Genomic DNA, 72,089 nt, shown 5'->3' with positions numbered 1-72,089 from the left:
TTAGAGAAGAAACGAAAAAAAAGTAAAAGAAAAAAGAAAAAGAAAAAGGAAACGGAAAAGGAAAAGGAAAAGGAAAAAAAGTAAGAAAAATGGTAAAAAAGAATAAAAAATAATTTGAAAATCGTTTTTTCTTGCTTCTCACTCTCCCTTTGAAATACACACACTCTGCCACGACAGCGTTAATGGTGCAAATAACTCCATTTAAAATAAGTTTAGGGGAGTAATAGGATTCCCGCAAAGAAAAAGTGTATAATTGGGAATTCGGGTATAGGTCAGGGGGTACTTATGCATTTTTTCCTTTTTTATTTTGTCATCCTAGAATTATATATATGTTAATGCAAACAATCTAATATTCTTTGCATGGTTAATATATAAGTATTAGTATCACCGGACGTGATTCATATTTCAATAGAATTAGGATATACTTCCCATCTTTTATTCCTTATCGTGTGGCATTGATTCAGCTTGAAGCATAACTCTTTGAGTTCCTTACACGCATTTGTATGCTCACATGAGTGCTCGGTATCGACTATGCATCGACGGCTTGTGATCCACTGGTTGAGGCGCGAAGATGTAATTTAGGTGTGCTAATGATGGGACAGTTTGGAGGACTTGAGGCCGAGTTTTGACTGTAGCTTGAGCACGGGGATTCGGTTATGTGAGCATATGCTTTTGGACATATACGTCTGGTAGTGTCCTTATGAGTGGAATCTGTGGCTCGATGAGCGGCTAGATGGATACAGGATGAATATGATGTGTCTGCAAAATCTATTCATATAGTTTGAATGTGGCGAGAAGAGTTTGCTTGATGTAAAAAGGACTATTGGGTACTTGATTTATGTCTTGATTTGACGTAATGGATCAAGTTGTGGGCGTGCTGAGGGATCTTTCATGTTGTTTAATTATGGAGTGAAGTAGATTTTCATGTCTTGTTCTGAGTTCGAACTAAGGAAGGTTAAGTGATTGCGTAGTAGTTGTGACTGTGGAAAGCTATAGAGAGATGTCAGTTTGAGGCAAATCAGGTAGGTCATCTCCTGCGGGGGGGTCCTGAGGTTGCTTGATCCCTATGTTGTTTTGTAGAGAGTTCTCATGTAGCGACCTGGCCAGTCGTTTTAAAGATTAACGCCCCGATCCCCTATTAATTGCATTCTCCGTGCTTGTTTCTGCTATTGTGAGTTATCAGGAGGATTTATCTGGAGTTTCGAAGAGTTTTGGGGTACTTAGTCCCTAAATGAGAGCTTAAGTTTTGGATTTTGGACTGTAGACGGAGCAATATGAAGATAGCGGAATTATGTCGGTTCCGTTAGCTCCGATGGGTGATTTCGGGCTTAGGGGCGTGTTCGGATTGTGTTTTGGAGGTCTGTAGCTTATTTAGGCTTGAAATGCCAAAAGTTGAATTTTTTAAGTTTCCGGTTCGACAGTGAGATTTTGATATCGGGGCCGGAATGGAATTCCAGAAGTTGGAATATCTTCTTAGTGTTGAATGTGATGTGTTTGCAAAATATCAGGTCATTCGGACGAGGTTTGATAGACTTTTTGATTGAAAGTATAATTTGAGAGTTTCTGGAGTTCTTAGGCTTGAATCCGATGTTAAATTGATATTTTGATGTTGTTTTGAGCGTTCCGAATGTTGGAACGAGTTTGAATGATGTTTTAGGATTTGTTAGTAGATTTGGTTGAGGTCCTAGGGGCCTTGAGTGAGTTTCGGGTGCTTAACGGAAATTGATTTCGGACTTAGGCAGAAAATCTGATTACTGAACCTATCATAACCACACCTGCATGTGTGGGACTGTAGAAGCGGCTAGGTGAGAAAAATTTGGTCCAAGCTCCAGAAACCGCAGGTGCTGAAAGACAGTCGCAAAAGCGGAAATTTGGGTTTAATGAAAAGTCGCAAGTGTGACTTGGTCTTTGCAAAAGCGGGACCGCAGGTGCGGTCCAAGGGCCGTAGATGCAGTTTCACTTGTCAAAAAAGGGCAGAATCGAGGGTTTAGTCTCAAAACCTTAGAAATTGATTTAGGAGCACATGATTGGCGATTTTGACAGGGGTTTTCACCTGGGTGTTTTGGGTAAGTAATTCTTACTCGGTTTTGATTAACTTCCACGAATCTATGCTTAAGTTCATCCTTTAAATTCGAATTTGGGGTGAAAGTTTGGAGAAAAATTGGAAATGTTCTTAGACCTAATTTTAGTATTTTGATCAAGATTTTGAGGTCAGATTGCTTCTGTGTGTTTGCTTTGGGACTACGGGACGGTATTCCGGGAGATCCCCTTACCTGTTTACTTTGGGACTACGGATTTGTATTCAAGGAGATCCCCTGCACATATATGTTGATTTGGAATATAGTGCAGGATATTGAGGGATCCCTAGCATGTATATTAAGGATACTAAGAGATCCCCAACACATATATTGAGGATACTAAGAGATCCTCGGGATACCCAGAGATCCCCAGCATATATATTGAGGATATTAAGAGATCCCTGATTGTTATCTTTATGTTGAGTTGTATTCCTTGTATGATTATTTTGTCTCTATTACAGTTGTTATTCTTATTATCCTGTGTTACTTCATAATGTTAGCATTTAATTATATTGTCGTATTTTATACTGTTTTACCTCGTTTTTCAGCTATAATCAGTAGGGCCCTGACCTTCCTCGTCACTACTCTATCGAGGTGAGGCTAGGCACTTACTGAGTACCAACATGGTGTACTCATGCCCTTTCTGTGCATGTTTTTCATGTGCAGATCCAAGTACTTCGACTCAGCCCTACTACCGTTGAGGCAAGGTGATTCTCCATAGACTTCGAGGTATATCTTCTGCGTCTATAGACCGAGGAGTCCCTTTCCATTCTCTATTATAGTATTAGCCCTTCTGTATTTATGTTTGTTTAGATATTCTGGAGTTAGACACTTGTAGTTATTCAACAACTTGTGATTTCATGAGATTCCGGGTTTTGGGAAGTTGTTTAGTTTTGCTATCTTGTATTAGTATATGCCGAGCGGAATTTTAAACATTTCTATATTTTCTTATCTTCAGTTTTATTGGTGTTTTTTGCATTTTGTTTCTTTTTCTGCAATTGTTAGGCTTACCTAGTCGTAGAGACTAGGTGTCGTCATGACAGTTCACAGAGGGCGAGCTTGGATCGTGACAAGTTGGTATCAGAGCTTTAGGTTCATAGGAGTCATGAATCACAAGTCGGTTTATTAGAGTCTCTTGGATCGGTACGGAGATGTCTGTACTTATCTACGAGAGGCTATGTAACTGTTAGGAAAATTCCACTTCATTTTATTTCCTTGTCGTGCGAGAAATTTTATACCAAAATTCTAAACTTCTGTCTTCTATTCTTGCACAGATGGTGAGGACACGTGATACAAGAGATGATCATGCACCCGCATCCCCTACTGGAGTCATCAAAGGTCGGGGCCAGGGTAGAGGCTGAGGACGCGCACGTGGTGCAGCCAGAGCACCCGTGCGAGCTGCCACCGAGGTACCACTAGCAGTTCCAGCCAGAGTCCAGGAACCTGATACGCCAACTGCTACTACTACTTCAGCTCTCCAAGAGACTCTTACATAGTTCATGAGCATGTACACCACTCTAGCTCAAGCAGGGTTGCTTCCCCTTGCTGCTGCTATATCTCAGGCCGGGAGAGGAGCACAGACTCCCGCCGCCCGTGCTCCTGAGTAGCGAGTGCATGTTGATCAGGTCCCAGAGATTATTCCTGTACAACCTGCAGTCCTAGATCAGCCCGAGGATAGGGCAGCGACTTCCGAGGATGAGCAGTGTAGGCTTGAGAGGTTCAAGAAGTATAAGCCTCCTGTATTCAGTGGTCTAGCATCGGATGATCCTCTGGGATTTCTAGATGAGTGCCATCGTATTCTCCGTACCATGGGTATATCAAGATCGAGCGGGGTTTCCTTCACTACTTTCCATCTTCTAGGAGCGGCCTATGAGTTGTGGCATACTTATGAGTTAGACAGTACGGATTAGGTAGTTTCCCTAACTTGGACTCTGTTTTCAGATATGTTCCTGAGAGAGTATGTTCCTTAGAGCCTCAGGGATGCATCATGCACATAGTTTGATCATTTGCGCCAGGGTGCTATGACTGCCTCAGAGTATGCTGTCTGTTACATTAGTTTTGCTAGACATGCACCAGCCTTGGTTTCTACTGTTCGCGAGAGGGTTCGCCGGTTTATTGAGGGGATCATTCCCAGCATCAGGTCTAGCATGGCTCATGAGTTGGAGATGGATATTTCTTATCAGCAGGTGGTGAGCATTACTAGGAGAGTTGATGGTATGCATGCTAGGGATAGATAGGAGAGGGAGGCCAAGAGGTCTCGAGAGTCGGCCATTATTCTGGTGCTCGTGCTCCAACTGCATATCGTCATGGTAGGGGTTATATAGGTATCCCCGTTTATTCATCTCTTCCAGCAGCCAGTGGTATTCCAGCTGCTCTTAGGCTATAGGAGCCTTAATATGCACCTCCAGTATCTAGTGCGCCTCCTGCGCGAGGTGCTTTTAGAGGTCAGTCCAGCAGACCTGGCCCGAGCCAGTCATAGCCTCCACTTCCTTCCAAAGCTTGTTTTGAGTGTGGTGACACACGCCATTTGGTGAGGATTGCCCTAGACTTGGGAGGAGTGCACCTCCACAGACTTCTTAGCTACAACGTGCCCTGCAAAGTTCTCAGGCTATGTTTACATCTCTAGTTGCTACTCCACCTGCTCAGCCAGCTAGAGGTGGAGGTTGGGGAGGTAGAGGTTGCCCTGGAGGGGGAGGCCAGACCAAATATTATGCCATTCCTTCCCGTACCGAGGTTGTCACACCCAATTCTATTATCACAGGTATTGTCCTGGTTTGTCATAGAGATGCATCGATTTTATTTGATCCGGGCTCCACTTATTCTTACGTGTCTTCTTATTTTGCCCCGTATTTGGGCATATCTCGGGATTCTTTGAGTTCCCCTATTTATGTTTCTACTCCTGTGGGAGATTCTCTTATTATAAACCGCATTTATCAGTTTGGTCTTAGTGGTTTTGAGACCATTGCCAATTTATTTTTGCTCAACATGGTAGATTTGATGTTATTTTGGGCATGGGCTGGTTGTCGCCACATTATGCTATTCTTGATTGTCACTCTAAAACCGTGACGCTAGCTATGCCATGTGTACTGCGAGTAGAATAGAGGGGTACCTTAAATCATACTTCAGTAGAGTTATTTCATTCCTTAAGGCTCAGCGTATGTTTGAGAAGGGGTGTGATGCGTATCTAGCCTATGTAAGAGATGTCAGTATTGATACCCCTACGGTTGATTTAGTCCTAGTAGTACGAGATTTTTCTTGATTGTTTCCAGCTGATCTTCCGGTAATGCCACCCGATAGAGATATTGATTTTGGCATTGATCTATTGTCGGGCACTCAACCTATTTCTATTCCTCTGTATCGTATGGATCCTCCTGAGTTGAAGGAGTTGAAGGATCAGTTATAGGAATTGATTGATAAGGGTTTTATTGTATCACCTTGGGGTTCTCTTGTCTTGTTTATTAGGAAGAATAATGGTTCTATGCATATGTGCATTGATTATTACCAGTTGAACAAAGTTACAGTGCAGAACCGTTATCATTTGCCCCGTATTGATGATCTGTTTGACCAGTTACCGGGTGCATAAGTATTTTTTAAGATTGACTTGCGTTCAGGTTACCATCAGTTGAAGATTCAGGAGGCAGATATCCCGAAAACTGCTTTTAGGACTCGGTATGGTCATTACGAGTTCCTTGTTATGTCATTTGGGCTGACCAATGCCCCAGCAACCTTCATGCATTTGATGCACAGTGTGTTCCGGCCATATCTTGAATTGTTCGTCATTGTCTTTATTGATAATATTCTAGTGTATTTTCGGAGTCAGGAAGATCATAAGCAGCACCTGAGGACAATGCTTCAGACTTTGAGGGAAAAGAAGTTATATGCAAAGTTCTTGAAATGTGAGTTTTGGTTGGATTTCGTGGCATTCTTAGGCCACGCGGTATCAAGTGAGAGTATTCAGGTGGATTCGAAGAAAGTGGAAACAGTGTAGAGTTGGCCCAGACCATCCTCAGCTACAGAGATCCGCAATTTTCTTGGCTTTCTAGTTTATTACCATCAATTTGTTGGGGGGGTTTCATCTATTGCAACCCCTATTCCAGGTTGACCCAGAAGGGTTCTCCGTTCCAGTGGACGGAAGAGTGTGAGCCGAGCTTTCAGAAGCTCAAGATAGCTTTGACTACAGCCCCAGTTTTGATATTGCCTATAGGTTCAAGGTTTTATACTATCTATTGTGATGCCTCGAGGATTGGCCTTGAAGGGGTATTGAGGATACAAGGTCAGGTATATGTACCCAATGTTGATGGGCTTTGAGAGTTGATTCTAGAGGAGACTCACAGTTCGCGGTATTCCATCCATCTGGGTGCCGTGAAGATGTACCAGGATTTGAGGCAGCGCTATTGGTGGTGGCGGATGAAGAAAGATATAGTTGGGTTTATAGCTCGGTGCCTCAATTGTCATCAGGTGAAGTATGAGTACCAGAGACCGGGTGGGTTGCTTCAGCAGATAGAGATTTCGGAGTGGAAGTGGGAGTGGATCACCATGGCCTTCGTAGTTGGACTCCCACGAATTTTGATAAAGTTCGATGCCATTTGGGTGATTGTGGATCGACTGACCAAGTCCGTAGACTTCATTCTTGTGTGTACTACCTATTCTTCTAAGCGGTTGGCAAATTTATATTCGGGAGATTGTTCGTCTGCATGGTTTTCTAGTTTCCATCATTTCAGATAGACGCACTCAGTTCACATCACGATTCTGGAGGGCCGTACAACATGAGTTGGGTACTCGGGTGGAGTTGAGTACAACATTCCACCCTCAAATGGACGGACAGTCGGAGCGCACTATTCAGATTCTTACGGATATGCTACGTGCTCATCTGAATGAGTTTGGAGTGTCTTGGGATCAGTTCTTGCCATTGGCAGAGTTTGCCTACAACAATAACTATCAGTCCAGCATTTGAATGGCACCGTACGAGGCTTTATATGGTAGGCGGTGTAGATCCCCGGTGGGTTGGTTTGAGCAGGGTGAGGCTAGATTATTGGGCATAGACCTGGTCCATGATACTTTGGAGAAGGTTAAGGTGATTCAAGATAGACTCTGTACATCCTACTCCAGACAGAAGAGTTACGCATACCGGAAGGTTCGTGATGTTTCGTATATGGTTGGAGAGTGGATTCTACTTCGGGTCTCACCTATGAAGGGTGTTATGAGGTTTGGGAAGAAAGGTAAGTTGAGTTCAAGGTTTATTGGTCCTTTTAAGATATTGCGGCATGTTGGGGAGGTTGCTTATGAGCTTGCCTTACCTCCCTGCTGTTGATACCTAATTTTTTCCTATATATTTTTTTGCACACAATGCTTTAAAAATAACATGTATATGCATATATAAGCATGTCCAAGTGTTTTGGTATTTTTTTCTAATTTTCAAAGATTTTTAAAATCAATTTATTGTCTATTTTAGCAGTATAAAGACCAATAATTACCTCCAAAATCATCAATTTTAGTGAATAATTTATTTTATTCCCATATTTATAGTAAAATATAATTAATTTAATTTTTGTATATTTTTACAAATTTATTTGGTATTTTTAAAGCTAAATTGTATATAATTGCGATTATAGCCTATTTTATGATTAATATTTTTTTGTAATTATAAAATTTGTTCCATTATTTTTAAATTAATATTTATGTATTATTAATTAGCTCAATACTTTTAATTTTCTATTAAAACCATTTTCATTATTTTTATAAAATAAAAGGGGAAAATTGGCTATTTAATATTTAGCCCCATTTTTCTTTCAATAACAGCCCCATTATATTTCAATCGTAGCCCTTAATTTGACTCAATTAAACCAGCCCAATTCCATTTGGACCCAACCCATAACCCAATTCCAAATGACCCGCTCGTTTTCCTACTATTGATCCAGGCCGTTGATCATTTTGATCAACGACCATAAATCACCCTTACCTTTTTTAACCCCAAATGACTACTATAATCCCTCATTTCCCATCTCTGATCCGCCTTTGAACCCCTTCGTCTCTCAAATCCTCTCAAACTTCCTAAAACCCTAATCGTCTCCCACCTTATTTCACCGTGTTTCCACCGGAATCCATGGTGTCTCAGGCCATGGATGGTCTGTACTCACCCTTTCTCACCATTAGACCTAAGCTATTCAAGGTTATGAAGCCTGAGTTCGATGGTTCTCTCCAAGACCTTCTCAGATTTGTAGATCTATGGCTTCTCCGGCCATTACTCTGGCATATTCGAGCGATATGAGTCTTTTCGACTCAGGATCTGACTTTCCTCAAGACCTTTCTCATTTCTCGGGTTTTTCTCTTCAACCATAAGCTGTCCGAGGTTCTTTACTTGCTTATTTTCTTAGATCTGGAATATGTCCATGTTCTATTGAACATTTAAAAGGTTTTCTCCAAATTTCCTTTTCAAAATTGTTTTCTTTCGATTTAGGTTTCCTGAAAGGTTTTTTTTTTCAAAAGCATCTTTCTGATTCTTTTGTTCTTTCTTTATGTGTGTTTATCTGGCTTCTTTTACTACACATGTACTGTTCTTCTATTTTGTTTTTCAACTCTACCTGTATCCATGTACCCACATGTTAATCCGTGTTGTTTTCCTTATTCTTTGCTATATGTGTTTATGGTTGAGTTGTTTGATTTTGTTTACTTTACTGCACTTTGTTTGTGTTCTTGCTAAGCATATTCCATCTACTTCTATTTAAGCTCGTATCATCTTTTTCTTCTGAACTTGTTTAAATTCCAAGTTTTCTAGAGCATGTTCTCATGACTTTGAATCAGTGTTCTTTCTATCGTGTACGTTTGTCTCTCATAAGTCTTCGGAAAAGGCTTCTGAACCTCTCTCAAGTGACTTGCCTTCTCATCTCTATTGTCTGACTCAATTCAAAACCCTAGGATTTGGGGATTTCTTGGCAATTTTGATTTCTTGTGTGCGAGTTGGGGTTCCACTTTGGGACCCTGGACTCTCAGACTCGTTTTGAGTCTGCAAACTGGACTTGTACCACTTTTTGCTTATGATTCTGAACCTTTCTTTGATTAAACTCTCTTCTGAACAACTTGACAATTCCTTCTTGATTCACTTATTTGTGTGCTTTATATATGAGAAATTTCTCTTTCAAAGGGTTTTTACCAACTAATTGATTGATTTTGAAATCCTTTTAATAAGGCTGACGGATTGTCACTGATGTTTCTTTGATTGAACCTCCCTTACCTTTCTTGACTTGGTTCATTCGATTGAACTTGTAATTTTGGTTTCACTGGTTGTTTGATTGATTCCCTTGTCATATTTGGCACATACCGTGTACCATTGATTGCTTTCCTTAAATAACTTCTATGTATTTACCCTTTTTATGCTACTGTGAAAAGATTTTAATCAAATTTCTTTCCTTAATTGTATTCTACGCATTTGAAATCAAATCCCTTAACTGAAGGGAGATCATATGAGACTGATTTCAAAGTTATTTCCTTACCTTTCTTACTCGTTTTCTGCACTATAAAAGGGACTGCCCTTCTGCACTTTTGACACCACTTTGAGTTCAATACCTCAAACTTTTAGATCAATGCTTTCAACTTACTTATACACTTTATTGCTTTGAGTTCAATACTCTTACAACATTCTGCTCTTTTCTGGGATCTTTTGGAACTTTTGCTTGCAAGTTGGCTTTTTCAAGACTATTGTTTTACTTGTTTTCCCCTGAAACTGGTATGTTCTGATTTAACGTTTCTGCCTCACCCCTATGTGCTTATTTACAATTTTTCTGCAATCCTGTTTACTTTACTGCTCATGTTCAATGATTTATGCTAAGTATGTTCTTTCCCTGCACCTATTTCTATTATGAATCCCTACCCCCTATTTCCTTCTATGTGTTTGGGTTAAGGCTCATGGCCTGGCAGTATTCAAATTGCTGCCCAGGTCATAGCCTGATCCACAATGGATTCTAACTCTTAAGATTTGGCTAACAGGCTGGTCAGGGGTGTGCCAGCATTCCCAATTGCTGGGCATGACCACCAGCCTTCCATGGCTTTCCCTGATCCCCCCTATGCACGTATACTTACTCTTAGACTCTTAAGTTCTGCCCCCTCTTATGAGCCTTGCTTTGGGACCTTGAGTTCCCTCTGAACTTGGACATCTGAGGGTTGGCCCTTCCACACTGCACTATGATCTTAATTCCGCAATGTGTTTGGGGTGTAAGCACTGCCCGGAGCCCCTTTGAGACTCTTGGGAACTTTGATACATCCCAAACAAGAGAAAGGCTTTTTGGAAATCCGATCTTGGAAGTTGGTTTATCTCATATTATTAGACCTTGAGTCTGAATTAGGCTGTTTGGTTGTAGCTAGAACTTCTGATGTAATTTTTTTACCTTCTTTTTTTTGAGTTATTCGGGTCTGTAATAATTTGTAATAACTATTGGGGATGGCTAGTGGAAGGGGGAGGGTCAATTTATGTTGCATATGGGTAGACAACATACTCATAAGGATTACTATTTACAAATTCTGCATTCATGCATATCATATAGTACTCTTACCCATAAGTCATCTCATTATTACATTAGAAACCATGCCTATAAGTTTGTGCATATAGAAATCATGTATAAGTTTTTACACTTATGCATTTAGAAATCCTGCCTTTAAGTTATGTATTATACGTAGAAATCTTGCCTATAAGTTGTTTCATTACCGCATTAGAAACCATGCCTATAAGTTTCTGCATATAGAAATCCTGACTATAGTTTTGTTTCTGCACTTCTGCATATACATGTCATTAGTCAAACAATCATAGGTTTAATAATAATCAACTTCATTCTAGATATCATGCCTATAGGACTCTTGTATTTTTGCAATCGTTTAAAAATCAATAACGCTTAGAAATCATGCCTATAGGAGCAGCCGTCTGAATCTGATTCGTCTATTTTATATATAAGTCTAAAATCAGTAGAAATGTTTGTTTAATATCTGCAGAATTTAATTAGTTCTAAAATCAGTAATCCTCTCTTTAAAATCAGTACACTCCGCTAGATATCATGCCTATAGGTCTCACTTAGGCAGACCATTAGGTCATTGTTTAACTATGTCAGTTTTAATAAACTGCAACCAGACAAGGCCTAATTCGGACTCCTCATCTGAGAAATATGGGATGAAGTAGCATGTCCTAACGCTTTAAATTTAATCCGGACCATAACTAGTATATGAAGTCATGCTAAATAATTTGTTCCTTTAAGTGAGGAGGCCTGTTTGAGCCCTTAAACTGCTATTTGTTTCCCCCTACTTGCTTATGTGTTTTATTTGTCGCATTAGAACTTTCTCCTTTTAAAACTCTGAAAAACCCCAACCTCCCTCACTTTAGGATTAGTAGTCTCAAATGCCTCCGGGACTGGTAGGATCGGGACGGGTAATAGCATGCAATAAGTAACGACACTATTCTGTGCTTTAATACCTTAACGGGGTGGGAAGGGTAGATATGGATATGATGACCGGTGCGCTAATACCACGTGTAGCCCCTCTTTTGAGGAGTGATTACCGGGTATTGCATTGATGTGATCCATATTATTTGTAAACCTAGGACCCCCTTTCCTTTATTCGCTTATTTGATTCTCAAACTATTTCTTTAAAATTTCTGCTTTCTTTACTTTCGTCAAACTCTCATCTTGCTTGCAATATTATGTGAAAACTCCCTCTACTTGAGACTTCTATTTGCTTACTTGTTATTCAAAGTCACAATTGTAGCATGGCCGGGAACCACAGTAGTGGATCTTGAGGGGTGCCTAACACCTTCCCCTCGAGATAATTTCTAGCCCTTACCCAAACTCTGGTTTTTCCAACTCAAACCCTTCTTTAGTGTCCTAATGCACTTTAACCATTAGTTGGCGACTCTTCAAATTTAAAAACGCAATTCACAAACCCGATTTCTCTTATAGAAAAAGGGGGTGCAACACTAGCTTGGCAAGAGTTCATCCGGTATTTCATGTTTCGATGCTCCAGAAGTGTCACGATGATCCGTCGCACATGTTGGATTTTAGTTCAGTCCAGTTGGACAAGGATATATCTTATGTTGATGAGCCAGTGGCGATATTGGTCAGGCAGGTTCGAAAGTTGAGGTCAAAGAACATTGCATCAGTGAAGGTTCAGTGGCGGGGTCAGCCGGTCGAGAAGGAGACCTGGGAGGCCGAGCAGGATATGCGCAGCTGTTACCCTCATTTTTCACTATTCAGGTATGTCTCTATGCTCATTCGAGGATGAACGAATGTTTAAGTGTAGGAAGATGTAATGACCCGGCCGGTTGTTTTAAGAATTAACGCCCCGATCCCCTATTAACTGCATTCCCCATGCTTGTTTCTGCTATTGTGAGTTGCCATAAGGATTTATCTGGAGTTTCAGAGAGTTTTGGGATACCTAGTCCCTAAATTAGAGCTTAAGTTTTGGAATTTAGACTATATCAGAGCAGTGTGAAGACAGCCTCGGAATGGAATTCCGTTAACTGCGTTGGGTGATTTTGGGCTTAGGGGCATGTTCAGATTGTGTTTTGGAGGTCCATATCTTATTTAGGCTTGAAATGTCGAAAGTAGAATTTTTCAAATTTCCGGATCGATAGTGAGATTTTGATATCGGGGTCGGAATGGAATTCTGAAAGTTGGAGTAGCTCCGTAGTGTTGAATGTGATGTGCTTCCAAAATTTCAGGTCATTCGGATGAGGTTTGATAGACTTTTTGATCGAAAGAGTAATTTGAGAGTTTTTGGAGTTCTTAGGCTTGAATCCGATGTTAAATTGATGTTTTGATGTTATTTTGAGCGTTCCGAAGGTAGGAACAAGTTTGAATGATGTTTTAGGATTGGTTGGCAGGTTTGGTTGAGGTCCCGGGGGCCTCGAGTGAGTTTCAGGTGCTTAATAGAAATTGATTTTGGACTTAGGCAAACAATCTGATTATTGAACTTGTCATAACCGCACCTGTGTGTGTGGGACCGTAGGTACGATGCCGCAGAAGTGTCTAGGTGACCGCATAAGCGGAATTTGGTCTAGGCTCCAAAAGTCGCATGTGCGAGAAGTGGAACGCACCTGCGAGACCGCATGTGCGGAAAGACAGTCACAGAAGAGGAAATTTGGATTTAATGAAAAGTCGCAGGTGCGACTTGGTCTTTGCAGAAGCGGGACATCAGGTGCGGTCCCAGGGCCGCAGATGCGGTTTCACTGGTCAGAAAAGGGCAGAATCGAAGGTTTAGTCTCAAAACCTTAGAAATTGATTTGGGAGCTTGGGATTGGCTATTTTGAGAGGGATTTTCACCTGGGTGTTTTGGGTAAGTAATTCTTACTCGATTTTGATTAACTTCCACGAATCTATGTTTAAATTCATCCTTTATATTCAAATTAGGGGTGAAAGTTTGGAGAAAATTGGAAAGGTTCTTAGACCTAGTTTTAGAGTTTTGATCAAGATTTTGAGGTCGAATTGGAGTAATTTCTATATATATGAACTCATGAGAGTGTAAGGATTCCGAATTTTTAAATTATACCCGTTTCCGAGACGTGGGCCCGGGGGCGTTTTGGTTATTTTTTCTAATTTCGCGTAGTAGCTTAGAATTAATTAGTGGAATCAGTTACTTGAAGTTATATTTACATATGCACTTGAATTGAATAGATTTGGACCATTTGGACTAGAGTACTCGTGGCAAGAGCGTGGTTTCGGATGGATTTTGAGTCGGTTCGAGGTAAATGGCTTGCCTAACCTTGTATGGGGGAACTCCTCTTATGATTTGGTATTGTTGATATTTGAAATGCCTTGTACGTGAGGTGACGAGTGCGTACTTGTGCTAATTGTGGAAAATCATGTTTTTATTAAGTAACCATAATTGTGTTTCCTTTCCTATTTATACTACTTGCAATTTAAGCCTGTTGTTAGCTTAGGGAAGCATATCTAATTGACTTAATTGCTTTACTTGCTCAAACTGCTTATTTGGATTATGTGCAGCATGCTAGGTTGGAAATATCTATTTTGCCTTGGTATGAAATTTGAATTGAATTGACTATTCTTTTTGTTGCTGATGTGTGTTTGCTTTGGGACTACGAGACGGTATCCCGGGAGATCCCCCTACCTGTTTACTTTGGGACAACGAATTTGTATTCCGCGAGATCCCCTGCACATATATATTGATTTGGACTGCAATGCGGGATACTGAGAGATCCCATCACATATATTGAGGATACTAAGACATCCTCGGGATACCAAGAGATCCCCAGCATATATATTGAGGATACTAAGAGATCCTTGGGATACCGAGATATCCCCAACACACATATTGAGGATACTAAGAGATCCTCGGGATACTGAGAGATCCCTGATTGTTATCTTTATGTTGAGCTGTATTCCTTCTGTGATTATTTTGTCTCTGTTATAGTTGTTATTCTTATTATCATGTGTTACTTCATACTGTTAGCATTTAATTATATTGTCGTATTCTATACTATTTTACCTCATTTTTAAGCTATAATCAGTAGGGCCCCGACCTTCTTCGTCACTACTCGACCGAGGTTAGGTTTGGCACTTGCTGAGTACCACTGTGGTATACTCATGCCCTTTCTGCGCATTTTTTTCATGTGCAGATCTAGGTACTTCGACTCAGCCCTACTACCCTTGAGGCTAGGTGATTTTCCAGAGACTTTGAGGTATATCTATTACGTTCGCAGACCGAGGAGTCCCTTTCCATTCTCTCTTATAGTATTATCCCTTCTGTATTTACATTTTTAGATATTATGGAGTTAGACACTTGTATTTATTCAACAACTTGTGATTTCATGAGATTCTGGGTTTTGGGAAGTTGTTCAGTTTTGAGATCTTGTATTAGTATATGCCGAGTGGCATATTAAACATTTCTATATTTGCTTATCTTCAGTTTTATTTGTTTTTTTCGAATTTTATTTCCTCTTCCGTAATTGTTAGGCTTACCTAGTCATAGAGCTAGGTGTCATCACGACAGTTCACGGAGGGCGAACTTGGGTCATGACATCTCCTTTACTAGTGAATTATATGTGTTGCAATTTGAGTTTGGACCGGTTGTGGAAGTTGGCTTAACTGTCACGAGGATGAATGCGAGATTTACAGATGATTTGGGGTATTAGATGGTTTGTGTTACATGGGTTTATGAAGGATTTAGTTGAATCTTGATGCGGTATTATGGCAGTAATGAGGTATTGTTATTGTAAGTTATCAGATAATTTATTCCATGGCGTTGAGCCAAGTTGGGGAGTCTGTTATCGACGATTGGATTGTATAGTCATGTAGCGTATTGGTTTCCATCTAAGGCATACATGTGGATCGGTTATGACTTGCATATGTTGGTTTTGAGGATGAATTAAGCAAGGGAATTTCTGGATACAGGTTGTATTACACTTTTTGGGTATATGGAGATCACAGGATGATTTGAGTAATTATTCGTAAAAGATGTAGTGTGCAGGGAGTAAGAATTTGCTTGGTTGTATTATGGTAGGGTTACTTCCTTGGGTGTTGATGTGCTAATGGGGCATAGGTCGTTCGTTCCATTTGGTCGGTTTGATTGAGATTTGAGTAGAGTGGAAGACTCTTGAGAATGGTTCTAATGGATGCATGATTTAACATAGCAATTGGGAACTTTCAGAATTTATATATGGCTAGAAACTGAGATTTTAATTGGATGGTGTCGAGACTTGTAGTATTTCTAAATCCTTATGGATTCTATATTTCAGCATTCAGGAAGGTGAAGGAAACAGTTTTAGGTTCACAAAAGGTCTCTTCAGAGTTGGTATCTTGGTTGTGGTACTTTTAAGGTGCTTAAGAGAGAATTCAGCGGCTTATGGGTCTTAGGGCATTGTGGTTTTGTGATAGGATCTCGAGGAGTGAGATTTGGTTAAGGATCGTGGTGTTCTGACAAGGAGAAGTGTCAACTTGAGAGTAATTCGGAAGGAACTCGGAGAAATAGGGCAGTTTAGTAGTAGATCGGATCAACACCGTAATGGATATGATCGGTTCTTTGGGTACTTATGATGTGGCAAATCTCTACAGGTATTTTGTGGCAAAGCTCGTGGGTTTTGGTGACCTGCATGGCTTGGTTAAGTTGGAGGGATTCAGTTCTGATAGCTTAGTTATGTACAAATGGATTCCAAAGTGTTCTCGATGATTTTTATCTCGATTCGAGGTGGATATTTCCTACTAGCGTGAGGAATACGTTGCATATTATGGTTTTACCTGGATGGGATCAAATGGAACGTTTTTGACTATCGGGTATGTATTCTACTGGTGACTCAAAGTTGGTTATGAGATTCTCGTGCTTTTCATATGATGGAATAATAGATATGGTGTGTTGTGTAGGGTTTAGATTTGCATGTGGAAGGTCACAGTTCAGTTTTGAAGGGAAGGTCATGGATTCTTAGACAACATGGAATATTTCAGATGACTAGATGAATGATATTACTACTTGGTATTGCCTGAGAAGGGTGATCATTTTAAAAGACGCACCGTGTTTTGATTTATAGATACTTTGTTGGTAATGTGGCACTCTCCTGGTTGATCGATTGCTGATTTTCAGATATTGCTATGTGGCACAGAAGAATTAGAGGAGCATTCCTCGTGGGATGATCGTGTATGAGAGATGTGTTAGACATTTGGGCGGTGGAGTTGGGATTAGATATGGTGATTTGCGTGTTCTATGGACTTGGATACTGGAGTTCTCAGGAGCAAATTATTTCATGGTTATGGATTGTGAAAATGTGGCCAAAGCTAGTCAGAGGATGATATGTTTTATGGTTAGGTCATTCTGAACCTTAAGAGAGTTATTTGTCTATTTATGGATGATCAGAGTTGATTTGGGGCCCATTGGTAGGCCCGATTAGGATGTGTATTCTATACCGGGTCGGATTGGTTGGCTCCATACTGCTATGGTTGAGGGATGTGCCATTCGGTTGTTTTTGAGCTTATTCGTGTTCTGATATGATCTATGAGTTACTCTTCTATGCTACGATGAGTTGTGATTCGTAGGTTATTTGCACACATGGTGCGGTTCTATTGGGGCCTTATAGCGGAACGAGTTGGGTATTTGGGTATTGCATGATTAATTGCATATTGGATATGTTCTTTCGGATTTTATGTGGCATTGTGTCATTTGCTTCTCCGTGGTTATGGTAATGCACTTTGGGTACTAGACGTCAAATTGCACGTGGTGGTTGATTTTGAGCATTGTGACTTGAGGCATTTCATGTGGACCATTGTTTGGATGGGGTCACACATTGAAGCGAAGTTATGTTGGGATATGATCCTTTGTGTTAGATTCGTGTGTTTTTGTTCTACGGTGTGTGATGGGTTCTTAGAATTGTGTTGTGGTGGTACTTTTTGAGCTTGCGGTATGGTTCTCTTATTGGAGTCATTTTATATGTTTGAGTATGTTTGAATTGTTGCATTTTGGTGTACGGGCTGCACGATTTGTTTCTCTGGATAGTATTGGTGTGGCACCTCAATAGAGTAGCTTGTATTTGACAAGATGAGGTCGTTGGACCTAGAATGGGTGCTATCGGATTAGATTGCGGTATATTTGAAAGGATAATGTCGATGATCGACTTAGAAATTGGATATAGTTCTTGTCGAAGGAGAGAGAGCTCCATGACTTGTTGATTCGATGAATGGTTATGAGTTTCTACGTGTTTTTTCATCATCTGCAATACACAAATGATTTAGAACGAGGTTTTGTTTGACATGAGGTTTATTACCGGTATTGGGTTATTTTGAGCAGCTATTATGGTCGGAAATTTTGCTACGAGTATGCGAGTTGTGTGGTATGTCGGGTGACTACATCTTGGGTTACGGCTACAGATTGTTCCATTTTGTTCAGACTTATACAGTGTGTAGATTGCGAGGTTCAGGTCTTGTAGGAAATTCCGGATGTTGGAAAATTGGATTCCAAGGTTTATGAGCTAAGGGTGAGGTAATGATCTTCAGTATGTTGTGTCGTCATACATATATGGAATAGGGTGACATGGGATCACTCCCGGGTATGTGCATGGTAAGGTTACACGGTGGCTTGGCGGCTTTGGAACAACTCTAGGCACATTCGAGGACGAACGCATGTTTAAGTGGGGGAGGATGTAATGACCCGATCGGTCATTTTGAGCAATTGCACTTCGCTCGGTAGTTTATGGGCATGAGTAGCTCCGTATGAAGTATTATGACTTATGTGAATCGTCGGTCTTGGTCTTCAGGTTATTTGGAATTAATTTGGGAGAATGATTCTTAACTAGGAAGCTTTAAATTGGAAGAGTTGGCCAAGTTTGAATTTTTAGTATTTGACCTTAGATTGAAGTTTTAATAGTTCTGTTAGATCCGTTGGTTGATTTTTGACTTAGGAGCGTGTCTGGATTTTGATTTGAAGGTCTGTAGTTGAATTTAACTTGAAATGGCGAAAGTTGGATTTTTGGAAAGTTTGATCGGGAGTGGACTTTTTGATACCGAATTTGGATTTTGGTTCTGGGAATTGAAATAGCTTCGTTATGTCATTTTGGACTTGTGTGCAAAATTTGGGTTCATTCGGGGTTTATTTGATACGTTTCGGCGCGAGTTTTGAAAGTTGAAAGTTCATTTAAGTTTGATTTGAGGTATGATTTGCCGTTTTGATATTGTTATGGGTAATTTGAGGCCTCGAGTAGGACCGTATTGTGTTTCGAGACTTTTTGGTATATTCGGACAGGGTCCCGAGGGGCTCGAGTGAGAATCAGGCGGATTTCAGATCATTTTGGCAATGTTATGTTCTACTGATTTCTCGTGTCACAGTCCTTTATCGCGATCGTGATTAGCTGACCGCGTTCGCATAGAGTTGTTTGAGGGTTGGGACAAGTTGGTCAATGCATTCGCGAGTACTGAGATGTGTTCGCGTAAGTTGCTATAGATTGTGCATCACATTCGCACATGTATTCACGTGTTCGCGTAGTGTATGATTGAGCTGGGTAGTCGATGGCCTCTTCTTCGCCTTTGCCTTTGCCTTCACGATCCTTCTACTACGTTCACGTAGTTCTGTCTCCTATCTATATCACGTTCGCGAGGCTTGTGCGCGAATGCGTAGAGTATTTTGGTGCCAAATTATTTTTGTTCATCGCGAATGCGATGGATTTCCCACGTTCGCATAGGAGGACGCCTGGGCAGAAGTATAAAGTACTCTATTTCGAGGGTTTTGGTCATTTTTATATTTTGGGAGCTATGGAGCTCGAATTGAAGCGATTCTTGAAGCAAATTTCACCACGTGGATTGGGGTAAATGTTCTTTACTCATTTTTTTTTATATCATGATTCTATCTTCGTTTTTGGCATTTGATTGAGGGTTCCAAAAGAGAAAATTGGGGTTTTAGCCTAAAGTTTCATAAAGTGATTTTTTTGAGTTTTGAACATCGATTCGGAGTCTGATTTGAGTGAAACTAGTATGGTTGGACTCGTAATTGAATAGGTTGTCAGATTTTGTGAGTTTTCTCGAGTTCCGATGAGTGGACCTGCGTTGGACTTTTTGGATGATTTTGGGCTTTTGATTAAAGATTCAATATTTATCAATGGGTTTGTTTCCTTAGACATTATTTGATGTATTTGAGTTGCTTTTGGATAGTTTTGAGTCATTCGGAGGTCGGTATGCGCGAGATGGAATTTTTGGAGCATCGCTTGGCTTGCTCGTTATTGGAATTGGCTTGTTCGAGGTAAGTAACACTTCTAAACTTGGTGCTGAGGGTATGAACCCCTGAATTACGTGCTATGTGATTGGTGTTGAGATGAAAGCACATGCTAGGTGACGGGCGTGTGGGCGTGCACCATGTGGATTGTGACTCCTTTATTTATTTGTTACTGTGTAGTTACCTAATAATACCTGTAACCATAAAATTTTTACGTACTTGAGTTGTTGAGTTGTGATCTATGTTAGAAATCATATCTAGGCTACATGTTTATCCTGTTGGGACCTACTGAGGTCATTGTTGTTGTTGAGTTATCTACTTTCATTGCATTACATATTCAGTCATACGCATTCATATGCATATAATATCTTAGTCTCTGTTACCATTTATTGATACATCATATCATCATTTTGGGCTAGTTTCATGGCATCGTGAGCCCGGGAGACTAGAGAGATTGATGACTAAATGAGGCCGAAGGCCTGATTATGAGTGACATTTATAGGATCGGGCTACACGCCGTAGCGGTTATATCGATTTTATGATAGCGCTTGGGCTGAAGGAGCCCCTCCGGAGTCTACACACACCTATAGCGAGCACGATTGACTATATTGAGGGATAAATCTTCCCTGGACATGGATCTTGTTTGAAGCATTTATATACCCAGGGATGGAACTTCCCCACGGGTTGGATTTGGCCCCACTCAATACTGAGTGATTGATGGTCAGTTGATGTATATATTCTGCGATGGATCTTTCCTGGGCCGGATTGGCCATATACATTACTGAGTGATTGAGCATGTGAGTGAAAACTGTGTGACAGTGAGATTGTGTACTCTGAGAGTTTGAGTACATGAGTTCATCTTTGAGATACATTACATTGACATGAACACATGACATACATGCATAGAGATGCATTTTTCTCATGTTGTACGATATCACGTCATTCGTGACTTCTCACACATATTGAAATATGGGCATAGAGAGGTATTTTGCACTTGTTATATCTGGAAATAAAATGAAATATCTTATTTATTGTTGAAAGGATTTTTTTTGGAAAAATTACAGTTTTCGATAAAGTATTTGGGTTTCTCACTGATATACTTGAAAAGTTGTAACAACCCAGTCGGTCGTTTTGTGAGTTGTATCTACGTTCCCCCATTTTCTACTCTTTTGGTGTTCCACGGCAGTATTATGACTTATCAGGTTAGTTGGTTCGGGTTCGAAGTGATTTTGGAGAGAGTTGAGACATTAGTCGCTTGTGAGAAAGTTTAAGTTGGGAAAGTTGACCGGATTTGAATTTTGATGGTTCAGTTAGCTCTGTTAGGTGATTTTGGACTTAGGAGTGCATCCGGAGTAGAATTAGGATTGAATTAACAAAAGTTGGAATTTTGGAGATTTTGGCGACGGTCGAAATTTTGATATTGGGGTCTGATAGGATTTCCGGAAGTTGGACTAGGTTTGTGGTGTCATTTCTAACTTTTGTGCAAAATTTGAGGTTATTCGGACGTGATTTGGTAGGTTTCGGCATCGTCTGTGGAATTCGAAAGTTTAGAGGTTCTTAGGCTTGAATCCGAGTGTAATTTGGCGTTTCGATATTGTTTGGAGTGATTCGAAAGTTTGACTAAGTTCGTATGATGTTATAGGATCTGATGGTATGTTTGGTTGTGGTCTCAAGGGCCTCGGGGTGATTTCAGGTTGTTATCGGAGTGTTTGGAGTTAGAAAAATGCAGCTGAAGCTGCTGTTGCTGGTGTTTCCGCACAAATAGAGTGGGAATTGCAGGTGCGAGGTCGCAAAAGTGGATGGTGAGGCGCAGATGCGCAGTTGAATTGCAGATGACCCGCATCTGCGATGGCCGTAGATATAGTCAAGTGATCGCAGGAGCGGAGCCATCCTTTTTAATGAATCTCCGCAGAAGCGGAACCCTGCTCACAGATGCGGTTCCGCAGGTGCAGTTTAGCTTTGGGAAAAAACCCCAGCTCGAGGTATTGTTCTCCATTTTTCAATTCTGGACATGAAGAACTCGAGAGAGAGGCGATTTTTCGAAGGATTTCAAGGAGCAACGTTGGGGTAAGTGATTCTAACCCATAATTGTATAAATTTCGGGAATCCGTGGCTTTATTCATCATATAATTAGGGATTTGAGCTAGACATTTGGGCATTTTGAGGCTTGAGAATTGGAGAGTAGATTTTGGGAATTTGAGTGACCATATGAGGTCGTATTTTGATAAATTTTGTATGGTTAGACTCATGAGTGAATGGACTTTCGAGTTTTGTATTTTTGTTAGATTCCGATATGTGGGCTCAGGGGGGGGCAGGTTTGAGCCGATTCAGAATTTGGTTATAATTTGGCATTTTTCTTGTGGAGTTGGTTCCTTTAGCCTATATTGATCGTATTGTATTGCTTGTGGCTAGATTCGGGACACTTGGAGGCCGATTTGAGAGGCAAAGGCATTGCGGAGTAGGATTTTTGCTTGGTTTGAGGTAAGTAACATTTTCAAACTTGGTTTTGAGGGTTCGAAACCACGAAATACGTGTTATGTGGTTAGTATTGAGGTGACGCACATGCCAAGTGACGAGCATGCGGGCGTGCGGGCGTGCGTGCACCGTGAGAATCATGACCTGGTCCATTCCATGGCACCGTTTACTGACCCTTTTTTGTTGATATCCGTGTTTCCATCATGTGATAAAGTAGATGAGTTGTAAATCATGTTAGGGCTTTATGCCGATACTTTTGGGACTCCTAGTGGTTGTTTCTTGCTGTCATCTCATTGATTTCATTGGTATTCTGTGCTCAGTCATATTCATGCATTTCATATCATATCTCAGTCTCAGTTGTTATTTATTGGCACATCATATTATTGTTCCAGGCTAGTTTTATGACATTGTGAGCCCGTGGATGAAACTGGAGAGTGATGACTGAGTGAGATCGATGGCCTGATTATGAGTCACCGATATGGGATCGGTCTGTACGCTGCAACGATTGTATTGATGTATGATAGTGCTTAGGCTGAAGGAGCCCCTCTAGAGTCTGTACACACCCCCAGTGAGAGGTTGATATTATTATTTGGAGATGGATCTTCTCCATGAGGCTGGATTGGCCTATGTCCTCGGTACGGAGACTGATGGTCAGTGATGTATATATTCTGATATGGATCTTTCCTGGGCCGTGTAAGCCATATACAGTACCGAGTGATTGTGAGGTTATTATTTTTACCTAGAGATGGATCTTCTCCATAAGGCTGGATTGGCCTTCCTCAATACTGATTGACTGCTGTCAGAGATGTATATAATCCGAGATGGATCTTCCCTGGCCCTATGAGCCATATACAGTACTAAGTGGACGAGCATTTGAGTGTGTGAGCACATGAGATATTCAGCATGGTGCATCATATACAACATGTGCATTGGCATGTAGATGTAGTAGAGTTTTATTCTTTACCTTGTTCGTATCTGCTCTATTTTACTATTTCAGCTGCCTATTAAATTGAAAGCATGCCTACGTTTCTACACATTCATTTCTGTTATTTCTGTGGCGGTTGAGTTCGTCACTACCTTTCAGTCCACAGTTTGGACTCGTTACTTACTGAGTTGGTGTACTCATGTTACCCCCTGCACCATGTGTGCAGATTCAGGCACTTTTGGTCCCAAAGGCAGTCGCTGATCGAAGGCTTCAGGCTTTGGGAGACTATCGAGGTATCTGCACGGCGTTCGTAGGCCTTGACTCTCCTTCTTTATCTCCATATGTATTTTAGTTTGTTCCTTTAAACATTGCAATAGACTATGTTTTCCTTTATATGCTCATGCACTCAATGACACCCCGGTTTTGGGCAGTTGTATCGTAATTTGGATTTTATTATGTTTTCAAAAATGTTCCTTAATGAATTGTCACTTCCGTATTTAATGTTTAAAATATTTTTTGCGATGTTGGATTATTGAGTTGAGGCTGGCCTAGTTCCACAATAGGCGCCATCACGATGGGTCGAGTTTTGGGCCGTGACAAAAGCGAAACTATTTTTCGGGAAAACTATGGAAAAGCTGAGGATTTTATCTCTGAGTTACTTCTTTTGTTACTTGCTTTACATTGTTATGAACTGTTGTTGGCTATTGGATGTTGTACCCGACCTTTGTTCCAGCTCATCACTATTTTCAACCTAAGGTTAGGTTTGTTACTTATTGAGTACATAGGGTCGGTTATACTCATACTACACTTATGGACCTTGTGTGCAGATGTTGGCTGCTGATGTTGCTGTGATCGATTGGAGTTGGAATTGAAGACGTACATGTATTCCGGTTATAGTCGTATCTTGTTCATGATAGCCTTAGATTTATAAAACTCTGCATATGTGCTTTTCAAACAGATGATGTATTTACATCATACAAGCTTTGTAAATTCTATTCTTAGAAGCTCATGATTTGTATTACCAGTTCTTGAGGAATTTATAAGATTGAGATATTTTCTTTTATTTAATTACCTTATTAATTTCATTAGAATTGGATAGTTGTTAATTGGCTTACCTATTGAGTTGAGTTAGGTGTTATCAAGGATAGATGGATTTTGGGTCGTGACAGGTTTTATCAGTTATTTTTCTTGTGTGGAAAATATTTTTTCGGTAGGACAAATAATTTCCTCCAATTATGAGGAAAATATTTTTCAAAACATTTAAGTCAACCAAAAATGGAAAAATAAAAAAATATTTTTTGGAAAATATTTTCCTTCATACCAAACAAACCCTTAGTGAGAGGCAGACACACATGTTAAGTTGAGGGGTCACCGATACCGAAAACTTCGGCAAAAACTCCATGAATACTTACAAATAATTTCAAAAAATAGTTAGATATTAGTATAGGCCCTCGTACCAATCATTATGAGCAGTGCTACATTTGTATTGATTGTCATGGTGCCCCTGCAATCGCCGAATCCTATGCCTGCCTCTGCCTGTAGTGTACAATATTTACTCATTTGGCTCGTGAGGACAATGATGGAAATTCAAAGGATAAATTTGGTTTCACCCATCTGTAAATACCTTATTTAATACAGGAAGATCCAATTAAGAGAAGGAGAGATGGAAGTTGCTAAAATTCTTAACATGAATAGAGGAATTGGAGACACTAGCTATGCAAAAAAACTCTACGCTTCAGGTATCATCATACGCCTTTTTATTTCCTAATGGAGTTATAAACTCAGCAAGGATTATAAATAACATTTTCTTATGAATTACTTATATATAGTGATAGTGTAAAAGGTATAGTTATCATTTAAGTAATCAGACATTATTTTTATCTGATCGGTATATAAAGCTTAAACTCATTTCTTTTACTTAACTAGTATTTGAACAAAGATTTGGTTGAAACTTTAAAAGAAAATAAAATCAAAATTGAGTTGAAAAAGCCCTAATATAGACACTCTCAAAATAATTATATTTACATATGTTTTAAACAATTATTTACTTATTGATATGAGTACATGCACTAAGTGCCTACCTTAAGACTTGTTTTCTTAAAAAAGAAATCCTTCCAAACTCCAAAGACAAATCTTCCAGAAAACATTTCTTTCTGAAATAAACAGTTTTATGTTTTTCTTTTCTTGACTTAATTTTCACCATTCAAATTATGTATTGTCATCAGAAGCGGATCCATAATTTAATGTTTATAGGTTGTTGTAGGTGGGGAGGTGGATCCGCCCCTGACTCTCGTGATCGGCAATTAGTGGGATAGATTCCTAAACAACCATTTTTTAGTTTGTGTAATTAAAAATTAACAGTTATCACGGAATTTCAAATTCTACAAGTGAAATTCAGAAAATTGTGAGTTTCTCTTGAGAAAATTTAAAACTCTATGATAGTGACTATTCAATAATTGCCGACTAAAAATGACTAGCTCGTGCTATTACCGGGATTGACCTCATTCAGCGAATCTCCTCAAATTGATTGACTCGCAAATTTTACGATAAAAGTTTATCCGCACCGAGTATACCAAATTATATAAGTTTATCATGTTTAAGTGATTTTATTAGGTGGAAACATATATGTTTTAATCATAATTAAGTGTTGTGATATATTTATTAATGTTATATAAACATTAGTGGTAAGTAAATGTTTATCCAAATTCAATTCATGGACCCAATACGTGATGGTACAAGCCAAGGTATGATAGGCACTAAAAAACATGCTATGATTTTTCTCGATGAGTCAAATGACAGAAATCCCCCCGGGGAAGGGACAGTGTGGGGGGGAGGGGGGCAAGGGGGTTGGGAAGTGGGGATATATTTATGCTAAGCTTTGTAACCTTTGTGATCAAGTCTATGGTCCAAAACTAATTTATAGGGGCGGCTTAACGATATTTGTTGCCTAAATCCGAACTTTGACAAACGATTTTAATTTTTTTAAATATGTATATATTTAATTAAGTCTATTTTTCTAGCTTCAAAGTTATTAAATTTTTTGTAATAATTTTTTTCCAATTGATAATATAGGTAATCAATTTGAAAACCGCCTACTTTATCAAAAAAAAAAACCTTTTTGTTGCATATAATACTTGATGTAATACTTGAAATTTCAAAAAGAAACAAAAAAGAATCTCAATTTACTTTATTTTTAATTTGGTTCTTGATTCTTTTTTTTTTTAATTTAATTTATAAAGGCAGTAAAAACTTTATTATTAAACTGGCTCTTGATTATCGACCAAAAACTCATCGAAAATGATGGGTTGATTTTTTATTTTATTTTTGGTTAGTATTAAAAATCAATCTACGCGGTCAATTTATTGACTGAAAAAAATATAAGATTTAAAATAATTGATCGAATTCGGTCGGACTTTTTAAACTCCTCAATTATAAAATGCATCTTTCGGGAATAGCTAAATACGAAATAATTATAATTTTAAATTTTATACTGAGGTTAGTATCTTAATCCCGGTAACCAAACGTCCTTAGCTCCCGTTTTAGCCATAAAATTTGGAAGCATTTTTTCGAATATGTTTTTAAATAGTATCTGATTTTTTTTCATAGATTTTAACTATTTTTTGCCAAATTTTGAAAATAAAGACTTCAAATCCCAAAAAAATAACTCTCTGAGTAGTTTTGAAGTTATTCAAATTTTTTACTCATAAAATTTTAAATTCTTTTCAAGTAAAATGCATGTCCAAGCACACTTTTCAAAATAATTTTTCATCTTATCTTTAAAAAATCTTTTTTTTTTAACTAATTCTATATCCAACGTCCAAACGCTAGCATAATTGGCTTGTGAGGGACACTGTTGGAATTTCATGGATAATTTTGGTATTACTCATCTATAAATAAGTGATACCCCCATTGGAACTTTAATTTGCCTAGCCAAAAAATACTATATTCGTATAATACAGGAAGATCCAAGAAATGGAAGTTGCCAAAGTTCTTCATATGAATGAAGGAATTGGAGAGGCTAGCTATGCCAAAAATTCTTTGCTTCAGGTATAATATAATCACACAATTTTTTATTTCCTCATAGAGAAGCGTTAACTTAACTGGTAAAGTTGCTGTTATATAATCAGGAGGTCACGGGTTCGAGTTGTAAAAACAGTCTCTTGCAGAAATGCAGGGTAAGACTGCGTACAATAGATCCTTGTGGTCCGGCCATTTCATGGAACCCGCGCATAGCGGGAGCTTAGTGCACTGGGTTGCTCTTTTATAGAGGTTATAAAGTCTCAATTATAATTACTTTACTTCATTTCAAAGCCACACAAATACTACTACTGGTTTAAATGACAAGTTTCAAAAGTTTTATGGCGACATAAATATTATGATATATTTATGATCACAAGTTCAAAAGTGTTACTCTCTCTATTAATTTTCATGTCAAGTCTAACTACGACAAACAAATTGTAACCTTCTGATTTACATTGCATTTTTATACAGCAAAAGGTGATCCTAGTGACAAAGTCAATAAGAGATGAAGCCATAGCTGCACTCTACCGCAGCCTTTCCCCAGAAACAATTTGTATTGCGGACTTAGGTTGCTCCTCTGGACCAAACACTTTTCTCGTAATTTCCGGACTCATTAAAACTATTTATGAAGAATGCAAAAGCAATGGCCAAAAACAGTCGCCGGAATTTCATGTTTTCTTGAATGATCTTCCCGGAACTGATTTCAATACCATTTTCCGGTCGTTGCCGGCGTTCTACGAAGATTTGAGGAAATAGATGGGAGATGGATTTGATCCTAATTGCTTTGTTACCGGAGTTGCTGGTTCATTTTATACTAGACTTTTTCCTTCTCAGAGTCTGCACTTTGTCCACTCCTCTTACGGTATCCACTGGATTTCTCAAGTACGTTTCATATACTCCCTCCGTTCCAATTTATGTGAAACTGTTTGACTGGGCACGGAGTTTAAGAAAAAAATGAAGACTTTTAGAATTTGTGGTCCTAAACAAGTCCAAATGGGGCCCAGAGTATTTGTGTGGTTATAAAAGCTTCTCATTAAGGGTAGATTTGTAACTTTAAGCTAAATTGCTACCAAATTTAGAAAGAGTTCATTCTTTTTGGAACGGACCAAAAAGGAAATAGGTTCACATAAACTGGAACAGAGGGAGTATAATATAACATACTCCATTCGTTTCATATTAGTTGAAGTAGTTTGACTCGGCACAAAATTTAAGAAAAAAAAGAAGAAGACTTTTGAAACTTGTGGTCTTAAAAGCTTATGGGGTAAAAAGTTTGTGTGGCCATAACATTTGTGTGGCTATAAAAGCTTCTCATTAAGGGTAAATGAGTAAAATGAAAGAGTTTAAAGTTGAATTATTTCCAAATTTAGAAATGTGTCATTTGTTTTGGAACAGAATAAAAAGGAAAGTACCTCATTTAATATCAAACAAAATAATATAATATTCGTATTTGAAGCATATGATTGCACTCTTTGACTTGGGAAACAAATACAGATGTGGTTTTAATAGGTCAAATATAAGATACAAATATTTCGGGTCTGTTGCATTTTACACCCTTAATGTTTGTCCCATTTTGTGATATGTACTATGTCTTATTTTCTTTTATAATTTTTTTTCATGAGAGTAAAATAGGAAATATAAATAATAAGAAAAAATGACATAAAATTAAAAGATAAGGCTTCGTCGCTTAGGAGTTAGGAGAGAACCGGCAAGTTTTGGAAGGTCTTGTATTTTTGCTTGAATTATTTTTGAAATTTTATAGCTTCTTTTAATTTGTACTTCCTATTTTGTCCTCATGGAGAAAATTTATAAAAAAGAGTGGTTTTATTATTTTTCAAGAAATTAAATAAAAAGATCGGGTTTCAAATCATTTTAAAAAATAGGACATGGTTAAAATCACAAAATATGACACTCATTACAACAAAACCAACAACAACAACCCAGTATAATCCCACTAGTGGGGTCTTGGGAGGGTAGTGTGTACGCAGACCATACCCCTACTATGGGTAGAGAGGTAGTTTCCAAATAGAAACTCGGCATCCTTCCCACCAGGAATTCTCTACCTTGCTTTTGGGGAGACTCAAACTCACAACCTCTTGGTTGGAAGTGGGAGTTGCTTACTATCAGGGCAACCTCTCTTGACACTCATTAAAGGTGCAAAATGCAACAAATTTAACAACTGTACATATCTAGGGATGGCAAATGGGTAGGTCGGGTCGGATATGGACGTGTCAAAATGGGTAATGCAAAAAACAGATAAATTATCTTACCCGTCTCACATTTAAAAGGATAAAAGGGTTAACTGACGGATTATGACTAATCCCTGGGAGAATTCTTAGTCTCCCAAATTTGAGGAATCTCCAATTTGAGACTTTACAAATGTAAAAGTTAAACTCATTGGTTATCCATTTTCTAAGTGGATAATATGGTTTTCATCCATATTTGATCAATTTTTAAATAGTTTATTATCCAACACATTTTTTAATAAATAATATGGGTGAAAACTATTTTCTTTTAACTATTTTGCCACCACTAAATGTATCTAACCACTCTTCCCCTCCATGCAAGATTGTTTAGGAGCATGCATGAATTGACTCAGCGTTTGAACTGCAAAGATATTTCTGGCCTAAATTTTTTTCTGGCCTAATTAATCATGGTTAAGCATGTCATTCTTGTCAGCTGCTACCTTTCCAACCGCTTTAACAAATTTATGTTGAACGAAATTTTGTCTCTATAGTTATAAGGTAAGGGTAACGTCTGCATATACATTATTCTTTTAAGAATTTGCTTTTCAGATTACACTGAATTATTGTTGTAATTTCAATCTTTAATTTTGCTTTTTTAAATTATTATTTGAAATCATTTGTAAATATAGGCGTCAGAAGCATATAGGACTTGTTGTTGTTGTTGTTGTTGTTGTTGTTGTTCTACATGTTTAATTAAACGGATTACGGGTCGAATATATACACAATAAGATCATATTTATTCTGAACAGCTAACATAAGATTTGAATTCATGACTTGTGATATATAGGTGTTTGATGGTATAGAGGATAACAAGGGAAATATTTACGTGTCAAGAACAAGTCCAACAACTGTGGTTAAAGCATATTATGAGCAATATGAAAGAGATTTTGTAACATTTCTTAAGTATCGTTCAAAGGAATTGGTGAAAGGAGGACGTATGATATTGACAATGCTAGGTAGGAACAATGAAGATCTCTACAGCAAAGGGTGTCACTACGTGTGGGAGCCTCTGGCCATGGCCCTCAAGGAGCTAGCTGCAATGGTAAAACCAAACAAATTTTAATATTATATACACATCGTAGACATATAAATACCAACTTTTTTTTTTTTGCATATATCTTGAAAAAAATAATTTGCATATTCCGTAATATCTTGATTATGTCATGATATTTCTGTAGTTATAAGAGCATGTCATTAGGGTCGTAACGGTTCAACGAGCTCCGTAGTTTTTGCCCAAAGGTAATATACATATTAAGAAATCCACTAAATACTTATATATATCTGATTGTGAACTCATCTATCATATTACACATTAACTTGAGGTCGTTGTAGCCGTGTAGGTACCCATAGACTTAAATCGCAGATCCGCCTTTGCATGTCAATAATGGTACGAGAAGTTTAAGTTAAATCAGTTTTAAGTATTAAAAGTTTACTATTTGTGAAAATTCAGTATCACGTAAAATAGAGCAGAAAGAATATAACATTTGAATTTCAAATCGCCAATCCAATTTATTATGAACGATAATTTTTTAATTGACCTAATAGCATAAAAACAATTGCATTATTAATATATAGAAGTTAAACTCATAGTGTATTTTCATTATTAATATGCAGGGTTTAATAGAAGAAGAGAAAGTAAATTCATTCAACATTCCTATATACCATCTATATCCTGCAGAAGTGAAGTATATAGTTGAAAAGGAGGGATCTTTCACTATTGATGTCTTGGAAACTTCGGAACTTCATATTGATGTTTCTGATGAAACTTGCAGTAATACAGGTCGGTCCGGTGTACAAAGCGATTCACATTTGTGTAAGGACCGAGAAAAGGCCACACCCCGAGATTGCATCAATAGTGACAATATGGCAAATAGCTTGAGACCCTTGGCTGAGCCTTTGCTTGTCAGCCATTTTGGTACTGAATTGAATATGGATCAAGTGTTCAACAAGTGCAGAGAAATCTTTGTCAATTGCATGGCAAAAGAAACTACATTCACAAATGTCATCATCTCCATGACCAAAAGAAACTAGGGCTATACTCCCCCTTTGTTATTTCGTGCTTTTAATTTAAGGAGATGGTGCCTTAATTTGGTTATTTTAAATATGAAGAATAAACCCAAACAACCATCCACCTAATCACTTAAATTAAAAATAGTCGGTGGATATATAATATATGTATAATTCATATGTTATAGGTATATAATCATTGCATATTCTATATATTAAACAGTGAATCTGGCCGGCTATTTGTGTTGAATTAACTAAGAAGAAACCCAATACAAATAGTAGAACTGAAACTGCTATAAGCCTATAACTACTAAGGCAACGAATAAATCAAGGGAGGAGAAGAATAAGATTAGTATGATTTTTTTTTGAATTTCCGGCAAAATTCCTTTGGGTTTGCGCGAATTGGTGGACTGATCACTACGTAGGGATGCTCCTAGTAAAAATTGCACGGGGCGCCCTATTTGGTCGCCCTCATTTAACATTTACCCATTTTTTAAAAAACTTTTAACTTGTACCCACTTTTTAAATAATTTCAGCCCCCTTTCTCCTCCTCCTTCTCCTCCTTCGTTTCTTCTTCTTTCTTCTTCTGCTGTTGGTGCAAATTATTTTTTAGGTAAAATTTCTTTTAAACTGCTGGTGCATAGAAGTTAAAACTTTCTTTTGTACCTTTAAATGATTAAAAAAGAAATTATTTTCCATAGTTCCTTTTGTGAGTGGAAACTATCAAGATACCATTGTTAAGTGACGACGTCTTTGCATTTTAATCGTATTACGGAGCTCATTATTTGTTCTCGCAATCAGGGATGATTAATTTTTATTTATTTACTTCTTTTTTGGGGGTTGTTTTGATAAATATTATTAAGGTGAAAGTTGTTTCTTGTAAAGCTAAATTGAGTATGTTAGCACATAACAATTCTTGAGCAAACTAGCAAGTTGTTTGATGGATGGATCCCCAGCCTATTTGAGCAGATCCTATTCTAAAGCTAGCTTCCAAATAACTTCAGCTCTAGAGCTGAAGTTCGACAGTTACAAAACAAAAACTTCAGCTCTAGAGCTGAAGTTCGCCAGTTACAAAAACAAAAACTTCAGCTCAGCTTACAAACAAAAACTTCAGCTCTAGAGCTGAAGTTCGATAGTTAAAAAACAAAAACTTCAGCTCTAGAGTTGAAGCTTACAAACAAAAAGCCAGTTACAAACAAAAACTTCAGCTCTAGAGCTGAAGTTTGACAGTTACAAAACAAAAACTTCAGCTCTAGAGCTGAAGTTCGACAGTTACAAAACAAAAACTTCAGCTCTAGAGCTGAAGCTTACAAACAAAAAGCCAGTTACAAACAAAAACTTCAGCTCTAGAGCTGAAGTTTGACAGTTACAAAATGAAAACTTCAGGTCTAGAGATGAAGTTCGCTAGTTACAAACAAAAACTTCTGCTCTAGAGCTGAAGTTCGACAGTTACAAAAAAAATACTTCAGCTCTAGAGCTGAACTTCAGGCCCGACTACTAGAATGCTGAAGTTTTGCGTGATTGCCTTTGCTACTTCAGCCCCGTATGCTGAAGTTATGCGAAAAAGCGGGTACGCTTGCAATTTATTTTTGCAAAGCGGACACAAGTTAAAACGTGGCACAAAAAGCGGGTATAGATGCAATTGCCCCGATGCTCCTATGGCTGTCAAATTTGGCCCAAGACCAAATGACCCGCCCAAGGTTGATTGGTTTTGACCCGTCCATTTGTTGAACTTATCCTATCTTGAACCAATCCATCTCACCCATTTAAAGTTGGGCTAATCTTTAGCCCAAATTGATCTATGAGTAACTTTGTCAGAATGTCTTACAAATAATTTTTTTGTGATATGTTAATATATGACCATAACCCAAAAAAAAGTGTTATTTAGTAATTATATAATTTATAAGAAAATAACACATATTAATTAAAGCTTAATAAAAGTTGGGTGGGTTGAGTTATGACCCGAATTTTAGCCCATATTGACCTAAACCATCTTAGCCCAAGTAATTTTTGGACGGATCTGTTGACCCCCTCAATTATTGACTCAACCTATATTGACCCGCCCAAAAGCAATCCGGCCCACCCATTTGACACCTCTAGATTCCCCTCAGCATGAGACGACAAATTCGAAATTGGTTAAGAATTTCTGCCACTATATATCCCAGCTCGGAGTCAACCAGATTCTATTGATCATGTTCCCTTTGTAATAGTTGTACCTTGTCTTGGGATGTCTTTGGCTTTGTATCTATATCTATAATATCTATCTATCTATCTATATCTATCTATCTATCTATCTATCTATATTATTATAAAAGTATCAATACAATGTCGGTTTACAAAAATAACCTTATAACATTAAGCATAATAACTCATAATAAAAGGACATAACCGGAATTCTAGATATTAGCCTTATAACTCTATTAGTTTTAGAATATAATGCTACACATTAGGAATCCTGCATGACCTTTAGGAATCCTATTAGTATAATTATTTTGGGCATAGACATATAATACTACATCTTAGCATGTTTGCCTAATACCTTTAGGAACACGTTATGTTTACTTTTAACATAATTGGAGAAGAATGACTATTAAGAAAGAGAATCGGCTTATCATATTCTTTAAAATTTATTAAGAAAATTATGTAGGAAAAAATTATAATTAATACTTTGAGGTTAACACATAAAATTAGGACCCAAAAAAAAAAGTTGGAGTAAGATTAAGCTTCTTTATTACTGTATTTTATTCTCCTCTATTTTTGAGGTAAGCGTTAAAAGGGTAAACGAATTTAGAGATAATCTGCAGAATATCTAGACTTTAATTACTTTGCATACAGATATTGGCTTGATGGAAAAGGAGAAGGAAGCATTGGATGAGCTAAATAAGTGGTCGGACATACAGGAAAGAATTCTAAAGCAAAAAGCTAAGGCACGCTGGATAAATGTTGGGGATGGGAATAACAGATATTTTTTTGCTTGTACGAAGGCTAGGGCCAGTTCAAATAATATATCTATATTAAGGGGAGGTGATGGTAGAGTATTGCAGAAGCATGATGATATTAAGGATGAAATCCTTCAGTTCTACAAAGGACTCCTAGGATCTACTGCTGACAGAGTGCCTTGTATTGACTTGAATATTATGCGACAGGAACCTAGTCTTACCATGCTGTCGCACCTTCTTTTTCCGCCCCCGCGAGGGTGCAGGGAGTTTTCTCCAATTAAAGGACAGTCGAAACGGGATTTGTTTATTTGTTTCAGAGTCGCAACCTGGGAATTTTATGGCGTCCCAAGTCACCGATTTTAATCCCGAATCGAGGAGAATATGACTCTGTTTGTCATTCTGCGAACCAGAAATCCGGATAAGGAATTCTGTTAACCCGGGAGAAGGTGTTAGGCATTCCCGAATTCCGTGGTTCTAGCACGGTCGCTTAACCATTTTTATACTTTTTAATTATCTCGATATTCTGCATTTTTAACATATAAATAGAGGTAAATGAACAAAAGTAGCGAGCAAAGTTAACTAGGAAATAACAAGGGATGAACAAACATAACCACTCAGAGATAGTGAAAACAAGTTAAGATTCAGCAAGACATATTCGAAGCATGGTGACTATGAAACATCAACAAGAATCAAGCAAATAGGCCAGCAGACAGAACCAAAGCAAGGGAGATCAGGCTAATACACACAATCAAATGAGGAAACATGCTAACACATAGAGACAAGACAAAGGAAATTAGGCTAACACAGGTAATCGAAGCAAAGAAACATGCTAACACACATAATCGAATGAAGAAACATTTTCTAGAAATTAGGGGTTTTTAGCAGAGTCAAACTAAAAAACAGTAAAAGCATAGAAATCGGTCAGAATAAACAATGAAAATGTTTTAATCATAAAGAAAATCAATCGAAGCATGCATAAAAAGAAATCCCAGAAATCCTAATTTCGAAGAAAGTAAAAAATGGTTCAAAGCAAAGGATCTTTCAGAATAAACTCAAGAATAAACAGATCACAGAGGAAAACATGAGGATAGCATGAAATGACACCGTTTTTGAGATATTCAGGAGAGAGTTAGGGTTTCAAAAAAAAAGAAACCTAATAGAAGTGGGAAAAACCTGTCGTAACCTCATAGATCGTGACATATAGGGTGTGATTTCATCTGAGATCACACCGGAGAACTCGCCTATAGAAGAACTAGGAACCCTAGGTCTCAAATCGCCATGGTCCATAAGCCTTGAAGGTCCTCGAGGTATTGAACAGGACGATGAAAGGTCTATCGGATCCTTGGGGTTGAAGGGAGGTGGCCGGAGAGGCGGTGGATTCATCGGAGAGAACCAGAAGGTTCTAGAGGGAAGGGAGAGCAAGAGTCAGTATAGAGAGAGAGAGAGAGAGACCGTCTTGGAAAATGAGGAGTCTGGGGGGTTGGGATTTAATTTTAGGAAATAAAATCTGTGTCGTTGATCTCATTTGATCAACGACTCAGATTAGATCGGAGATGGATCGGGTAATTGAATTGGGTACGGGTCGGGTTCCTATCGAAATGGGGCTGGAAATTGGGCCAATATGAGGCTACAATTGAAAGGGAGAAAGGCTGTTATTGAAATAGAAATAGGCTAATTGTTAAATAGCCAATTTCCCTTTTTTATTTTATAAAAATAATAATAATGATTTTAAAAGTAAATTAAAAATATTGAGCAAACAAATACTATATAAACATCAATTAAAAAATATTGAAACCAATTTTATAATTATAAAATGCTATTAATAATAAAATATGCCATAATTGCAATTACATGCAATTAGCTAAAAATGCCAAATAAATTTGTAAAAAATATACAAAAATCATCTTAATTATATTTTGGTGTAAATACGAGAATGAAATAAGTTATTCATCAAAAATGATAATTTTGGATTTTGTGGTATTAAAATAGGTAGTAAATCGGTTTAGAAATCGTTAAAAAAATACTAAAACTCTTGGGTGTGCTTATATATGCACGTACATGCTATTTTGGAAGTATTTTGGGTACAAAAATACCTAGAAAAAAATTGGGTATCAACACTGATTCTACAACAAAATAGACAAAACAAAAGAAATTGTTTTGCCCAGTTTGCACTAGGAAGATTTGTGAGTTGTTAGCAAAACTATAAACCACTTATACTATTGATCCAATGATGAGAGTAAACTAAAGACTAGACTAGGATGTGCGTCTCCTAAAAGTGATTGAGCTTGCGGAAAACTGTAAACTAAACTTGACTAAAGTAAAGATTGACCCTATTCTCCAGGCGGAGCCCCCTGATTTCAGGAAAAATAAACACTAATTACTTAAGAAAACTAAAAATTGACCCTTTTTTTTTCAAATCCAGACTTTCTTTTTTTTTTCTTCAAATTATCCTAGGAGAAAATTCGTCGGGCTAGATTTTCTATCTTAGGAGAAAGATTCATCAGACTAGGTCATTTTTTTCTCTCTTTTTTTTATTTTGGTATTGGTATCTTAGGAGAAAGATTCATTTGACTAAGACATTAATCCTAGGAGAAATTTCATCAGACTAGATCCTTTTCTCTCTTTTGTTTTGTTTTTTTTGTATTTTAGGAGAAAGATTCATCAGACTAAGACATTTACCCTAGGAGAAAATTCATCAGACTAGGTTTTCTATCTTAGGAGAAAAATTCATCAGACTAAGATCTTGATCCTAGGAGAAGATTCATCAGACTAGGTTTTCTATCTTAGGACAAAAATTCATCAGACTAAGACTTCTATCCTAGGAGAAAGTTCATCAGACTAGGTCTTCTATCTTAGGAGAAAAATTCATCAGACTAAGATTTTGATCCTAGGAGAAGGTTCATCAGACTATGTTTCTTTTCTTCTTCCTTTTTTTTGATACCTTAGGAGAAAGATTCATCAGACTAAGATTTATATCCTAGGAGAAAGTTCATCAGACTAGGATTTCGATTGGGAGGAAAATCCATCAAACTATGACTTTTTATCCTAGGAGGAAAAATGTGAAGATAAATGGCAAGATTTTATGCACGATAGCAAGACAAATAAAGGCAAAGATTTGAGAAACTTCCCTCTGTAGGCTCCTCTCGTCTTTTCTTTTTCTTCTCTTTTTTTTTTGTTTGTTTTTTTTTTAATCACTTTCCTTGCACTGCTTTGTTCCTGTTTCACACAAAGAAAAATTTGCCAGTTTTGAAAATGGTGGTCGATTTGTGGCCTTGAGTCTTGAGCAACTTGGCTTTTGCTCGATCAGCTTGAGTCGGTTTCGAAAGACTTTTGCTTTGCATCGACCCTAATTGTTTCACACACAGTACCATTTGTATTTGTGACTCAATCAGCTTTATCCCAACCAGAGATCTTTTCTTAGGTGGCCCTTTTCGATATCTTGAATGACTTCCTGCTTTGAGCAATTTGTCTGTCAGAGAGAATCACAAGTTATCTTTGTTTGCACCAAGCAGGCCGACAAGAGTCTTTTGGGGGAGCCTTTATATGAATCCTCAAGGCATGTTGACATTAACAACTGAGTTTGCTGGCCCAATTTACTTTGTACAACTGAAAAACTGGTAGCAGATTTTGAAATCTTTTCTTGCTTGTTTTGAGAAGGACTGACTCAGAGTGAAAGACACAAATGATGCAAAGAAACAAATATTAACAAGAAATGCCCATGTCGGAAGGACAGAAAGAAGAATTGTTTTTTTCAATAACTAGCCTTAATGATCATGACATGCATTTTGGACTTAAGGGCCGGATCTATCAAACTAATCCAATCTTCCCTTTTACCATTCTTATGATCTTTGAAGTCGGGCCTATTTATGACAATTCATCGCATCAGCTTTATGACTCACTTTCGACAAATAGTGTCTGAGGGATTTTCACCAACAAGTCTCTCTCATTTATTCATCTCTACTTACCGTCGCCTTATAGTGCCCGTGAGGGTTTCACTAATAAGACTCTCTCATTTTTCTTTCCCTATTTTGTGAGCAACTTGACGATGTTCTATGTCGTGTGATAACTATTGCTCATTGCATACGTCTCCTGGCATTCTTGAAAACATATTGGGAGGTCTTTATTTGGAAGGTTTCTGGATAGGATTGGAAAGAAAGGTCGGCATGAAGGCTCAAAATAAACTCAAAATGAGGGGTTGTAGACTTACAACTCTTGGAATCGACTCTTTCAAAAATCAAATAAAATCTTTGCCCCAGTTTCAGAGGCTGGGGATTTTTGGATTTTTTCTATTTTTCCTTTTTTTCTTCTAAATTCTTATTTGGTTGGACCGAACCGTGAGGCTGCCTACGTATCCCTTTTTTAAGGAATCAGGTCCAACGTAGTTCAAACATCTTGCCTAAACTGGTTTTCATCTTTCTTTCTATTTTTTCCCTCTCTTTTTCTTATTTTTATTTTCTTTTTCTTTTTCTTTTTGGTTTACCCCAGCTTATATTTTTGAGGGCATGGACCTTTGACAATTTTTCTTCTTTTTGTTTCACCTGAACTTTTTAAAAGTTGCCCCAGTTTGTACTCTTGGGGCACAAACGTTTTTTTTTTATTCTAAACTTGATTCCAAAAGAGGGTAGTCAAAGAAAAATAACACAGACTCAAAAGGGGTAGCAAAGGATATAAATTGTTTGGGTAGCAGAAAAAGGGCCTCCCAACTTCAAGAATGTCAAACATGGTATCTTTTCGCGATCATAACATTGACGAACATGTCTGTCTTCTTGGTGTGCCATGGTCACAAGACATTTTTTCATCCCTTAGTGACAAACTTATCAACAAATATCAATTGATTAAACATCCTCAAGACCGATCTTCACAATAATTTGAAGGTGAATTTTACTCGGCCTTAGTTCCAAAGTATTCCAAAGACCGATCTTCACAATATACTTGAGAAGTTGTAACGACTCGACCGGTCGTTTTGAGAGTTGTATCTAAGTTCGCCCATTTTCTACTTTTTTGTTGTTCCACGGCTGTATTATGACTTATCAGGTTAGTTGGTTCGGGTTCGAAGTGATTTTGGAGAGAGTTGAGACATTAGTCGTTTGTGAGAAGGTTTAAGTTGGGAAAGTTGACTGGATTTGGACTTATGTGTAAACGACCTCGGATTTGAATTTTGATGGTTCGATTAGCTCTGTTAGGTGATTTTGGACTTAGGAGCACGTCCGGAGTAGAATTAGGCTTGAATTAGCGAAAGTTGGAATTTTGGCGATTTTGGCGACAGTGGAAATTTTGATATCGGGGTCGGATAGGATTTTCGGAAGTTGGAGTAGGTTTGTGGTGTTATTTCAAACTTGTGTACAAAATTTGAGGTTATTCGAACGTAATTTGGTAGGTTTCGGCATCGTCTGTGGAATTCGAAAGTGTAGAGGTTCTTAGGCTTGAATCCGAGTGTAATTTGGCATTTCGATATTGTTTTGAGTGATTCGACTAAGTTCGTATGATGTTATAGGATCTGTTGGTATGTTTGGTTGTGGTCTCGAAGGCCTCGGGGTGATTTCAGGTTGTTATCGAAGTGTTTAGAGTTAGAAAAATGCAGCAGAAGCTACTGTTGCTGGTGTTTCCACACAAATAGAGTGGGAACCGTAGGTGCGAGGACGCAGAAGTGGATGGTGAGGCGTAGATGCACAGTTGAATTGCAGGTGACCAACATCTGCAATGGCCGTAGATGTAGTCAGGTGATCGCAGGAGCGGAGCCAGCCTTTTTAATGAATCTCCACAGAAGCAGAACCCTGCTCGCAGATGCGGTTCCCCAGGTGCAGAACTAGGACCGCATGTGCAGTTTAGCTTTGGGAAAAAACCCCAACTCGAGGTTTTGTTCTCCATTTTTCAATTCTGGACGTCAGGAACTCGGGAGAGAGGCGATTTTTCGAAGGATTTCAACGAGCAACGTTGGGGTAAGTGATTCTAACCCATAATAGTATAAATTTTGGGAATCCATAGCTTTATTCATCATATAATTAGGGATTTGAGCTAGAAATTTGGGGGTTTAAGGCTTGAGAATTAGACAGTGGATTTTGGGGATTTGAGTGACCATATGAGATCGTATTTTGATAAATTTTGTATGTTTAGACTACTGAGTGAATGGGCTTTCGAGTTTTGTGACTTTTGTTGGATTCCGAGACGTGGGCTCGGGGGGCCGGGTTTGAGCCGATTCGGAATTTGGTTACAATTTGGCATTTTTCTTGTGGAGTTGGTTCCTTTAGCTATATTGATCGTATTGTGTTGCTTGTGGCTAGATTCGGGATGCTTGGAGGCCGATTTGAGAGGCAAAGGCATCGCAGAGTATGATTTTGCTTGGTTTGAGGTAAGTAATATTTTCAAACTTGGTTCTGAGGGTTCTAAACCCCGAAATACGTGTTATGCGGTTAGTATTGAGGTGAAGCACATGCCAAGTGACGAGCGTACGGGCATGCGGGCGTACACCGTGAGAATCATGACTTGGTTCATTCCATGTCACCATTTACTGACCCTTTCTTGTTGATATCCGTGTTTCTATCATGTGATAAAGTAGATGAAAGTAGATGAGTTGTAAATCATGTTAGGGCTTTACTCCGATACTTTTGGGACCCCTAGTGGTTGTTTCTTGCTGTCATCTCATTGATTTCATTGGTATTCTATGCTCAGTCATATTCATGCATTTCATATCATATCTCAGTCTCAGTTGTTATTTATTGGCACATCATATTATTGTTCCAGGTTAGTTTCATGACATTGTGAGCCCGTGGGCGAAACTGGAGAGTAATGACTGAGTGAGGCCGATGACCTGATTATGAGTGAACGATATGGGATCAGTCCGTATGCTGCAATGGTTGTATTGATGTGTGATAGTGCTTAGGCTAAATGATCCCCTCCAGAGTCTATACACACCCCCAGTGAGCGGTTGATATTATTATTTGGAGATGGATCTTCTCCATGATGCTGGATTGGCCTATGTCCTCGGTACGGAGACTAATGGTCAGTGATGTATATATTCCGAGATGGATCTTTCCTGGGCCGTGTAAGCCATATACAGTACCGAGTGATTGTGAGGTTATTATTTTTACCTAGAGATGGATCATCTCCATAAGGTTGGATTGGCCTTCCTTAGTACTGATTGACTACTGTCAGAGATGTATATAATCCGAGATGGATCTTCTCTAGGCCCTATGAGCCATATACAGTACTGAGTGGACGAGCATTTGAGAGTGTGAGTACATGAGATATTCAGCATGGTGCATCATATACAACATGTGCATTGGCATGTAAATGTAGTAGAGTTTTATTCTTTACCTTGTTCGTATCTGCTCTATTTTACTATTTCACTATTTCACTATTTCACTTGCCTATTAAATTGAAAGCATGCCTACGTTTATGCACATTCATTTCTGTTATTTCTGTGGTGGTTAAGTTCGTCACTACCTTTTAGTCCACAGTTTGAACTCGTTACTTACTGAGTTGGTGTACTCACGTTACCCCATGCACCTTGTGTGTAGATTCAGGCACTTTTAGTCCCAGTGGCAGTCGCTGATTGAAGGCTTCAGGCTTTGGGAGACTATCGAGGTATCTACACGACGTTCATAGGCCTTGACTCTCCTTCTTTATCTCTAGATGTATTTCCGTTTGTTCCTTTAAACATTGCAATAGACTATGTTTTCCTCTAGACGCTCATGCACTCAATGACACCCCGGTTTTGGGCAGTTGTATCGTAATTTGGATTTTATTATGTTTTCAAAAATGTTCCTTAATGAATTGTCGCTTCAGTATTTACTGTTTAATTTTTTTTTTGCGATGTTGGATTATTGAGTTGAGGCTGGCCTAATTCCACAATAGGCGCCATCACGATGGGTCGAGTTTTGGGCCGTGACAAAAGCGAAACTATTTTTCGGGAAAACTATGGAAAAGCTGAGCATTTTATCTCTAAGTTACTTCTTTTGTTACTTGCTTTACGTTGTTATGAACTGTTGTTGGCTATTGGATGTTGGACCCGACCTTTGTTCCAGCTCATCACTATTTTCAACCTAAGGTTACGTTTGTTACTTATTGAGGACATGGGGCCGGTTATACTCATACTACACTTATGGACCTTATGTGCAGATGTTGGCTGCTGATGTTGCTGTGATCGATGAGAGTTGGAATTGAAGACGTACATGCGTTCCGGTTAAAGCTGTATCTTGTTCGTGATAGCCTTAGATTTATAAAACCCTGCGTATGTGCTTTTCAAACAGATGATGTATTTACGTCATACAAGCTTTGTAAATTCTATTCTTAGAAGCTCATGATTTGTATTACCAGTTCTTGGGGAATTTATAAGATTGAGATATTTTCTTTTATTTAATTACCTTATTAATTTCATTAGAATTGGATAGTTGTTAATTGACTTACCTATTGGATTGGGTTAGGTGTTATCACGACTAAATGAATTTTGGGTCGTGACAGGTTTTATCAGTTATTTTCCTTGTGTAGAAAATATTTTTCTATAGGAAAATTATTTTTCTCCAATTATGAGGAAAATATTTTCCAAAATATTTAAGTCAACCAAACATGGGAAAATTAAAAAAAAAATTGGAAAATATTTTCCTTCATACCAAACAAACCCGTAGTCAGAGGCGGACACACATGTTAAGTTGAGGGGTCACCGGCACCGAAAACTTCGGCAAAAACTCCATGTATACTTACAAATATTTTCAAAAAAATAGTTAGATATTAGTATAGGCGCTCGTACCAATCATTATGAGTAGTGCTACATTTGTAATGAATGTCATGGTGCCCCTGCAATCGCCGAATCCTATGCCTGCCTCTGCCCGTAGTGTACAATATTTACTCATTTGGCTCGTGAGGACAATGATGGAAATTCAAAGGATAAATTTGGTTTTACCCATCTATAAATACCTTATTTAATACAGGAAGATCCAATTAAGAGAAGGAGAGATGGAAGTTGCTAAAATTCTTCACATGAACTGAGGAATTGGAAACACTAGCTATGCAAAAAACTCTACGCTTCAGGTATCATCATACGCCTTTTTATTTCCTAATGGAGTTATAAACTCACCAAGGATTATAAATAACATTTTCTTATGAATTACTTATATATAATGATAGTGTAAAAGGTATAGCTATCATTTAAGTGATCAGACATTATTTTTATCTTATCAGTATAAAGCTTAAACTCATTTTCTTTTACTTAACTGGTATTTGAATAAAGATTTGGTTGAAACTTGGGAAAAAAAATTGAAGTTGAGTTGAAAAAGTCCTAATATAGACACTCTCAAAATAATTATATTTACATATGTTTTAAACAATTATTTACTTATTGATATGAGTCAAGCACTAAGTGCCTACCTTAAGACTTGTTTTCTTAAAAAAGAAATCCTTCCAAACTCCAAAGACAAATCTTACAGAAAACATTTCTTTATGAAATAAACAGTTTTATGTTTTTCTTTTCTCGACTTAATTTTCACCATTTAAATTGATGTATTGTTATTAGAAGCGGATCCATAATTTAATGTTTATAGGTTCTTGTAGGTGGGGAGGTGGATCCTCCCCTGACTCTCATGATCGGCAATTAGTGGGATAGATTCCTAAACAACCATTTTTCAGTTCGTGTAATTTAAAATTAGCAGTGATCACGGAATTTCAAATTCTACAAGTGAAATTTAGAATATTGTGAGTTTCTTTTGAGAAAATTTAAAACTCTATGATAGTGACTATTCAATAATTGCCGACTAAAAATGACTAGCTCGTGCTATTACCGGGATTGACCTCATTCAGCGAACCTCCTCAAATTGATTGACTCGCAAATTTATGATAAAATTTTATCTGTACTAAGTGTTTATACCAAATTATACCAGTTTATCATGTTTAAGTGATTTTATTAGGTGAAAACATATATTTTTTAATCATAATTAAGTGTTGTGATATACTATTTATTAATGTTATATATACATTAGTGTCTTAACGATATACTATTAATGTTGTGATATACTATAGTCCAAAACTAATTTATAGGGCGGCTTAACGATATTTGTTGCCTAAATCGGAACTTTGACAAAAGATTTTAATTTTTTTAAATATGTATATATTTTAATTAAGTCTATTTTTCTAGCTTCAAAGTTATTAAATTTTTTGTAATAATTATTTTTCCAATTGATAATATAGGTAATTAATTTGAAAACCGCCTACTTTATAAAAAAAAAAAAACTTTTTGTTGCTTATAATACTTGATGCAATACTTTAAATTTCAAAGAGAAACAAAAAAGAATCTCAATTTACTTTATTTTTAATTTGTTTGTTGATTCTTTTTTTTAATTTATTTTATAAAGGCAGTAAAAACTTTATTATTAAACTGGCTCTTGATTATCGACCAAAAACTCATCGAAAATGATGGGTTGATTTTTTATTTTATTTTTGGTTAGTATTAAAAATCAATCTATGCGGTCAATTTATTGACTGAAAAAAATATAAGATTTAAAATAATTGATCGAATTCGGTCGGACTTTTTAAACTCCTCAATTATAAAATGCATCTTTCGGGAATAGCTAAATACAAAATAATTATAATTTTAAATTTTATACTGAGGTTAGTATCTTAATCCCGGTAACCAAACGTCCTTAGCTCCCGTTTTGGCCATAAAATTTGGAAGCATTTTTTCGAATATGTTTTTAAATAGTATCTGATTTATTTATTTTTAGATTCTAACTATTTTTTGCCAAATTTTGAAAATAAAGTCTTCAAATCCCAAAAAAATAACTCTCTGAGTAGTTTTGAAGTTATCGAAATTTTTTACTCACAAAACTTTAAATTCTTTTCAAGTAAAATGCATGTCCAAACACACTTTCCAAAATAATTTTTCATCTTATCTTTAAAAACTCTTTCTTTTTTCAAGTTTTAACTAATTCTATATCCAAAGTCCAAACGCTAGCATAATTGGCTTGTGAGGGGACACTGTTGGAATTTCATGGATAATTTTGGTATTACCCATCTATAAATAAGTGATACCCCCATTGGAACTTTAATTTGCCTAGCCAAAAAATACTATATTCGTATAATACAGAAAGATCCAAGAAATGGAAGTTGCCAAAGTTCTTTTCACATGAATGAAGGAATTGGAGAGGCTAGCTATGCCAAAAATTCTTTGCTTCAGGTATAATATAATCACACAATTTTTTATTTCCGCATAGAGAAGCGTTAGCTTAACTGGTAAAGTTGCTGCTATATAATCAGGAGGTCACGGGTTCGAGCTGTAAAAATAGTCTCTTGCAGAAATGCAGGGTAATGCTGCGTACAATAGATCCTTGTGGTCCGATCATTCCATGGAACCAGCGCATAGCGGGAGCTTAGTGCATTAGGTTGCCTTTTTATAGAGGTTATAAAGTCTCAATTATAATTACTTTACTTCATTTCATAGCCACGCAAATACTACTACTGGTTTAAATGACAAGTTTCAAAAATTTTATAGCTACGTAAATATTATGATATATTTATGACCACAAGTTCAAAAGTGTTACTCTCTCTATTAAATTTCGTGCCAAGTCTAACTACGACAAACAAATTGTAACCTTCTGATTTACATTGCATTTTGATACAGCAAAAGGTGATCCTAATGACAAAGTCAATAAGAGAAGCCATAGCTGCACTCTACAGCAGCCTTTGTACAGCAGCCGTTTCATAATTATTGAGGTAATTTGACTCGGTACGGAATTTAAAAAAAAAAAAGACTTTTGAAACTTGCGGTTTTAAAAGTTTAAGGGGTAAAAAGTTTGTGGAGCAATGACATTTGTGTGGCTATAAAAGCTTCTTATTAAAGGTAAATGGATAAAATGAAAGAGTTTAAAGTTGAATTATTTTCAAATTTAAAAATGTGTCATTTGTTTTGGAACCGACTAAAAAGGAAAGTATCTCATTTAATATGAAATGAAAAGAGTAATATAATATAATATAATATAATATTCGTATTTGAAGCATATGATTGCACTCTTTGACTAGGGAAACAAATACAGATGTGGTTTTAATAGGTCAAATATAAGATACAAATATTTCGGGTCTGTTGCATTTTACACCCTTAATGTTTGTCCCATTTTGTCATATGCACTATGTCTTATTTTCTTTTATAACTTTTTTCATGAGAGTAAAATAGGAAATATAAATAATAAGAAAAAATGACATAAAATTAAAAGTTAAGGCTTCGTCGCTTAGGAGTTAGGAGAGAACCCGCAAGTTTTGGAAGGTCTTGTATTTTTGCTTGAATTATTTTTGAAATTTTAAAGCTTCTTTTAATTTGTACTTCCTATTTTGTCCTCATGGAGAAAATTTATAAAAAAGAGTGGTTTTATTATTTTGCAAGAAATTAAATAAAAAGATCGGGGTTCAAATCATTTTAAAAAATAGGACATGGTGAAAATCACAAAATATGACACTCGTTACAACAACACCACCAACAACAACCCAATATAATCTCACTAATGGGGTCTGGGGAGGGTAGTGTGTACGAAGACCTTACCCCTACCATGGGTAGAGAGGCTGTTTTCAAATGGACCCTCGGCATCCTTCCCACCAAGACCCTCGGCATTCTTTTAATTATTTTTCCACCACTAAATGTATCTAACCACTCTTCCCCTCCATGCAAGATTGTTTAGGAGCATGCATGAATTGACTGAGCGTTTGAACTGCAAAGATATTTCTGGCCTAATTTTTTTCTGGCCTAATTAATCATGGTTAAGCATGTCATTCTTGTCAGTTGCTACCTTTCCAACCGCTTTAACAAATTTATGTTGAACGAAATTTTGTCTCTATAGTTATAAGGTAAGAGTAACGTCTGCATATACATTATTCTTTTAAGAATTTGCTTTTCAGATTACACTGAATTATTGTTGTAATTTCAATCTTTAATTTTGCTTTTTTAAATTATTATTTGAAATCATTTGTATATATAGGCGTCAGAAGCATATAGGACTTATTGTTGTTGCTGTAGGTTCTACATGTTTAATTAAACGGCTTACGGGTCGAATATATACACAATAAGAACATCTTTATTCTGAACAGCTAACATAAGATTTGAATTCATGACTTGTGATATATAGGTGCCTGATGGTATAGAGGATAACAAGGGAAATATTTACGTGTCAAGAACAAGTCCAACAACTGTGGTTAAAGCACATTATGAGCAATATGAAAGAGATTTTGTAACTTTTCTTAAGTATCGTTCAAAGGAATTGGTGAAAGGAGGACGAATGATATTGACAATGCTAGGCAGGAACAATGAAGATCTCTACAGCAAAGGGTGTTACTACATAGTGGAGCCTCTGGTCATGGCCCTCAAAGAGCTAGTTGAAATGGTAAAACTAAACAAATTTTAATATTATACACATATCGTACACATATAAATACCAATTTTAAAAAAAAAATTACATATATCTTGAAAAAAAATAATTTGCATATTCCTTAATATCTTGACTATGTCATGATATTTCTGTAGTTATAAGAGCATGTCATTAGGGCTGTAACGGTTCAGTGAGCTCCGTAGTTTCTGCCCAAAGGATTAATACATATTAAGAAATCCACTAAATACTTATAAATATCTGATTGTGAACTCAACTATCATATTACACATTAACTTGAGGTCGTTGTAGCCTTGTAGGTACCCATAGACTTAAATCGCAGATCCGCCTTTGTATGTCAGTAATGGTACAAGAAGTTTAAGCTAAATCAGTTTTAAATATTAAAAGTTTACTATTTGTGAAAATTCAGTATCACGTAAAATAGAGCAGAAGGAATATAACATTTGAATTTCAAATTGCCAATCCAACTTAGTATGAACGATAATTTTTTAATTGATCTAATAGTATAAAAAAATTATTATTAATATATAGAAGTTAAACTCATAGTGTATTTTCATTATTAATATGCAGGGTTTAATACAAAAAGAGAAAGTAAATTCATTCAATATTCTTATATACCATCCATCTCCTGCAGAAGTGAAGTATATAGTTGAAAAGGAGGGATCTTTCACTATTGATGTCTTGGAAACTTCAGAATTTCATATTGATGTTTCTGATGAAACCTGCAGTAATACAGGTCGGTCCGATGTATAAGGCGACTCGCATTTGTGTAGGGACCGAGAAAAGGCCACACCCCAAGATTGCACCAATAGTGACAATATGGCAAATAGCCTGAGACCCTTGGCTGAGCCTTTGCTTGTCAGCCATTTTGGTACTGAATTGAATATGGATCAAGTGTTCAACAAGTGCAGAGAAATCTTTGTCTATTGCATGGCAAAAGAGAAGACTACATTCACAAATGTCATCATCTCCATGACCAAAAGAAACTAGGGCTATACTCCCCCTTTGTTATTTCGTGCTTTTAATTTAAGGAGATGGTGTCTTAATTTGGTTATTTTAAACATGAAGAATAAACCCAAACAACCATCCACCAAATCGCTTAAATTAAAAATAGTCGGTGGATACATAATATATGTATAATTCATATGTTATAGGTGTATAATCATTGCATATTCCATATATTAAACAATAAATCTGGCCGGCTATTTGTGTTGAATTAGCTAAGAAGAAACCCAATACAAATAGTAGAATTGAAACTGCTATAAGCCTATAACTACTAAGGCAACAAATAAATCAAGGGAGGAGAAGAATAAGATAAGTATATTTTTTTTTGAATTTCTGGCAAGAATTCCTTTGGGTTTGCGTGAATTGGCGGACTGATCACCACGTAGGGATGCTCCTATGGCTGTCAAATTTGGCCCAAGACCAAATGACCGGCCCAAGGTTGATTGGTTATTGACCCGTCCATTTATTGAAGGAATTTTTACACCCTATAGAAAACCTTAGTACCCTATTTATTTTAAATAAATACCATTTTAAAATATTACATCCTATAGATACCTTTTATACATTATAACCAAATATCTAATTATAGTTACATCCTACATTTAAGGCACCATATATGCTAAATAATATTTTTCTCTCTCCTTTTTAATCTTTTCTCTCACATATTCACAGTAAAATTGACTAACCACGTTCTCTCTCTTTTTGCATACACTTTACTCTTTCTCCCTCAACCCACGATTCATACCTCTCCTCCCACCCAAATTCTCTAGCTCTCCTCCATTATCATTCCATTACAATCGTCTAGGGTAAGTTTAATTCATTGATTTTGATAGACGAAGAGCAATTGGTTCAACTGTAGCGGCTAGATTCTGCTTGGCAGTGGTCGTTGAAGTAGGGTTCACAACTTTTGCGTAATTCATGGCTTCGTTTGTGGGATTTGAGGGCTGGGGATTGTTTGTAGTTGTTGTAGGAGGTTGGGCAGATGTGTTAAGGGGCTGACCAGCCGGAATTAATGGCTGGCCGCCGGCCGGCGAAGCCATCAGGCTGCTTCTCTCTCTAGATCGCCCAAATCGCCTATTTATATTCAGTTGTATTCGAATGTATATTTCAGCTGTATTCACATGTATTCAGTAGCATTAATTTATATATTTTAGATGTATTAAAAAGTTATGCGTATTCTCTTGTATTCAGTTTTAATCAGTTGTATTTAACTATTTTATTCAGCAGAAGTTAGTTGTATTTTGTTGTATTCAATAGTTTTATTCAGCTGTATTCAGTTGTATTTTGTTGTATTCAAGTGTTTTATTCACATGAATTAAGTTGTATTTTGTTGTATTCAACTGTATACAGTTCTACTCAACTGTATTATTCATATGTATTTCTCTTTATTCAGCTATAATCTTTATTATGTATCTTTCAAATACAGATTAATGAGGGATCGTTTTAGTTCGTTGAGTTAAATTAGGAGAATATCATGTGATTTGATTTCCTTAGTTCGTGGAGTTAAATTAGGAGAATATCATGTGATTTGATTTCCTTAGTTCGTGGAGTTAAATTAGGAGAATATCATGTGATTTGATTTTCTTCCGTTTTTAACCAGTTTAACCTTCTGTATTTAACGTTAATGTCGCTTAAATACAGCTGAATACATGTCAAACTTAGCTGGAATTTCAGTTTTTACGCCTATTTTTTTAGTTGTATTAATGAATACAACAACTTAAATACATAAAATACATTATATAAAAATATAAAAGGTATCTATAACACGTAATATAGCAAAGAGTATCTATAAATGGCTAATTAGACTTAAAAGATGGTGCTTTATGAAAAATTATTTTTATTGAACTTATCATATCTTGAACCAATCCATCTCACCCATTTAAAGTTGGGCTAATCTTTAGCCCAAATTGATACATGAGTAACTTTGTCAGAATGTCTTACAAAATTATTTTTTGTGATATGTTAATATATGACCATAACCATAAAAAAGTCTTATTTAGTAATTATAAAATTTATAAGAAAATAACACATATTAATTAAAGCTTAATAAGATGGGTTATGACCCGAATTTTAGCCCATCTTGACCTAAACCATCTTAGCCCAAGTAATTTTTGGACGGATCTGTTGACCCGCTCAATTATTGACACAACCTATATTGACCCGCCCAAAGGCAACCCATCCCACCCATTTGACACCTCTAGATTTCCCAAGGACCGGTAGTACAAATCATGAGCAGCTAAGATTAGAATTTACAAAGTTGGTATAAAATAAATACATCAAATGTACATAAACAAATCTTTATGAATCTAAGGCTACCACGAATAAGAGGCAGCTACAACCGAAATGCAGGTACATCTTCAAATCCAGCTCCTGTCGAATACAACAACATCAACATCCAATATCTGCACGCAAGGTGCAGAAGTGTAATATGAGTACAACCAACCACATGTACTCAATAAGTAACAAACCTAACCTTAGGTTGAAAGTAGTAACGAGTTGGAACAAAAATCGGGTTCAACACCAATAGCCAACAACAATTCATAACAACATAAAACAAGTAATAAAAAAAGTAACTCTAAGATAAAATGCTTAATTTTTTCATAGTTTCCCGAAAAATATTTTCGCTTTTCAAGTATATCAGTGAAACCCCAAATCCTCAACTGTCACGACCAAATTTCTCTCACGGTGAGTTATCGTGATGGCACCTAGTCTCCACGACTATGTAAGCCTAACACTTTGCGGAAATAAAATAAAAGCATGAATATTAACTACTAACAGTAACAAATATCTAATAAGTAATTGAATGTCACTCGACATATACAATTATCACCTCTGATATTTACCAAACAATTTTCAAAACCCGGAATACCGTAAGTCACAAGCTACTAAGGAGTCTTAACTGTTATATACATCATTTCTATAGAAAGAAGGAAAAATAAACATGGGGGATAAAGGGGACTCCAAGGATCTGCGGGCGCAGGCAGATGTACCTTAAAGTCTCCAATAAGCAGCAGCGACTGCAACTAGTGATGAGGCTGGTAAGATGAACCTAGATCTGTACATGAAAAATATGTGTAGGAAAAGGCGTGAGTACTCCATAATAGTACCCAGTAAATGCCAAGTCTAACCTCGGTCGATTAGTGACAAGATCAGGTCAGGGCCCTACTGGTATATACATACAGTAAAATAAGGCAGAATAAATTATCGTAATAGAATAAAGAATAGAATTTAAACAGAATGAAATCATAGAAGACATCAGCTCAGTACATAGAGATAACAACAGGGGGATCTCCTAGGATACCATCTCGTAGTCCCAAATGTAAATATGCAGGGGGATCTCCCAGAATACTGTTCTGTAGTCCCAAAGTAAATATGTAGTGCAGGGTAATCTCCCGGAATACCGTTTTGTAGTCCCAAAGTAAATATGTAGTATAGGGGGATCTCTCGGAATACCGTTCCGTAGTCCCAAGGTAACTATGCAGATCAAATAGTAGAAACAACAACTATAACACAAAATTCTATAGTTTAGACTAAGTACAAGTCAAGGAAAAACAGGAAATTTCCCTAAACATGCTGCACATAGTTCAGATAAGCAATTAAGGCAAGTAGGCATGCTATTTCAAGCTAGCAGGGTACTACACATGCTAATATAACTCAAATAAGAAGAAGAACATGTTATTACTCTATGAAAATCGGGTTTTGACAATAATTAGCCCGTGTACATACTCATCATTTCACATACACGGTGCTCACATATCAAAACAATACCAAATTTTAAGGGGAGTTCCCCCACACAAGGTTAGGCAAGACACTTACCTCGAACCAAGCTCAAATCAATCCGTAATAATGCTCTTTTCAGGAATATCCGGTTCCGGATGGCCCAAATCTAGCCAAATCAATTACATAATGTAAATATAGCTACAAGAAACTAATCTAGCTAATAAAATCAAAGCTAAGGTAAGAAAATATAAAGACGCCCAAAAAGCCTCCCCGGGCCCATATCTCAGAATTGGGTAAAAGTCACAAAATATGAACACCCATTCACTCACGAGTTCGCTCGTACCAAAATTATCCAAATCCGATGTCAAAATCCCAATCAAAACTCGAAATCTTAGTTAAAGAACTTTTTCCCATTTTCCTAATTTTCACCCCAAATCTGAAATTAGATGATAAAATTAATGATAGATTAGTGAGATATAACCAAAATCAAATTAAGAATTATTACCCAATTGATATCTCTGAAGATCCCTCAAAATCACGTCCAAATCCGAGCTCCCAAACTCAAGTTTTGATAAAAATGTCTAACCCTCATTTTTGAAATGTTTAAGTACTGACCAGGTAATCCTTCTTCGCAAACGCGTCCATCTCCTCACGTTCGCGTGGAACAAAAATCCACTGATCAAATTTCCTCTTTCATGAACGCGAGTTTCATCTCGCGATCGTGTAGCTTCACCTGCCAGACCCTTCCTAACGTGTTCTCCTCTACGCGAACGCGTAGAACATATTCCCGAGGTCCCAGTTGTTCCATTTTCCTCTTCGCGGATGCATTCTACTCCTCGAGTTCGCGATGCTTCCACTGACCACACCTTCGCGAACGCGAGCTCCTCTTTGTGAACGCGAAGGACAAACTTCTGCAACAAAAATATCAAAAAAAATTTTCTACCTTTCCAAAGTCCAAAATGATCCGTTGAGCATCCGAAACACATCCGAGGCCCCCGGGACCTCAACCAAACATAGCAACAACTCATAAAATATCATATAAACTTAGTCGATCCCTCAAATCATATCAAACAATGCTAAAACTACAAATCACCCTCCAATTCAAACTTAATGAACTAGAAACTTCCAAATTCGACAACCGATACTGAAACTAACCAAACCACGTCCGATTGACCTCAAATTTTGCACACAAGTCATATTCAACATTACGGACCTACTTCAACTTTCACAATGGGATTTAGACATCGATATCAAAAATTCCACAATCTGTCCAAAACTCCAAAAATTCGACTTTTGCCATTTCAAGCCTAAATAAGCAATGGAGCTCCAAAACATAATCCGGACACGCACCTAAGCCCAAAATCACTCAACAGAGCTAACAGAATTGACGAAACTCCATTCTGGAGTCGTCTTCACATAGTTCGGACTACGGTCCAAATTCTAAGACTTAAGCTTTCGTTTAAGGACTAAGTGTCCCAATACACTCCAAAAACCAAAACGAAACCTCCTGACAAGTAACAATAGCTGAAATTAGATACGAGGAAGCAGTTAATAGGGGATCGGAGTTATAACTCTCAAAACGACTAGCCGGGTCGTTACATCCTCCCTCTCTTAAAATAATCGTTCGTCCTCGAACGAGCATAGAGACATACCTCAAGTGGTGAAAAGACGAGGATAATGGCTGCGCATATCCTACTCGGTCTCCCAAGTCACCTCCTCGACCAGTTGACCCCGTCACTGAATCTTTACTGATGCAATGTTCTTTGACCTCAGCTTTCGAACCTGCCTGTCCAAAATAGCCACTGGCTCTTCAACATAAGATAGATCCTTGTCCAACTGGACTGAGCTAGAATCTAGCACATGCGACGGATAGTCGTGATACTTCCGGAGCATCGAAACATGAAATACCGAATAAACTCCTGCTAGGCTGGGAGGTAAGGCAAGCTCATAAGCAACCTCCACAACTCGCCGCAACAAATCAAATGGACTAATGAACTTTGGGCTCAGCTTTCACTTCTTTCCGAACCTCATGACGCCCTTCATGGGAGAACCCCGGAGCAAGACCCGCTCTCCAACCATGAATATAATATCGCGAACCTTCCAATCCGCATAACTCTTATGTCTGGACTGGGCTATGTGAAGTCTATTCTGAATCACCTTAATATTTTCCAAAGCATCCTAAACCAAGTATGTATCCAATAATATAGCCTCGCCCGGCTCGAACCAACCCATTGGGGACCGGCACCGCCTATCATACAGAGCCTCATACGGTGCCATCTGAATGCTGGACTGATAATTGTTATTGTAGGCAAATTTTGCAAGGGCCAATAACTGATCCCAAGAACCTCCAAGCTCCATCACACACGCACGGAGCATATCCCCAAGAATCTGAATAGTGCGCTCGAATTTTCCGTCCGTCTCAGGGTGAAATGTTGTGCTCAACTCTACCCGAGTACCCAACTCATGTTGTACGGCTCTCAAGAACCGTGATGTAAACTGTGTACTCCGATCAGAGATGATAGATACCGGTACGCTATGAAGTATGACAATCTCGCAGATATGAACTCGAGCTAGTTGCTCGGAAGAATAGGTAGTCATCACAGGAAGGAAGTGAGCTGACTTGGTAAGCCTATCCACAATCACCCAAACTGCATCAAACTTCCGCTAAGTCCGTGGGAGTCCAACAACAAAATCCATAGTGATCCTCTCCCACTTCCACTTCGGAATCTCTAACTTCTGAAGTAACCCACCCGACCACTGATGCTCATACTTCACTTGCTAGAAATTGAGACATCGGGTTACATATTCCACTATGCCCTTCTTCATCCTACGCCACCAATAATGCTGCCTCAATTCCTGATACATCTTCGTGGCACCCGGCTGAATGGAGTACCGCGAGTTATGAGTCTCCTGAAGAATCAACTCACGCGACCACAAAGGTCTATTACGCGTGACCTCCTGGTCACATGACATCAACTTTACCAGTTACGCCAAGGCTCTCCTTCAATATCAGTGTATATAAGTAAAATCCTTTATGAACTCTTTTCAACCCTTTTCTATGGCCAAAATATATGATTGAATACTTGAGTACTGTAAATGTTACCCTAAGAACATAATCTGTGTAAACCTTTGCTTCCTGTCCTTCTGTTGCTGCAGCCTACATTTCCCAAAAACAACAAATAAAAAGTATAAATGTAGATATACAAAAAATTTAGTACTTCCTTTCATTATTAGTAAATTTTGTTTGTATTCTTACCTTCATGTAGATACCAAGATCAGGATCTGGTTTAATATTAGCTTCTTTCTCTCTTCTTGATAATTCAGCCAACATCTCTACACAAGTTTTCAAGAAAAATAATAAATAAATAAATATCTATATGTTTTTACTACAAAAAAGAAAGAAATAAAACTCACTTATATAAATTGAATTTAGTTAAAAAAATCAATAAGAAAATACTAACGATATCTAGAGCCAACTCCTAGACATCTTGCAGAGAATTCCAAAGTTTCTCTTACAGTCATTTCTCCAATATGTAAATCATGTTGGCTAATATAAACAGCTGTTCTTTGTGGCACAAATTCATGTAATTCATGTCCATTATATGTCACCTTCCCATTAACCTAGTTTCCAAAAAAAAAAGATAGAAAACTTTAGTTTTTTTTTTCTTATTTATAAACGCATTTAACTTCTATAAACTGACAGTGTACAAAAACTTATAGTATGAAGTCACTTTAAAGGTAGTTAAAGGTAATCATCCTCAATTAGTGGAATTAGTAAACTAAAAAATAAGACAAGCAATTTTCTACAGTAGGTTAAATTATAATGATGGTGTAGAAAATCAATTTTATTGTCATTGAATATAAAATATATCTTTTATACAAACTTTTTTTCTTTTGTAAACTAAGGAACCCGCAGCCGCTACCCTTCGTATGCACTCTGGGTAAACCCTGCTCCAGTATAATAGCTCGCAAACTACACTCGAGAGGTATACCGTACTAGGCAAACCCGTGAGACGAGCTCGACCGAGAAAGTGTGCATGGGGTTTCAAACCTACAGCCTCCCATTTGGGAGGTCTTCTGCTCAACCAACTCAGTCACCCTTGCGACTTTTATACAATATCTTTATTATAAAATTTATCTATGATATTTGGAATTAAAAATCTTACCCTTAGAGTAGGATCAAGCTTTCCAGCCAAAGCTAATAAAAATGTAGTTTTTCCAGAGCTTGGAGGTCCCAAAAGCAGAGTTAATCTGCATGGCTTAATCATTCCACTTATATCTTTGAGTATTGTAATTTGTCTCTTTTTACTTGGTAGAATGTGAAGAGAATTCAACAGTCTTTGGAGCCAAAAATTGAAGGAAAAAAAAAACACAAAAGTTAGTATGATAAAATAACAACTCCTTTGCAAATTAAAAAAAATAGATATATAAAAAAAATATTTTGTTTTTTGTTTTTTTTGGTTTAGATTTTTACCTCAAAGAAGTTGGTAATGAAGTTGATAAAAGTAGGCAAAGCTCTGCTTCCTACATATGCATCTGCCTCAATAGTTAGATTCTCATATCTTACTTCTATTGATGGCATATCAATGCCAACTCTGTTAATTTTCCATTTTTTTTTACCAAAAAAAAAGGAACAAAAAGTTAAATACCAATCAAATAAAAATAGAAAAGGTAAACTAGGTAAAACTTTGATGCACTAAGTTCCTGTTATGCTTAGGTCCGAGAAAAGGTATCACCTCGAGTCCATTATACTACTGATATCTCGCATTTCTGTGTAAGAGAATGTTTTCACAGTTCAAAACTCGTGACCCTTGGGCACACAATCTTACCTTGCATTTTACAAGTGACTGTTTTTACGTCTTAAACCCATGAACATTTTGTCATTATGATGACAACACTCTTACCGTTGCGTCGAGATTCCCGAAAATTGTAAGCAAACTAGTATAAGAGCAGCCCGGTGCACTAAGCTCCGAGGCTGCTTAGTCCGGGAACCGAACAGGACAGACCACAAGGTTCTATTATATTGCACGCAGTCTTATACTGCATTTCTGCAAAAGACTGTTTCTACGGCTCGAACCCGTAACTTCTTGGTCACATGCCAACAAGTTTACCAGTTACACGAAGACTCCGCTTATGTAAACAAACTAGTATATATCATATCATATCATCATATACTATGCTAAAAGTGGGAGGACCCTAAGTTGTAAAGTTGATTTACCAAAACATCCATTAAAATTAGTAAAAGACATTTTTATCCCTCATTGAAACACTATTCCTTTAATATTGTTGTATCAAATAGTAAATTTTCCTACCAATAAAATGGCTTTGTTTAAATGAGGAAGTTTAAAAGACTTATGCTAGGGGTTAAATCACAAAATGCAACATATGTGATATTTCACCTAATTTTATTGTTAAGTATTGTTCATTGACAACTGTCATGCAATTTCTTAACATTATTATTTATGTTCCTATATAAGTGTTATATATTGTATGTTTTTTATATAAATTATATATCTTACTGGAATAGAGTAGTATGTGATACTATAACACAATATGCTAATTTATGTACGTCAAGCAAATATCTTAACAATTGTACATCAAATTCACGCAATCTAATTTTAAAAGAGATCAATAAATGGACTATTATTTCAACCTTATCATTTAGTTTCTGTATGTTTATTGTTTAGTATGTTATACTTACTAATCCCAAAAGAAAGAAGACAATCTAATTAGTTTGGTAATTGAAGGCAAATTTCAAAAATCTCAATAGGACACTTTCTCCTTTAAATTTTATTTTATAACTCAAACATATTATTTTAATCACATATGTAGTTTCTTATAACTGTATATATACTCATCCACACAGGGCACACGCATTCCCAAATATATATATATATATATATATATATTCTTTCACTTATAACGTGTCAATTCTATTCTTGAGTTTCAGCAACAACTTCTCTTCGTCAAGCAACTTTAACAAGCCTCTCAAGTAAACTCTTTCTTTCTTGGTGTCCAAAATCATTTATATAAACAAACTAATATAAGAGCTGTCTGGTGCACTAAGCTCCCACTATGCGCGGGATTCGAGGAAGGGCTAGACTCTTGTGCACTAAGCTCCCGTTATACGTGGGGTCCGAAGAGGATCAGACCATAAGGGTGTATTGTACGGAGCCTAACTCTGTATTTTTGCAAGAGGTTGCTTCCACAGCTCGAACACATGACCTTTTAATCACATGAAAGCAACTTTATCAGTTACGCCAAGGTTCCCGTTCGCGGAGAAACTAGTATATATATATATATATATATATATATATATATATATATATATAGGTAAAAAAATTCTTTCACTTACGTGTCAATTCTATTCTTGAGTTTCAACAAGAACTTCTCGTTATCTTCATCTGCAACTTTAACAAGCCTCTCAAGTAAAGATTTCCTTTCTTGATGTCCAATATCAGTTATATCAACTTCAGCAGCAGAATCACCTTCTGATCCAAACAATAAACCTTTTCTCAGACGATCAAAAGTTGGCAATTTTTCTAAAGCAGCCCATTTAAGAGCTTCTTCATCATCTTCATCTCTAGCTGAACGTGAAAATATTGAACTACTATTTGCCCTAAAATTTCCCCTTAAACTATTACTCCCTCTTAAAATATTAAGATTTGCTGGCTCCATATCTTCAACCAACGTAACGTCAACGTTGACTCTGATCGATCAAAAGACTAGTCTCTTAAACCATGCAAAACCATGCAATATTTAACGCCCTGAGGCGAACGATTGTATCCAAAAATGAAAAATCTATCTCCAATACTTCAAACGTGTTCAAATGAACGTGAAAGAGTATTGAGAGATAACCAAAATTGTTTTCTTGAAGTTTTTTTAGGTTTTTGATATATGGTTATATAGAAGAAAAGAATGAGAGGGAAAGTCAGAGTTGATGCTAAAGATAAAGGCAGAGCGGTTATATAGCAGCAAGTTCAGGAGAGGGTGACTATTGGATAAATTAATCAAATATTAACGCAAATGTAGTCTTTTTTTTCCACTATTCTTTTGTTGAATATTTTGACTTGACTAGATTTTGACTAATTATTGATTTTTCCAAGACAAGTGGAGAATAATGAGGAAAATCTAGAAGCTGATTCTTGATTAGAACCTTTGAATATTTGCAACCTCGGCAATAAAAGATGAAGAATTTTTAAATTTAAATATAAATATATACTATGTGAGCACGTGATTTTTGTTTTTCGCACGACAATTGCTCCAAAAAGAAATAAGAAATAATAATTGGCCCTGCTGTACAATTTTGAATTTCTGTGCGCCACCTTGTTGATTTATTTGTGACTTCGGCCCATTTTTATTTATTTACTTTATTAAAAATAAAATTCAAAAAATATATGTGTCCTGCATAATTCAAACCGTAATCCAGTCGTTAAATAGAAAATCATGAGTAGGCATCTTCGTCCGTGATTTTATTTTGTTTAACTTTACTTGTTTGAAATATTTTAGTGTGCGAATAATTGTATTGAGTGTGTATTTAATTTTAATTTGATTTTTGGCTTAGTTTTGTTTTAAAATAAAAAAAGGAAATAAATAATAAAAAAAAAAGGGTCCCTTTATTCTTCCGGATTTGGGCCAATTTTAACAAAATTGGCCCAAAAAACAGCCCAAGACCCAGGCCTGCCCGGTCCAGTCCAGATGATGCCCAGAGAGAGTCCAAACGACGTCATATGGATACAGTTTGATCTGGGCCGTTGATCTCAGATTGATCAACGGCCAAGATCACATTTCCTATACCCACGAACAGAACCCGATCTGTTTCCACCCGGACCAACCCAAACCCCCTTTAGTTGAAACGACATCGTTTCCCCGAGGCCTTTAGATCCAAGCCATTGATTCCAGTTAATCCGATGGCTGAGATCAGCCGCCTATTCCATATATAAGCCTATAACCTTACCCTGCCCCCCCATCAGATACCCCAGCTCCCGTCTTCAACCTCATCCCCATCAAACCCTAGAGCCGCCCCTGTATCCTCCACCATGAAAACCGGCGGCATGGACGCCGGTGACCTTCCCCTTAACACCCTAGAACCCCCTTGCCATCCTGAGCATGAATCCATTAACCCTGTAGTTCGAATCCCTCCCCACCTTCTCGAATCTTCATTTGAAGGTTCGAGTCGAAACTCGATCTACACGGTTCAACCCTAGCTTCACACCAGATACTCCCCAGACCCCTCGTGACCAAACCATACTTGGTTTGGTCCGAATCTGATCAGGGAAGCCTGAATCCAAGATCTAAGTTTGAAGGTTTTGTGTCCTTCGTCACTGGTTTATACCGGTTCAACCGAAGAGATTAAGGTCTAATGGACTTCAATCAAAGTGTTTCTCCAAATGAGAAACACTTCGATTAAAGTCCATTCAGCCTTAAGAAAGTTTGTCCAAATCCAAGTTCAAACTGTTAAACTTTTCAAGTTTTAAGGTAAGTCTGCTTTCTTTTCCTTTATTTGTTTTTAGTCCGTATGATTTGTTTTAAAAGACTATTCATATTTGTTTTAATTTTTATCAACTTTTGTTTGTCCACTTTGTTTGAACATCTGTGTTTGTCTGAATCCCTCTCCTCCTATTCTGATACGGCATGCGTATTGGTTGTATTCCAAATTTGTACTGACTAACTGATTCCTCGAAGTACCATTCTATTTTAATCAGTATAAGTCGAGTCATGTGTCCCATACTTCTGAATGTCTGATTTTTGGCTACGATTGTGTACGTTAATGCTAATATAGTCGAGTCGACATGAGTCGTCAATTAGTTTCAACTGTCTGAGCATAGTAAATCGATTTGCTTCTGTCGAACATTTTTTGAATCAATTAAGAACCAATTTTGTTTACTTATAGCTGTTGATTTGGATCAGTAATGTAAAAGGGATGTTTGGTTTAAATGCTGAATTGGAGGGCATGTGCACTCTTGCACAGCATTTGCATTGGTGCACCTCATGTGCATTGGTGCACCTCATGTGCTTTGTGCACAACCTGTGGCCTGCATAAAGGTCCTTGTTTAATTTTAAAATGGTTTGACAGCATATGCTGTCAACATATCCTACTGCCCATACTCGCTTTTAGTTAAATAAAATGGAAAAGCTAAATCTGCCAGGGAATGATGGGGTTTTTATACCTAATTAACTAAAGTGGAACTGAAAAAGTTTAAAGGCACATGGGAGGGGTATGGTAATAGTCTGAACAGGCTGTTTAAAAGGGATAGTGTTGAGGCCTATAAGAGAGAGAGGTGAGGAGACAGAAAGGGGGATGGATTTCTGAAGGTTGTAAAAAAGAAAAACACACTGTGAGGAGTTTAGACAGGAGAGCTTGAAATACATACAAATAGATACACATAGATAGAGAGAGTTTAAGGGATAGAAGGGATACAACCAACAATCAGAAGCTTTTTCCTCCTATTATTACTGGGTTTCAGTTGTTCAACCTGTTCAAATCAATTCTGATTCTTTGAAATTCCAGTTGTGTCTATTAGTCGAGTGTTTTCATTGGTTTACTACTGGTTTGGCCTGTCTGGATTTCTGATTCTATCCCACTGGGTGTTGCTGCTATTTGGCTATTGCTTTCTATTGGCCATAGTTGCATCTCTGCACTCGAGCCTGTTTCTTGCTGTATTGTTTTGCCTGCTGCTATTCTGCCCTGTTGCTACTGACAGTGCTGTTACTGCTTGCTGCATTGGTTCATTGTTACTCTACTGATTGCTCATTTGTCTTCAATTGCAAATATTCCCAGGTACACAACCTTCGAACCTTGTATTGTTGAAAGTTTGAAGTTGAAGCAGAAATAAAGAAATGAACACCAGTTTATGTTATAGTATTGGTGTAAAAAGATAGTTCGAATGTTGGTTGGGCCTGTATTTTTACTGCGAACTGCAAATATTCTGTATAAACTAGCATACATTTCTGTTTAAAGATGAACTGTTAGATAGCATGGCTCAACAGTAATGACAGTATGACATAGACAGCATGTTTTGATTTAGTATACATTCAGTTCAGTATAACACTTGTTTGATTTAGTATGACTGTATAACATAGAGTCATGGTAAGCACTTGTATGTATTTTGCCTAGACCACTGAATTGACAAAACTGTGGTACTGGGTCCGGGATAAATGTATCCCAAACAAACTCCCATACAGTCACATTAAGAGTATGGCTATGAATGCCAGTTCTCCTGTCAGTTTATTCGTCCCAATGCAGGTTCGATACTGGGTTTCGGTACAGATTCTTTATTTCGAAATGATGTAATGATTGTTGAGAAAAACTAATAATCATTTTTGAGTTCAATTAGTAGTAATTTTCCTAATAAAACAGCCGATTTCTTTTATCAATTTCAAATAGGTTAGAGTGTTAAGAATAGAACTTGGAGGTCGTTAAACATAACTCAATATATGTTGTTAGTTTGTTTGCAATCTCACTTAGCGAATTAATAAGCATATTCACTTGTTGAAGACAAAGCATGCGGTAGCCCTCACCTCATGAACAATCAATCAGGTAATCAAACAAGTTTAGGTTCGGCAAACATAATAAGGATTCAGTCCGTATTTGTCTAAACCAGCAAAATTCGGCATCATCCTTCTCTTTAAAGATAAAATGTAGTAAAAATGTAGTCATTGTAGGGTACCCTTCTAAAATAATGAGACAAGCCTCGCCGAATAAAAAGGCAAATTGCGGGGCCCTTAATAATTGGTCATAATAAATACTTAGAATTTGGGACGGGCTGTTTAGTGAATTCCACTGCCCTCCCCGAAGACAATAACGCGTTAGATTCTCTAGGCGCGACTTAATCAAATTACATTCTTAAATTCGGGTGCGCATTTATGTGACCCAAATTCAAATCTCAACGGAGTCGAAATGTGTTAACAACTACGGGTGCATTGATTGTGACGTGGTTCGAGATACATTTTCACGACGTTGCAATTCTATAAAAATAAAAATGATAATAATAAAAGCGGTTAAAACTCAATAAAAGCACATAAGTCACAACATGTATTTAAATCAGATATTTAGCCATTGTAACAATTTAAGCGACCGTGCTAGAACCACGGGATTCGAGGGTGCCTAACACCTTCCCTCGGGTCAACAGAATTCCTTACTTAGAATCTCTGGTTCGCAGACTTCATTTGGAAAAGACGAAAATCTCCTCGATTTGGGATTCAAGATAAACCGGTGACTTGGGACACCAAAAGCCAAACCTTTTCCCAAGTGGCGACTCTGAATTAAATAAATAATCCCATTTTCGAATATTGTCACTTAAATTGGAAAAACTCCCCTCGCGCATTAACCCTTCGGGGGCGGGCGCGCAAAAAGGAGGTGTGACAGCTCTGGCGACTCTGCTGGGGAAGAAACCCAGAACCACTGGTTCAGGGTTCAAGAATTCGAGCTTAGAATAATTGTTATATTTGGCTTTATTATCTGATCTTTATTACATATTTTTGCATAACGTGCTAAATATTGTCTTTTACCGCTTTGATATTATCTGAACTGTATATAAACTGTGCCGAAACCCTTCTCTCTTCACCTCCGGGGAGAAGCTCGCTGGTCGAGACTCCCTATTCTGTTAGTGTCAATACCCGAAATAAGAAAGAGGACGGATAAGTTACGAAGCCGGACGGCCTTTTGGTTCCCGGTAAGTTGCCCCTCCTCGACTCGAGTTGTCCGCTCGGGTACACAGTCTAGAACAAATACCAAGGTTTAAACCTAGTATAACTCGACTTCATGCCGGATCCCTAGTAGGAACGCTTATTTGCATCATGTTGCATTTGACTTAGGGGGCTCAACACAGGGGTTGGGTCCGTCTAGGACAAGCAACCAGAAATGAAAAGGCCACCCTGCTGCATCTTATTTGTTTTGCGCATTTATTTGCTTCGGTTCCGCATGTTGATCGGTTTCTAAAAAAAAAGAAAATAGCAGCGTAGGGAGATAATTACTTATTTTGGAAAAATAAAACCAATGTCCAAGTAGTGTCGAAACCTCGTCGGAATTTTTCTAAAAAAATATAAAACCAAAAGTTGTCTTTTAGTTTGATTCATTAAAAAAAAATATAAAATTGTTCTGTTCTTTTTAAGAAAGGGTATTTATTTTTGAAAAAAAATAAAAAAAAAGTATAATAAAAAAATCTGGAAAACTCATAATTCAAAAAAATGTGTTGTTTCTTTTGTAATACCCTTTTATAAATTCGGACTAATAGTCCAAATATTGCAAAAAAAAACAAAAAAAAAATATTTTTAGTATTTATCTTTCTCCAAAAACAATAAAAATGCTTATTCTTGATTACTAGGTTTATTTGATTTTCTCTATTCGCGATATGACCGAACTACGCCGGTTTGATTCTCGCACGGGGTGAGATACGTAGGCAACCCTCGGCGAGTCCAACCTCCCGTTTTCAAAAAAAACTAGATAATTTTAATTTTTTGAGTCTAATAAAGTTTATCGCCTTAAATAAATGTGCAGGATGAGCACGATACAAAATGAATCGTTTTCAATAATGACCAAGATCCCTTTTGAGTTGCGATTATGGTGGAACGACTTAGGCAAAGAAGGGCAAGGCAAAGTGAGGAAATATCTGAAAAATCTCCCGGATTTACTAGACATTCAGCCTCGGGGTGATATTATCAGATCATTGGTCACTTACTGGGACTCGGCGCACAATGTATTCCATTTTTCAGACTTCGAACTCACCCCGACGCTGGAGGAAATAGCGGGATACATTGGGGGTGATGAAGCTCCGTTAAGGTTCAAGTACTTGATTGCACCTAGAGCCGTCACGGTACACCGATTTTTGGACTTTCTGAAAATACCCCGAACATTTCACCATCCAGATCTTGCCAAAGGCTTCTGCAGTCTCCATCTCATGTATGCTAGATACGGTCATGAGGGTGGGTTCAATAAGCCGGATTTCAAACTATGTAGTAAAGGCAACCGGCAAAAATGGGACGAACACAGGCAATTGGCTTTCATGACGGCTTTCTTAGGTCTTATAGTGTTCCCAAGGAAGGACGGCAACATCGATCTAAGAATAACTGGGGTTGTCAGTACTTTGCTTACCCAAGATAAAAGTACTCTGGCGCCTATGATTATGGCTGACATTTTCCAGGCTCTCACTGTTTGTCGAGCCAGGGGTGACTTCTTCGAAGGATGTAACCTACTGTTGCAAGTATGGATGACCGATCATTTATGTCATCGCTCCTCACTTGTGGGTTATGGTTCGCCAGAGAAAACTTGTATTGGAGAATTCTACACGAGAATCAAAGGGCTCAATTTACCTGAGGGAGTCACATCATGGACCTCATTTCTCCGAACTCTCACTGCCAGCCAAATCCAATGGACGCTCGGATGGTCACCTATCGAGGAAATCATATACATGCCGGCAACCCGGCCTCACTTTCTGTTGATGGAACTGAAAAGTATCCAACCCTATGCACCGTATCGGGTTTTGAGGCAACTTGGGAGGTACCAAGTGGTACCGAAAGATGAAGATTTGAGTACCCAAGTGATTGAAATCAGTCCGCACGGTCAGTTCCCTGAAGAAGAAGTTCGCCAAATCTGGAGTGAATGCCAACATCTGACAGCAAACACTTGTGTGATCGATACGGCAAAAGGGGAAGTCGCCCCAGGATATCACGCTTGGTTTAGAGGTAGCCTGTCTTACGAAAGACCGGCTAAGAGGTCTGCATCTCAAAGATTTCGTAGAATCATCCCAAGGGCAATGGAACTGGTTAGCAAAAGAGAAGGGTTATCGAGCAGAGATTGGCGATTTGAAGCTACAAATAGATAGTTTGAAATTCGATAACAGCGTACAAATCGCGGCGGATCGAAGCGAAAAGAATAGGTTGATCCAAGAGAATGAAGAACTTAAGGCCCAAGTCCAAAAATTGAGATTGTCTCTTGATGAGCAACCCAGAAGTCAATCAGACCAGCGGTTGATAAAGGGTTTGAAAAGAGAGATCACGGAATGGCGAGACAGGTTAGAAGAATCCGAAAAGGTCATGACAGAATTCAAGGCACGGTGGGAAACAAGAGTAGATAAGCATCGCCGATGTTTGAACCAATTGAAACGTGATCACGAGAAGGCTGTTTCCAAAATAAAAAGGGAGATGGCTACACTTGAGTTTAAAGCAGTTAAGCAGGCCAGGGATTTCCAAATGGAGAGTAGATACTGTTACGACTTGTTGGCCCAAATGAAGGAAGAAGTGCGGCAGTTGAGGGATCAGCACATACAGGACTCACAGGTATTCAAGACGAGCAGTGATCAGATAAGGCACCTACTCATAGAGAAGAAGCAAACCAGAGATAGGATCAAGGCCATTGCCCATGCCATCACCAGACGATGTCTACGATGTGAGAACATGTCCAGCGCTACCGTCCTCTCGGCAGTAATGGGTTATGTCAAGCAGACTATGCACGAGCTGGAGCAACTTGAGAGGGATCTCACGCCTAGGACCGCGGCGAGGCCGAACGATGCCCCGCGGAAACCAATTTTTAAAACCATAATGCATTCATAGTTCAAATCTGTATTTTAGCATCTTCTGCCTGTTTTTTCATCAAGGTGATTTTCAGTCTATTTTGAGTCTAGGTTCATTTTCCAAGTTTGCTTTTTCTTTTGCAGAACGTAGCTTGTAATAGAACATTTCAACAATGAAGAGGTTGTTTCTTTTACGTCCATTTGTGTTTTTCGAACTACGTAATGATCTGATTCACGTAGGCATCGTGATACGTAGGCAATCCTCATCGGATCCGGTCGCATTACTACAATAAAAATATAATATATATATATATATATATATATATATATATATATATATATATATATATATATATATATATATAATAAATAAAATAAAAGGAAAACAAAAGAGAAAAGAAAAGAAAAGAAAAACTAATAAGAGAAAAAATGCCGGAATGACGCATGCTCTCGTAGCAAACATATAGTAATCCACTTAACTGTATAGGTGCATCATGCCCAACGTGAGATTAACTATCTATTATTTGCTGCAGAATTAACCGTGCGTTTGTCATTGAGCAATATTCCCAGGGTTTTTGAAAAGACGGTTGGTTTGGTGAAAGTCTGGCCTCGCACTCATACTTCACGAGGTCAAGGAGAGGTGTTCAACTACCTGTTGTTAGGACCAGAAGCAGTACTCACACTTACTTCACCAGGTCAAAAGGAAGTGTGGAAATGTCTTCGGAAATTCCATTGCAAACAGTCCCCGTCTCTGAGGAGAGCTCAATCTCAGCCGTCCTCACACCTGAGTCCGCAACTGCGGAGGAAAATAGGATCCTACGGCTCCGCATGTTAGAAATGCTGGATGACTGGAACAATGGGAAAGAGCCGCCAAGTGTCGTCCCCGGATTCCCTGAACTATTCTCCAGGTCAAGTGGGACTTCTAATATTCCCATAAATTACCCTGCTACCCCATTTGGGTACCCAGCCACCTCCGCCTTCTCTGCAGGATCACCTTCTGAGCCTCATCCCCGAATGTCGGCCAATGATGCAAGCATGAACATCTTTACTGCATCGCCTTGCCCAGCTACGGCACAGCCTGCCACGTACAAGCCAAGCCTTGACTCATCCTCTTTTACATTCCAAGCACCGTCGTTCTCAATGGAACCAACTAGGTTCGCTACCAGTACTAATCCTCTACCGCCTCAGTGCGAGCTTGTACCAGGGCAGGATCAGAACCCCAGAATTGTAGAACAAAATGAGATGGCCAAAAGGATGAGAAGCCTTGAGCAAAGTCTGAAGAATATGCAAGGATTGAGCGGGCAAAAGAGCGTCTCTTACGCCGACCTATGCATGTTTCCTCACGTACACCTGCCAACGGGTTTCAAGACCCCCAAGTTTGAGAAGTACGATGGGCACGGTGACCCCATTGCACATCTTAAGAAATACTGCAACCAATTGCGGGGAGCCGGCGGAAAAGAAGAACTGCTAATGGCATACTTTGGTGAAAGTTTAGTAGGGATAGCTTCGGAATGGTATATGGATCAGGAAATGTCCCGATGGCATATATGGGATGATCTCGCCAGAGATTTTGTAAAACAATTCCAGTATAACATCGACATTGCGCCAGACCGAAACTCTCTTTCAAATTTGAAGAAGAAGCCTTCGGAAAGCTTTAGAGAGTATGCTATTAAGTGGCGTGAACAGGCGTCGAGAGTGAAGCCTCCCATGGATGAAGTGGAAATGGTCACTACCTTTCTCCAGGCTCAAGAGTCTGACTATTTCCAGAACATGATGTCGGCCATGGGTAAGCCATTCGCGGAAGCGATCAAGATTGGAGAGATGGTGGAAAATGGTTTGAAAACGGGAAGGATTTTGAGTCAAGCAGCCATAAGGGCAACCTCCCAGGCCGTCCAAAGCGGGTCTGGAGGAACAACAAGGGGGAAGAAGAAAGAAGAAACGACTATGGCAGCCTCTGAAGCAAGGGAGTATCGTCATCCCAGGCCCCATTTTCCGGAAAGAGCCCCACAACACTATTACCCCCATTCAAATTCGGCATATGCTCATCAACCTTATATGGTCATGAATGCCCAACCTTATAACCATCCACCACAACAAGCCAACCGAGGCCCAGCTCCACCTCCCAGAAATCAGCCTCCTTACCGCAACCACTATAACCCACAACCCCCGCAGAATAACTACCGCCCCCAGGAGCCACCTCGACGGCGGACTTTCACGCCCATCGGTGAACAATACTCTACATTGTTCCCTAAGCTAGTCCAGTTGGGTTTCTTGCAACCAATTCCCCAAACGAGGCAAAACCCGACATCTCCTTCTTACAAAGCCGGAGTCAGATGCGCCTATCATTCAGGGGCCGAGGGGCATGATACAAACGACTGCTGGTCATTGAAAAGAGTGGTCGAAAATTTGATAGAGCAGGGGAAAATAGTGCTAAGGGACGAAGAGATCCCGAATGTGACTAACAATCCATTGCCCGCTCACAATAATGGGCCGCTGATCGGCATGATTTGTGAAGACAAAGAGTTCGACCCTGCTTTGAAAGCCATAATTGCCATTGTCGACACAGGGAAGAGGCCTGAAATAGACCAGAAATCAGAAAAGGGGGAGGAGGCCAAGGTTGCAGAGAGCAAGCCTGAAAAGAAGGTGGAGAAGAAAGCGGTACCAGCAAAGGGTGGAATTCTTTACATACCGCGAGGTCAAGCCAAGAAGACGCAGAACTTCGGGATCAAAAAGACAAAACCTATGTACGTGCCAAAAGGGGCCTATGTGGTCCGGGGGACGATTCAACCACCTCGGCTGAATGAGCCAGTGGTTATCGGACGCGTGCCACAAAAGCCAATGACCAACCCGTCCACAGTGCCGTGGAATTATCAAAAGACTTTGGTAATGTACAAAGGTAAGGAGGTCATGGAAGAACTTCCAGAAAATACTTTCGTTAGAGGGTACTCAAATACCCAAGAACTGAACAACGCCACGCAAAGGCGCTTCCCTCCAAAGAAGCCCGTGAGTGTTGAAGAAGCGGAAGTGTTCTTCCAACAAATGAAGATGCCGGATTACGAAGTGATAGATCAGCTGCGCAAGCACCCTGAGCAAGTATCCATGCTGTCGTTATTAATGAGGTCAACCGAGCATCAAAAGATCCTGCTGAAAACCCTGAATGAAGCATATGTACCGGTCGAAACCTCGGTGGAGCAACTAGAGCGGATGACAGAAAGATTCTTCGCCGTCAACCAAATCTCTTTCAACAAGAACGATTTACCCCCGGAAGGAGCAGCACACAACAAGGCCTTGCACTTAACAGTGAAATGCGAGGACTACTATGTCAAGCGGGTAATGCTGGATGGGGGATCAGGTGTTGACATTTGCCCGCTCTCCACGCTACAAAGAATGGAAATTGGGGCAGGAAGAATCCGACCCAACAACGTCTGCGTGAGAGCTTTCGACGGCGTCAAGAGAGATACCATGGGAGAAATAGACCTGTTGTTGGTCATAGGACCAGTCGAATTTCGAGTAACCTTCCAGGTGATCGACATGGACACATCCTACAATTTCCTCCTTGGCAGACCTTGGATCCATGCGGCAGGAGCCGTGCCTTCCACTCTTCACCAGATGGTGAAATTCGAGTACGAAGACCAAGAAATCGTGGTCCATGGGGAAGACGAACATGCCATTTACCGGGACCCATCCATCCCGTATCTTGAACCGAGAGAAGGGAGCGAACATACGGTCTATCAAGCTTTCGAGGTGGTACTGGCAGAGCAGCACGAAGAGGGAGTACCTTGCCCCCAGCCTTTCTTGTCTAACGCTTCGGTCATGGTGGCCAAAGAGATGATCAGGCACGGATTTAGGCCAGGGAAGGGACTTGGACGAACCCTTCAGGGAATAACAGAACCCGTTACTTTGCCAGTCATCAAGAAACCTTTTGGACTAGGTTTCAAACCTACTCCAGCAGACGAAAAATGGGCAAAGAAAAGGAGAAATGAGGGCTGGAAGTTGCCTCAACCACTGCCGGATTTACATGCGACTTTTGTCAGGCCAAGGTACGCTGAAGAAGAAGATGATGAGGTCTTCACAGCTGCGGAAATCGAGGAAATATGTGGGGCGATGAGAGAAATGCTCTACGAGGTCCACATGGTTCAACCAGGCGAAGGCACGAGCACTGCTGAGATGATGTACATGGGGCCAAACGCCAAGCTCCAAAACTGGGAGATCACGCCATTCCCAACTAGACGGAAGTCCGGGTAGACCTGTCCTGCCACCTTTCCTGTATCACAAGTTATCTCCGGGACATAACTTGAACGTTTTCTTCTTTTCAATTGTTGTTCTGAATTCCTAGTTGTAAACGTTGTTGTCTTCCAATTTTCCAAAGAAAATATACAAAAAAAATCATCATTGCTTTCCTATTCTTTCTCTGTTCTGATTTTTATTAGTTTTCCTTTCATCTTCCTTTTCAGTCCTAATAATGCGGCTTTAAATATGACATGCTTGCGGACTTCACGCCCAGATCACAATGAGCTATTTAACTGCGAATTAATGAACCCAGAACCAGAATATGATGCGGAAGAGGCTTTTAGGGAGATAAACCGAGAGTTGGAATATTTCGAGAATAAACCTAAGCCAAATCTGAATGACACTGAACCGGTAAACTTAGGAACCCCGGAAGAAGTCCGAGAGACCAAGATAAGCATTCACACGGACAAGAAAACGCGAGAGGCAATAATCCAACTTCTTCTTGAATTCAAAGACGTGTTTGCTTGGTCATATGATGACATGCCGGGACTAGGTGTTGATCTAGTGGTTCACAAATTACCGATTCATCCTGATTGTCCTCCAGTCCAACAAAAGCAACGAAAGTTCAAAACTGAGGTCAGTGACAAGATTAAGGAGGAGATCACCAAGCAACTGAAAACAGGAGTGATCCGGGTAGTCCAATATACAACATGGTTGGCAAATGTGGTTCCAGTACCAAAAAAGGACGGGAAAACTCGGGTATGTGTAGATTACCGAGATCTGAACAGAGCAAGTCCCAAAGATAACTTCCCGCTGCCCAACATCCACATCCTCGTTGACAATTGTGCCAAACACGAGATACAGTCTTTCGTAGATTGTTATGCTGGGTATCATCAGGTA

General features: G+C 38.1%; 2 protein-coding genes and 1 pseudogene across 2 annotated transcripts; 2 read left to right on the top strand and 1 right to left on the bottom strand.

Annotated features, from left to right (window-relative positions):
* Positions 1-27,089: 27,089 nt before the first annotated feature.
* On the top strand, positions 27,090-31,515 carry LOC107816312 (S-adenosyl-L-methionine:benzoic acid/salicylic acid carboxyl methyltransferase 3-like; annotated as a pseudogene).
* A 2,758-nt stretch (positions 31,516-34,273) lies between these two features.
* On the top strand, positions 34,274-48,714 carry LOC107816311 (S-adenosyl-L-methionine:benzoic acid/salicylic acid carboxyl methyltransferase 2-like). The gene is made up of 5 exons (XM_075224574.1): positions 34,274-34,547; positions 45,975-46,066; positions 47,467-47,721; positions 48,295-48,451; positions 48,524-48,714. Exons 1-5 carry the CDS (start codon positions 34,274-34,276, stop codon positions 48,712-48,714), a joined length of 969 nt encoding a protein of 322 aa, XP_075080675.1.
* A 2,262-nt stretch (positions 48,715-50,976) lies between these two features.
* On the bottom strand, positions 50,977-58,703 carry LOC107761861 (pleiotropic drug resistance protein 1-like). The gene is made up of 6 exons (XM_075225765.1): positions 56,924-58,703; positions 56,616-56,787; positions 55,706-55,782; positions 55,553-55,606; positions 52,546-52,615; positions 50,977-51,784 (listed from the first exon to the last, which is right to left on the bottom strand). Exons 3-6 carry the CDS (start codon positions 55,778-55,780, stop codon positions 51,753-51,755), a joined length of 231 nt encoding a protein of 76 aa, XP_075081866.1. The 5' UTR covers positions 55,781-55,782; positions 56,616-56,787; positions 56,924-58,703; the 3' UTR covers positions 50,977-51,752.
* Positions 58,704-72,089: the final 13,386 nt, after the last annotated feature.

This window comes from Nicotiana tabacum, chromosome 11, assembly GCF_000715075.1.
Source record: "Nicotiana tabacum cultivar K326 chromosome 11, ASM71507v2, whole genome shotgun sequence".
NCBI classification, from domain to species: domain Eukaryota; kingdom Viridiplantae; phylum Streptophyta; class Magnoliopsida; order Solanales; family Solanaceae; genus Nicotiana; species Nicotiana tabacum.
This window is presented reverse-complemented; position numbering and strand designations above follow the sequence as displayed.

Excerpts from the sequence above, each read along its gene's own strand:
- LOC107761861 (XM_075225765.1), bottom strand. The coding sequence starts at position 55,780 with ATGTTGGCTGAATTATCAAGAAGAGAGAAAGAAGCTAATATTAAACCA. Across the intron at positions 55,607-55,705 it reads ATCTTGGTATCTACATGAAG|GCTGCAGCAACAGAAGGACA; the intron begins GTAAGAATACAA and ends TGGGAAATGTAG. Across the intron at positions 51,785-52,545 it reads TGATTTGAGCTTGGTTCGAG|ATCTAGGTTCATCTTACCAG; the intron begins GTAAGTGTCTTG and ends TTTCATGTACAG.
- LOC107816311 (XM_075224574.1), top strand. The coding sequence starts at position 34,274 with ATGGAAAAGGAGAAGGAAGCATTGGATGAGCTAAATAAGTGGTCGGAC. Across the intron at positions 34,548-45,974 it reads TACTGCTGACAGAGTGCCTT|CAAAAGGTGATCCTAATGAC; the intron begins GTATTGACTTGA and ends ATTTTGATACAG. Across the intron at positions 46,067-47,466 it reads GCCGTTTCATAATTATTGAG|GTGCCTGATGGTATAGAGGA; the intron begins GTAATTTGACTC and ends TGTGATATATAG.